The sequence below is a fragment of the Oncorhynchus kisutch genome, linkage group LG9 (assembly GCF_002021735.2).
Source record: "Oncorhynchus kisutch isolate 150728-3 linkage group LG9, Okis_V2, whole genome shotgun sequence".
Classification (NCBI taxonomy): Eukaryota; Metazoa; Chordata; class Actinopteri; order Salmoniformes; family Salmonidae; genus Oncorhynchus; species Oncorhynchus kisutch.
Genome location: NC_034182.2, coordinates 32,113,232 through 32,174,179, shown reverse-complemented (window position 1 = coordinate 32,174,179; position 60,948 = coordinate 32,113,232). Strand labels below are relative to the sequence as shown.

Below are 60,948 nucleotides of genomic sequence, written 5' to 3'. Positions count from 1 at the left end.
TTTTTTCTACTGTGTTATTGACTTGTTAATTGTTTACTCCATGTGTAACTCTGTGTTGTCTGTTCACACTGCTATGCTTTATCTTGGCCAGGTCGCAGTTGCAAATGATAACTTGTTCTCAACTAGCCTACCTGGTTAAATAAAGGTGAAATAAAAATAAAATTAAATGGTTGATAATTGATAAGCAGTAATGGGCAGTCACTACAATCACAGGGCTTGTATTGTTTTATTCTGTGTTGATACAGTATACCACCCACATAATGCATTTATTGTACAAATCTACTCTCTGTGTCTATGTCCTAATTTTCTTTCTTCGTTCATTTTTTGTCTTGTCTTCTTGCTTTGTGGATGTTTTTCACATGTGTCAGCAGAGAAGCCTTCTTAGTGAATCTTTTACCACAGACTGAGCAGCCATGTTGTTTCTCTCCTGTATGAGTCAATTTATGAACGTTTAGGTTCCCCTTGGCACTGAAGCTTTTCCCACAGTCAACACAGCTAAATGGTTTCTCCCCTGTGTGACTCCGAACATGATCTGTTAGGTTATCCTTACGACGGAAGCTTTTCCCACAGTCACCACAGATGAATGGCTTCTCTTCTGTGTGAGTCAGTATGTGCCTACTTAGGTCCCCCTTCTGACTGAAGCTTTTCCCACAGTCACCACAGCTAAAATATTTCTCTCCTGTGTGAGTCAGTGTATGCTTGGTTAGGTTCTCCTTGAGACTGAAGCTTTTCCCACAGTCACGACAGCTAAATGGTTTCTCTCCTGTGTGAGTCCGTATATGCTTATTTAGGTCTCCCTTCTGACTGAAGCTTTTCCCACAGTCACCACAGTGGAATGATTTCTCTCCTGTGTGAATCCTCATGTGCCTGGACAGATCTTTTTTGTATTTGAAGGTCTTGCCACAAACAGGACAGGTGCAGGTTTTCCCACCGTGACAGAGTCTGACATGGGCCTTCAGTTTACAGATGGAGTTATAACATTTATTGCAGAAGTGGCATTCACTGAGTCTTTTCTTGGCTAGAGTCATATGCCTCTGCAGGTCAGCTTTCAGAGCAAATGCTTCACCACAGTCACGGCAGCAGTGAATTTTTCTAGACGTGGTGCTGAGCTTCAAACAGTGTTCCCCCACTGATGGGTTTGGATTCAATGGTGAGCTGGGATCCAATAGTGGGCTGCTGTTCAGTCTGACTCGGTCGCTGCTGATGGCGGAGTTATGGCTGGAGGCATTGTTTTGATTATCTGGAGTGTCACAGGAAGTGTCTAGACCCTTTAGGTAAGTCACAGTGCCAAAAGGTCTGAGATTCACTGGTTTAGAGTCACTCTCTCTGTTCTCCACAGTCTGGGTTTGGGGAGGAGTCAAGAACCAATGTGGGTCCTCCTGATCACATTCACTTTTCACACAGGGAGGAGTGAATATGGAGTCTTCGGCATCAAAGAGCCATTGAAGCTGCTCTTCCTCTTGACTGGTCCTGAGTTCCTCCTGTTCCTCTTTAATCTGTGTGAGCTCTGGTTCTTCCTGCCCCAGACAGAGGCTCCACTCCTGCTTACAGTGCTGCTGCTCAGAGGGAATCTCCTCTTCGGAGACAGCGAGAGAGGACTGGAGGGAGTCTGGAGGGAAGGAGAGGAGGAGCAGACGTTATCTATATACCACAGGATTAAATCGAACACTAGAAGTATATACAGTACCAGTCAAAAGTTTGGACACACCTACTCATTGAAGGGTTTGTAGAATAATAGAAGACAACAAAACTATGAAAGAACACATATGGAATCATGAAGTAACCAAAGAAGTGTTAAGCAAATACATTTTAGATTCTTCAAAGTAGCCACCCTTTGCCTTGATGACAGCTTTGCACACTCTTGGTATTCTCTCAACCAGCTTCACCTGAAATGCTTTTCCAACAGTCTTGAAGGAGTTCCGACATATTCTGGCCATCTGATGCAACACTCCATCACTCTCCTTGTTCAAATAGCTCTTACACAGCCTGGAGGTGTGTTGGGTCATTTTCCTGTTGAAAAACAAATGATAGTCCCACTTTGTGTAAACCAGATGGGATGGCGTATCGCTGCAGAATGCTGTGGTAGCCATGCTGGTTAAGTGTGCCTTGAATTCTAAATAAATCACAGACATTGTCACCAGCAAAGCAATCCACACCATCACACCTCCTCCTCCATGCTTCACGGTGGGAACCACAAATGCATAGACCATCTGTTCACCCACTCTGCGTCTCACAAAGACACGGCGGTGGAACCAAAAATCTCAAATTTGGACTAATCAGACCAAAAGACAGATTTACACCGGTCTAATGTTCTTTGCTCGTGTTTCTTGGCCCAAGCATGTATCTTCTTCTTATTGGTGTCCTTTAGTAGTGGTTTCTTTGCAGCAATTCAACCATGAAGGCCTGATTCAGTCTTCTCTGAACAGTTGATGTTGAGATGTGTCTGTTACTTGAACTTTGTGAAGCATTTATTTGGGCTGCAATTTCTGAGGCAGGTAACTTTAATGAACTTATCGTCTGCAGCAGAGGTGAGTCTGGGTCTTCCTTTCCTGTGGCGGTCCTCATGAGAGCCAGTTTCATCATAGTGCTTGATGGATTTTGTGACTGCACTTGAAGAAACTCAAAGTTCTTGAAATGTTCCAGATTGACTGACCTTCACTTTAAAACAATGTTTTAAATGTATCCTTTATTTAACTAGGCAAGTCAATTAAGAACAAATTCTTATTTACAATGACGGCCTACACCGGCCAAACCCGGGCCAATTGTGTGCTGCCCTATGGGACTCCGATTCAGGATGTCTGTAGTGACACCTCTAGCACTCAGACCTCTGCGCCACTCGGGGGCCCTCATGTCTTAAAGTAATGATGGACTGTCATTTCTCGTTGCTTATTTGAGCTGCTCTTGCCATAATATGGACTTGGTCTTTTACCAAATAGGGCTATCTTCTGTATTCCACCCCTACCTTGTCACAACACAACTGATTGGCTCAAACGCAGATTAAGGAAAGAAATTGCACAAATGAACTTTTAACAAGGCACACCTGTTAATTGAAATACATTCAAGGTGATGACCGCATGAAGCTGGTTGAGAGAATGCCAAGTGTGTACCAAGCTGTCATCAAGGCAAAGGGTGGCTACTTTGAAGAATCTCAAATCTCAAATATATTTTGATTTGTTTAACACTTTAGTTTCTACTTGATTCCATGTTTTATTTTATAGTTTTGATGTCTTCACTATTATTCTACAATGTAGAAAATAATAAAAATCCTGGAATGAGAAGGTGTGTCCATACTTTTGACTGGTGCTGTATATTCCTATGATATACAGACGCTAGTGAAAGTCTACACACCCCTTGCACAGTTTTCAAATGTTGATGCCTTGAAATTAAATCCAAAAAGGGATTAGTTTCAATTTTGTTTTTACTACCGATATACACAACCTACTCCACCTTTTCAAAATGAAAGAAGATGATAGAACATTTTACAAATGAATAAAACATTAAGATGTGTATGTCTTCACATTGAAGAGTTACTACCTGGTGGAAGCACATTTGGCAGCCATTACAGCTGTGAATAATTTTGAATCCGATTCTACCAACTTTGCACAACTCTTAGGGCAACATATATCTATTGTTTCTGTCAAAAAGTGCTCAAGCTCTGTCTATTTTGTTTGGGAATCATTGATGGACAGCAATATTCAAACCATGTCTCTGATTTCAAGCAGATTTAAGTCAGGACTGTGACGGGACCATTCAGGAACGCTCAACACCTCTTGGAAAGCCATTCTGTTATCTTTGGCATTCAAATTTGTGTAATTGTCCCACTGAAGAATTTAAATCTCTATTCTAGGTTAGGTTTTCGGGAAGACTACAGCGGGTCTTTCTCTAACTTTTTAACTGTGCTTTGCTCCTTTCATATTTATTTTGATTCCGACAAACTACCCAGTCTGTGCCGATGACATGCATTCCCATAACAAGCATACCCCACCACAATACTTGAAAATAGAGTGTTTCACTCTGTGATTTGACCAAATCTGTACTTATTAATTTGGGCCAAAAAGTTCATTTCTTTGCTATGTTTTTTATTATACAGTATTACTTAACGGCCTTGTTGCAAAAAGAATGGATGATTTGGAGTGGATTTTAACACAGGCTTTCTTTTTGTCATACAGGCCAGTAATGTGGAGTGAATGCAATGTTGTTGATCCTCTGTATTTTCAACTATTGCGGTGGCAGCATCATGTTATGGGTATGCGTGTCACTGGCAGAGACTGGGGACTTTGTCAGGATCAAAATACATTTAAAATGAGGAAAGCCCTGGTTAAAAGTTAAAGGAAAACCCTCCAACAATTTTGACAATTGTCTATACTTTAATTTCCTTGGAATAGGTTGTGTAGATCAGTAGGGAAAAAATAATGTAATCCATTTTTAGATTTAATTTTAAGGCAGCAAAATGTGAAGACTTTCACTAGCGACTGTATATCATAGAGGAGGGTGAAGACTGTGAATGGGGTGTGGAGACCATCACTAGGCACTGTATACAGCCTTTAGACACGTCTGAGTGAAGATATCTAGCTATTTACTTTCATTCACACAAGCCACATAGGGCTTGGATTCTCACTCCTATTGCCTACTATGAAACACACCGAAGCCAATGTGTACGAATGTCCTAACACTCTCTGACCATTAATAGTCCTCACTGTCAATACGGTTTTGGAAACCTTAGAAACTTTACTTTCATATCACCTAAAAACTATTTTAGGTGATTTCCAAGATGGTGATTTCCATTGCACATATACCTGAACTATGATGCTTCCTTAGCTAATGGAAACAAGGGAGGCATTTTTTTAAATTAAAAAAAAAAAATATATATATATATATATATATATATATATATATATATATATATATATATACATACATACATATATACAGTTGAAGTCGGAAGTTTACATACATCTTAGCCAAATACATTTAAACTCAGTTGTTCACAATTCCTGACATTTAATCCTAGTAAGAATTCCCTGTTTAGGTCAGTTAGGATCACCACTTTATTTTAAGTATGTGAAATGTCAGAATAATAGTAGAGAGAATGATTTATATCAGCTTTTATTTCTTTGATCACATTCCCAGTGGGTCTGAAGTTTACATACACTCAATTAGTATTTGGTAGCATTGCCCTGAAATTGTTTAACTTGGGTCAAACGTTTCAGGTAGCCTTCCACAAGCTCCCCACATCAAGTTGGGTGAATTTTGGTCCATTCCTCCTGACAGACCTGGTGTAAAGAAGTCAGGTTTGTAGGCCTCCTTGCTCGCACACGCTCTTTCAGTTCTGCCCACACATTTTCTATAGGCTTGAGGTCAGGGCTTTTTGATGGCCACTCTAATACCTTGACTTTGATGTCCTTAAGCCATTTTGCCACAACTTTGGAAGTATGCTTGGGGTCAATGTCCATTTGGAAGACCCATTTGTGACCAAGCTTTAACTTTATGACTAATGTCTTGAGATGTTCCTTCAATATATCCACATCATTTTCCTGCCTCATGATGCCATCTCTTTTGTGAAGTGCACCAGTCCTTCCTCCATCAAAGCACACCCACAACATGATGCTGCCACCCCCATTCACGGTTGGGATGGTGTTCTTCGGCTTGCGAGTCTCCCCCTTTTTCTTCCAAATATAACGATGGTCATTATGACCAAACAGTTCTATTTTTGTTTCATCAGACCAGAAGACATTTCTCAAAAAAGTACGATCTTTGTCCCCATGTGCAGTTGCAAACCGTAGTCTGGCTTTTTATGGCAGTTTTGGAGCAGTGGCTTCTTCCTTGCTGAGCGGCCTTTCAGGTTATGTCGATATAGGACTCATTTTACTGTGGATATAGATACTTTTGTACCTATTTCCTCCAGCATCTTCACAAGGTCCTTTGCTGTTGTTCTGGGATTGATTTGCACTTTTTGCACCAAAGTACATTCATCTCTAGGAGACAGAACGCATCTCCTTTCTGAGCGGTATGACAGTTGTGCGGTCCCATGGTGTTTATACTTGCGTACTATTGTTTGTACAGATGAACGTGGTACCTTCAGACGTTTGGAAATTTCTCCCAAGGATGAACCAGACTTGTGGAGGTCTACAATTTTTTTCTGAGGTCTTGGCTGATTTCTTTTGATTTTCCCATGATGTCAAGCAAAGAGGCACTGAGTTTGAAGGTAGGCCTTGAAATACATCCACAGGTACACCTCCAATTGACTCAAAGGATGTCAATTAGCCTATCAGAAGCTTCTAAAGCCATGACACCATTTTTCTGGAATTTTCCAAGCTGTTTAAAGGCACAGTCAACTTAGTGTATGTAAACTTCTGACCCACTGGACTTGTGATACAGTGAATTATAAGTTAAATAATCTGTCTGTAAACAATTGTTGGAAACATTACTTGTGTCATGTACAAAGTAGATGTCCTAACCGACTTGCCAAAACTATAGTTTGTTAACAAGAAATTTGTGGAGTGGTTGAAAAATTAGTGTATGTAAACTTCCGACTTCAACTGTATATCACCTCAAAGCTGTGTTCCACAAGAAACAACCAAGCTGTGGTAAAATTATGTTGGATTATTATTAAATTGAGTGTTCAAGGTTTCCAAAACCATATCGCAAGCCATTATCAATTTTTTCTAGATAAAGCGTTTCACACTTGATCAAATCATCATCCTCAGCTAATCAAAAGGCAGGGTTGTTTCTGGATTTTAAAAAAGTGGCTTAGGTGGTGGGCGTGGCAATGAGCCCGGTTGGCCTGACTACATTTTAGAGGCCCTTTTTTAGAGAAATGTGTGCATTTCTAAGCTAATTTTCTGCAATTCCACATATTCTTTGCAGTTTTAAAGCTAGTTCCCTAGCATTTTCCATCCTGATTTTTTAAATAAGATTTTAAATAACACAGTTTGGATTTAATAGAACATTAAAAAAGACACTTAGGCGGCACGCCCAAGGTTTGCAATGGCAGAAAAATCCCTGAGGGACCTTGAATAACTCCAATATAGCATTGGAATCAGAAGGGCAACAAAAGGACTTTCGGGAAGTAAGTTCAAATGTAATTGTTTTCAACATTCGTCAATGGAAAAATGTGTGATGCTGCTGTCCAAGCGAGGGAAAGCATTGGCACTTCAGTGCTACTTTTATCCATTCACGGCAAAAGAAAAAACTACTTTAACATTTTTTTAAAAATGTGATCACTGAAAGCCTAAACAGTTTATTAATTGACTAGAAAGAACTGTAGCTAGACATTGGTAGATCTACATACAAACCTATTCTACATAATTTTATCTCTGGGGTGAGCCGCAGCAGCCTCCGTAGGCTATCATTCTCCTCCTGGTACTCAGCTACAGTTTTCTCAACTGCGCCAAATATCTCCACAGCAGCAGACGCCATTAAACGCTCATTTAAAAACACACTAAATAACTTTAGTTTAGACATTTTCAGTAGACTGAGAGTTGGGTATTCAGCTAGTATGGCTTCTTGACATGGGTCCTCCTGATCACATTCACTTTTCACACAGGAAGGCGTGAATATGGAGTCGTTGGTATCATAGAGCCGAAGCTGCTCTTCCTCCTGACTGGTCCTGAGTTCCTCCTGTTCCTCTTTAATCTGTGTGGGCTCTGGGTCCTCCTGCCCCAGACTGGGGCTCCACTCCTGATCACAGTGCTGCTGCTCAGGGGAAATCTCCTCTTCAGAGATGGTGAGAGAGGGCTGCAAGGAGTCTGGAGGGTAGGAGAGGAGGAGCAGAGGTTATCTATATAAAGTGATTGCATTCCTTTTGGAACCGGGCTGCATCCTAGCCGTGAACCAGGTGCCCCACTCTGGCCTAAGGCGAAGTTGCCTCAAAAGAAAAGTGACGTAGGAGCATGTGGAGAAATGCACAATTCAGAGTCCAAAGCCACGATTGTACTCCATTGTGACATATCTGTCCCTCTCTGTCACCACTGTGTCCCAACCAACACGACTATTATGCGGCTCCTATTTATTTTATTAATGTGTTGACGGTTGGAAATTGTGTGAGGTGCGCTGAGAATTCGAGCAAACATCCATATTCTAGAACACTGCTGTACACGAACATCCTTTGGACTCTGACAGGTGCTTAATGAGTGGGATTCTGTGTTTTCACATGCTAAAGTTTTATTTTGATAAAAACGCTTTACCTGCCTTCCCAATGAAAACTAGTTTGACATTTATTTTATAGAAAGGTGTTTCTAAACTATTAATTATGCTGCATTGTTGACAATATGAGCGAGCAGCACAGATTAGGCTACTGTTTGATTTGAGCAGGGTGCGCCTCCCTCACCGGCTTCGCCTAGTCACGAAGGGCCATAGCTTAATCCCATCATTAATAAGACACTGCAGTGCCTTCCAATGAATCATTAAAGAAGTATCAGATTACATTATTGCATATCGACCATTGCAAATCAGAAACTATGATCCAATATTGCAGAGTACCGGAGGAGTTGAGAGCAGACTCGTTTTTTGAATTAACCTCTGACTTGCTATGCATCGACACTTCAAAAATGTATCCTAAACCCTTACCGTGTACCTATGTTTGTCCTCTGTTGTTGCGCTCCTTCCTTTGTTTGCTGAAATCCATACGTTTTAATAAAACGTTAATTAAATACAACCACGATTGTTTCCTAAAATACAACCCCCAACAGTTGCTCTAAAATGCCAACTCAGTGCGAATGCACATGTGCCAATACAATCTCAACGAGGAAACAGTCGGTGGGTCTATTTGATTAACTTTTTATTAAAAAGTATGGATTTCAGAAATCAAACAAAAACATGCAACAGAGTAAAAACATTGCTACATGGTAAGGGTTTAAGCAGTTGCGGATTTAGGTGTAGGCAACATGGGCAGCCGCCCAGGGCGGCACTGGGCGCCCGCACACAAAAAATTGTAATGGTGACATTTGCACGTCACGTCAATGATATCATGTCACCGTGTGGGACTGTGGGTTAATTAACCTTGTCGGAGTGGGCGCCCTGATTCTAGTTTGTGAGCTAGGCAGTCTACTGCATGGGAAGGTTTCCCACTCAGTAGTATGAGATTGGGAAGTGGGAGTTGGTAGGTTGAGCTCAGGTCTCCCCACTGGAAGCCAGAGGTAGGGGTACTTTATTTTTATTTTTTATTTATCCGTTATTTTACCAGGTAAGTTGACTGAGAACACGGTCTCATTTGCAGCAGCGACCTGGGGAATAGTTACAGGGGAGAGGAGGGGGATTAATGAGCCAATTGTAAACTGGGGATTATTAGGTTTGAGGGCCAGATTGGGAATTTAGCCAGGACACCGGGGTTAACACCCCTACTCTTACGATAAGTGCCATGGGATCTTTAATGACCTCAGAGAGTCAGGACACCCGTTTAACGTCCCATCCGAAAGACAGCACCCTACACAGGGTAGTGTCCCCAATCACTGCCCTGGGGCATTGGGATATTTTTTAGACCAGAGAAAAGAGTGCCTTCTACTGGCCCTCCAACACCACTTCCAGCAGCATCTGGTCTACCATCCAGGCACTGACCAGGACCAACCCTGCTTAGCTTCAGAAGCAAGCCAGCAGTGGTATGCAGGGTGGTATGCTGCTGGTGCGGGGGAATCTATCAAATAGCGCACCTCTAACTTTGTACAGTACTAATGCAATTAGTAGAATCAGTCACACGCATTTTTTTATGGTTTGTGCGAAATCGTAATCAAAGAGTAATATAAAACCAGTCTCAGAATTTGTCTTACTCTTCCAGTGACCGTACCTGAAGCTGAGAGGAGTTTTTCAAAGCTCAACAAATCCTACCTGAGGTCCACCATGTCACAGGAACAACTTAGTGGCCCTGCTGTCATCAGTATTAACCATGCAATTGCTGGGCAGATTTCTTATGATGATGTAATTGATTACTTTGCATCAAGGAAGGCAAGAAAGGTCCGGGTTTGGATGGCAGTTGTACAATTTAGTTTGTGTGTTTCTTGTTTGAAGTGCAATAGTGTAATAATCAGGTTCTCTTCTTTATAAGTGTGTTATTCTATTTGTGCATTTGTGTGATAGGATTTGTGCAATTTAGTTTTCTTTGTGTGTTTTTTGTTAGTAATAGGTTAATAATTCGATTCTCTTTTATATTTGTATTTATATACTACATTTTGTTTATATCTGTCTTTGTTACTTCTTTTTGATATTTCTGAGTCTTGTTTTGTATATATTTTTTATATTGATATAGTTCAATGTTATGGGGGAGGTGAGGTACTCAGCTAGATCTAATTCAGCCTTTAGTCATAACTGAGTGCAGATATATGTAACGTTATGCTATTTCAATCAGATTTTCGTGACAATTTTTTTCTCCATTCACGGTAAAAGTAACAGTAGATAACTGTTTAAAAAAATGTATGGAATAATGATCACCGTTAGCCTAAACAGTGTATTAATTTATTAGAACTATAACTAGCTAGTAGACCTACATACGAACCTATACATAGTTTTATCTCCGGCGTGATCAGCAGCAATCTTCTTAAACGATCATTCTCTTCCTTGTACTCCACTACTGTTTTCTCAACTGCCCCGAAAATCTCAAGAGCGGCCGCCGATAAACGATCATCTAAAAACACACTAAACGACTGTAGTTTAGACATGTTTTAGTCGAATGCGAGTTTGGAATTCAGCCAGTATGCCTTCGTCAAAGAGAGTTGAAACGTAAATACGACTTTTACTTCCGCATTTTCTTCTTCTCTTTGTATCAGCGTGTGGCGAGCCTATTAACACAACACAGCGCTCCATGTGGATGGAGTTTTACTGTACTGGACAGACAAGTTAAAACTAAACCAGATAATGCAATCACAGTATTAGAAGAAATCTCTCTCTCTTTCAGTTTTTTTTAGCATATTGTACTTGTCAACTACTTGCACGCACGTTACCACTCCACTATGTCTCCCTATCAGTACAGATACCGACACATCTTGACCACAAAAGTCCATTTGATGTCACAAAGCTGTCCAGTGCTTAAAACATATCTCATCCTGTTGTCCTGGTTTCCAGAAGAGGATGTCTTCCTTAATTGACCCTCCATAAACGTAACTGACATATACCTGGAGCTGTGCCAGGCCCGCCACGCCACGTCTGTTAACTCATCCAGCTATAACGCATATAATTCACTGGCTTGTATGCGAAGCAGTAATTGTTTCAAAACATCTCCTGGCATATCACTGATTTGTTGTGAAACAGTGTTGTTTGAGGAAGTCATTGTCTGTATCGTTTTTTGGGCCTTTTCCCCCAGCATTGTCCCAGCCATATCCGCGGCAGCAGGAAGAATTAAGTCCTCCACAATAGTATGGGGCTTGCCTGTCCTAGCCACTCGGTAGCTCACCATATAAGACGCTTCTAGCCCTTTATTATGAATGTTATCTGTTGCTTTTATACATGTCTCACTACTCAAAGGTCGTCTTAATTCTCGCTCAAAATACTCCTGTTGGCTTATTTTTCATATTGGCATGTTTTGTTTCTAAATGTCTGCGCAAGAGGGAAGGTTTCATTGAGTTGTAAGATAGTACTTTTGCACATTTAACACACAGTGGCTGAGGAAAGGCACTACTCCCAATATAAGTGAACCACAAGTCAATGTCAAATCATATTTGCGCCTCTTCGATTGTCCAAAGTCCCTGTCTGTTGTTCGGTGCTTTCCCGGGTAAGGGGGCAGTAGCTCTTCGGCTGCATCAGATTCACAACTGTTAGTGTCCGTGCTAGCTGGGCTAACAACAACATGTATAATTACTGATTCTAGCATTGGATGTGCTCGTGGAAGCAGAACAACTTGTGTCATCGACAGGTGCAGGTGTAGTACTGTTGGTAGTAGCAGCTGGTAGTAGCAGTACTACCAGTAGAGCTGGTATGTGTCTCTATGGACACATACCAGTCTCTATGGGTCTTACTTTTTTAAACCATTTATCAATTTTCGAGCAAACGGAATGAGCTGCAGCTACGTTTGGCTACATATGGACTGTTAGTGGAATTCCCGCGAGTAATGGTTAATGTGATTGGATGTTAATTATTTGACTGGGCTACCTGTATTTGACATTGTCTTGTTATTTCGCTGAACACTAACTTAGATGGTTGAATTTTATTTTTGACAGTGAAACGAGGCTACTCGGGCGAGAGAAAAACCTCACCCAAATGTATAGCCCCGTTGGAAAATATAAATGGATTGTTTGAAAATGTGAAGATTTAATTATTATTATTATTATTTTAAAAATGTGAATCACATTTTTATTTGACGTAGCCCCGACACCATTGCGTGTACGTAGCCCGGTTCGGGAATACCTGTTCTATAGAATACAGACCATTTCCAAGGCATATTTGGAGGTTTGTGGAAATACATCATCCTGACATATTTGGAGTCCAGATGAGTATTTTAGACATACTGCATATAAAATTTCACACATGGACATTTCCTATGGCCTCATCCAATATCCTGAGATACAGTATGTGACATCCTATTTTCTCTCTTCATGTTGACAAATACTAACTGTATACTGTACATAGCATGTCTGTTTTTTTCAGCACATTCAAGATAGGAAGCTATATTGATTCCAGATATTTCTTGACTGAGGTCCATATCCGGATCTTGATCATCTAAAAAAAAATGGACGATTTCTGCGTTTTCAGCACATGCTCTAACTGCAGTAACACTGCAAATTGTGCTGATTTGGACGCAGTGTTTGCAGCATACTGCAGTTATACTGCACTCTAACAGTAATCTTTTTTTCGTAAGGGAGGAGAGAAGTCCTCAACTTCAAAACTTCTCTCCATAGCAAAGCTAGCTTAGTTTACCTCGCTGTCACTACTCACTACTGCCCTTGTTTGATGTGATTGAATGGCAACTACACGACCAAGAAACATCCACATCAACCCACACCCAAGACAACTCTCTTTTGGCTTCAGTCATGCCCGCTAGTCATGCCCGCTAGAAAGACAAAAATGTCCACCCCCCCTTTAAAGTCAAACTCACTACAACATATGTGTTCTGTTCTGTATATAAAATAAAGAAATAAGAAAAATAGAACAAGTTCTGGAAAACTATTTCAAATTTATTGAACAACTCTCAAAATGTATATCTGCTTGCAAAAACACATTCATTCGCAGTAGCAACATATTTTACGCCATAAAGTATTCTGTGCTGTGTTTGTTTTCTTTAACTGACACTGGTTATCTACATTTCCTGTGGCCAGTAGAGGCCAATTATATTCCTTTGCTACTTCACAAAAAAAATCATCTGAATCTTTTCTTTTTCCCTCATGTTCTACATCCATAAGGTCAGGTGGAAGGAGATCTCCATATTTAAAAGACACAAATGTTATTTTTTTCTTCTTTCTTTCAACCATTATTTTTAGACTTTGTGCATACCCTCAACATTCTCTAGTCCTTCTGTCCAATTGTTAGCACACACACTTCCCTTCACAATGGCACCTCCAAAAGATTTTGACACCTTTTTTTTATCCAACAAAACCTATAAAGTGTACCGGGTTACAAAACATCCAGCCCTAGACAACCCTGAAACATTCCACTGCTGCAAATTAATTGTATTTTTTTTTCACAGAGCAATGTTTAATTTACGAAGACAAGTAAAAATTATAAAAGTACGGGCTCTATTCAATCTGGATTGCTGAAGCGTTTCAGATTGCGCGATAGAAACGTAAAGGTAATTTCTGATTGAGCCGACATTGAATGCAGTCTCTCTAACGTGGGAACATTGTCTTTTAATTTAAATCATGCTGTAACGCTGAACTTCCGCGATACGGATTGAATAGAGCCCTAAATTGTGTCAGTGGGTTATCCTGCATAAGAAATATCAAATAGCAATCCCAAAACATACTCATAAAGGGAGACAGATGGACTGGCCAGCAGTTCCGAAAGCATGTGGTTTGCTATACACATCAATATAGAACAGTAATATGCTTGCATATACTGTATAGGGGTCTGGAAAGAAAATATTTCCAAAACACACTTCAGTTCATCAATGTGAGATTGCTCTGTCCCGGTTACTATAAAAACAATAAAAATTGATAATACTTTCCTCACTGCATACCTTGTGTTCTTATGAAATGTCTAAACATTCACCTCTTACCTACTGTATATTAAGAGCACTTAAATGTGACAGGGCAAAATTCTCAACACTTAATGACATTTCAGTAATAAACATACTCAGAATAAACAGGCAACAACATACTCATTTCAGTATAAGTACTGTATAGCAAACCAAACCAGATATTGCGCAATTTGTATTCAAGACAATGGCTCATTCATTTTCAATAGAAAAATTATAGCGGGCCTCCTGAGTGGTGCAGCGGTCTAAGGCACATCCTTGTGGGGATCAGGGGGGGGAATGCCGGGAATGGCGGGCATGAAACCTGGGTAGATCGTGTAGGTGGGGCCGTAGAATCTGGGACTCAGGGCTAAGGGCAAGACGGGCATGGAAATGGGCACGGGCGTTATTTGGGGCATGGACATGGGCATGGGGGACATGGGCTGCTGGGAGATGGGCACTTCTACGTACTGTCCCGTCTCGGGGTCGAAGAGGCGGCAGGTGGCTGGCTGGACAGGGGTGTCCACCAGGTAGTAGTTCCCTGTGCTGGGGTCAAAGAGCATCTTTCTCTGAGTGTGGGGCACGGCATGTGGGGCCATGGCCGGGGAGAAGCAGTGCATCTGAAGTTGGGCAGACGCCATGCTTTGAGCCATGGGCATGTGGTAGATCATGGCGGTTAACGTGTCCTGGGCTCTCATATCCATGACGATGGTGGAGCGTTTCTGTGGAGACTGTCGGGTCTCTTCCTGCTTCCGGGCGCCACCATGACCAGGTGGGCTGGCCGTCTGGGTCTGGGTCTTGACGCCTGTGGTGGCGAAGGTATAAATGGCTGTATTCTCATAGCCACCGCCGGCAGACACGGCGGCTTGCTTGGCGCTGGTGTCGTGAGACTTGACGGGGATAGTGAGGCAGTTTTCGGGCTCGGCAGAGGCTCTGCTGAACTGGACGGGCCTGTCTGCCTCCATACTGTTGGCCCTTTCCCTTTCTCTCAACCTCTCCCTTGCTCCCTCATTGGCCACATTCCCTCCCTCCTTCTCTGACCCATCCTCCTTGCTGGATATGAGAGAGAGCGCATGACTGTCTGATAATATAGAGGGTGGCTTGGATTTCCTCTTCCACTCATTTCTATCAAAAACATACAACTGCTCCATGGTTTTGACTGCATCCTGTAATTTCTCGAATGCAGCCAGGTTGGACAATTTAGACTCAGGTTTTGTCTTGTCACCGATGTCCAGTGTTTTCTCATGTCTTATAGAAGCTGTGCTGGTTTCAATTAGAAGTCCAATGGGGCATTCGGACGAATCACCTTTCAGTTGTTTTGTATTGCCTAATGGCACTCTCCCTGACGATCGTCGGATGCCGCTTTTGGCCGCCTCTTGCTGGGGTGATGACCTGAAAACTTCAAATGAATCCTCGTTGAGTTTAAATGTAGAATTCTCTGTTTGATTTACAGATTGCTTCCCATTCACATTGCTATTGGTATTCACTGACTGATACTTTATTTTGATGGGGGGAAGCGACGAAGGGTTTCCATAAGATCCATTTTTGGAAAGTTTCTGATCTGAGTGAAAGTCGCCGGCGGTAACGTTATTATCCAAAGACACAAAGTGATAAGAACTTTTACCCAATTTACGCACATCTCTAACTTTGTGTATAGGTGTTTGCAGCTTAGCCCTGTGGTCTCGTATGTCTCTGACCATGAAGTGTGGTACTTTTTCGGAAGACTCACCCTTCAATGCCGTAGCGAGCGCTTGGCACCTGGACTCGTCTCCTGCCTTTATCAGTTTGACTGAGTTACAGCCTATATTGGGAGGCACCAGCTTTGCAACGTTGAAAGGGTCGCCTTTGTTTTCTTTTACACTTCGTAAACTGATTTTAATTTCCGGCGATGTAGATGTTACAATACTTCTAGGATCCGCGACGTTGTTGGTGCGCAACTTCACACCTTCCTCTCCTTGATCCGCGGGCGCGCGGGTTAAATAATTCATAGTCGGCAGGGGTTTTGAAACTTCTATCTCATTGGATAGTAGTAGTTGAATATTTGGCACAAGCAAATGTGTCATTTTGGTAAGTTTACTGTTGCCTGGATCGGTGTACAAGTCCGTTTCCCCCTGGTTGTCGGTGGACGAAGACGGTTTCTCCTCTGGAGTTTTATCGTTTTTATGTTCCTTTTGAAACTCTAGCTCACCGTCCCTCCAGGATCTGAATGCGCTATTTTGACTTCGAAGCAGCGTGCTTTTGGACGCTTCGAATGCTCCTATTTTAGTATCGATTCCTACTTCATTTGTCGACTCTAAATTAGTTTCTGATGCAATAATTAAACTGTCTTGTCTCCGACAGTCGTCTTTGGCATCGCATGAGCTGGTGTCCACTAAATCCCCTAATTCATCCACACAAACAATAGTTAGGTCAGAACTCGCCTCTGAGTATTTCGAGTTCTGCCTTTGAAAATCCTTAGACTCCTTTGGTGTAGTCCTATCCCTCTCCCTGTGCGTAATTTCGGGCTCTTGTTTGAGAAAGGGAGATGGCGCGTGATAGGGCTCGCTTATCTCCCCCCTCTCCATTTTACGCTCCTGCTCAAACTGCATTTTCTTAGAAATTACATTTTTAAGAAGGCTCGAGGCTAATGTTGCTTTCTTGTGTGTGTCTTCCATGGTTTCCCCTGCATTACATGGTTGCTTCCTGTTCTCACTCCCCTGGCTGCTTGGCAATGTGTTGGTAACTTCATCTGTGGAACGTGATCCGGTTGCGTTTTTTGCACATTTTGAGCGCCTTTCACTCCCAGACATCCCGGATGTGACATTACAACAAACATTTAATGTTTCTGTGATCGTAATTATCCCACTGTGCCCCTGCCCAAATTCCCCCGTAAACTCACATTTCTTTGCTGCGGAAGATGGGTTATAGTGACCAGAAAGGGCACCATTCAAAGCAAAGAGCTTGTTCGTGTGCGGTTTAGTATTAGCCAATACCAAACCCTTATAACCTTTATTGTCTTTAACCTTAGCAATTTCAGAGGATGACGTAGAACGTTTATTAAACCCTTTATTCGGTCCCTGTCTCTGATACATGTTCATGTTGCCATATTTAAGGTCAACAAAAGTTGACCACCTGTTCACCCCCAGCTCGGAGGTGGAGGACTCGCTGGAGGTGCTGAAATTGATGGCATCGAAATAAGGGTATGCTAAACTCTTGAACGCTCTGGCAGTCAAGTTGCCCACTTCCTTATCGGCGTCGTCAAGATCACTGAAGGCGCTGGATGCTCCGCTCGAATAGTCGTTAACATCTTTCCCTTTTAATTTGCCACCAATGTGCAAGCGTCCGGGGGAGGCAATACAACACTTAGCACTATCACAGAATTTCTCCGTATTTGCATCCCCAGTTCCTCTAAAAACATAGCGACTCATGTCTGCGGCGTGCTTGGCACAATAAAGATTATTTAGATTTTCTTGGACGTTGCTAGGCTTATTTATAACTCGGGAAGTCGTTTTGATTGACAGGTGGATCTGCCCTGCAACATTATTTTGGTTCTTTGACAGACCTTTCTCTGAGATGGCGCACTTGTCACCGTCACCGAGATCACTTTCCATCTTAGTGCTGACTGCTGGTCCTCTATTAGCCAGACCCTGATTGCTTTTCACCCTCTCCTCTCTTCCTGCCTTCGTTCCATCACCGTCAAAAGCAGCATAATCGACAAAAGAGTAGACCTGGTTATCATCCCAACCCTGCTCGATATCATAGTCGACATCGTGATCTGAAAGCTCGGAGAGCTGGATCTCGTGCGAGGTTATGTAATGAGACTCATCCTTCTTACTGCAAGGCGCGCAATCATCACAATCACCGGACAGCACCAAGCTCACGTCATCACCCGATTCACTTTGCTCGCTTAACATGTCAGTGTATTGTAAATCTTCATTATCATTTTGTTCATAAACAGGTGTATTTTCTGCGTCCTCTTTGGGGGTAAAATCTCGGGTGTGCGCTCCATTACCAACGTCTCGTTGTGATTCGGTGCTGGCCATAATGTTTTCATTCAGAATAGTAACCTTGGAGCAACAGGCAGTTCCAAGAAACCCGGATAGATAGCCCTTGGCACACTTCTTTGCGACAATATCCTCCTTAAATGTGTCACTGTTGATATGATCAGTCATCTTACTCGCCATGTCTCCGTATCCAGCAGTTTCTTCTTCTGTGCTCGACTCCCAGTTGCCCGCGTCAATCGCCATTTGGCTTCCTTCACTGGTGACAGAAACGTTGACAGTTTTCGTTCCGTCTGTATCCAAATCAAGTAAATCGTTCAATTCAACGTACTTCGATTCATCTTCCGTCCCAGTGGTATCCTTGCTATCGGGTATGCGCTTTTTTAACACATCGGTGTCCTTTGGGTGTGTTAGATTCTTCTCGGGCGCGTCCATTGTTTCCATTGCGTTACGCACACCTTGTATGCTGGCAATTTTACATTTGGCATGGGATAGAAAATAAACAATAGAGATAGAAGTCCCCAGGATTTCCCATTTCACTCCCTGATGTCCAGAGAACCAACCACAGGCTCCTAGTGGAGGTATTGCTGTGCGCTAGCCTCTGGCCGACAGCTGCGCTCGGGACTGTCACTCCGGAGGCCATTGGACACGCCGGTACTCCAGATATTCTAACTCATAGCCATTGTCAGCAAAGCATCTAAAAATGACGAGCTATTTACGAACCGGTGTGCGCTTTTACAGGCGTGAACAAAATTAACGCATTAAGCTAGGCCTACTATAATGGATGTATTTGCTCCAACTCCAAGCCTGAACGGGAGTTGAACAGAGGTGGCATTCTGTGTGGAGACGGACCCGTTTCTGCCCTTCTTAAAATACATGCTAGAACACAAACATAGAAATGGTGACGAAATTATAAAACGGCTATTTTAAACGTCGGTTGTTATGTGCGGCGTGTTTTGTTTCACACGGCAGACAAGGGAGACTGTCTCCACATACATTCCACCCAGCAAACAAATCATCAGCTGCCTCGTCCACAAGTGATGGGAGTTATTTTGAGCTTAATATAAATGCTTGTAAAAAGTGTCTGGGTATTATCACACTTTCACGCACAGTGGTTTAAGCCACATGATAATTGAGATGCGTGTCACTGGGAATAGGATAGTCATGTTGTGAGCGTTGCTTGTAGGCACATGCCACAATAAGACAGTAATGTTTTGCAATACACACAGGCGATGGTGATTACACACGGTTGCATCTCAATAACCTGCTCTATTTTTTATTCACTACTTTCAGAGTCATTGAATAGGCCTAGTGATTTGTGTTGATAAATAATCGCACTGCGTAAGGCTAATGACAGTCATTACAGGCAATGTATTAAATCATGAAATGTAACACTTAAAATCTTATTTTCCATAAAATCACATTTATAAACGTATTTTGTAAAGTTATACATAGACACAAATGTCTCTTGATATGTAATATGACTCATAATGTATCAAATTAGGGTTAGATAGAATTTTAAGGTACTGATTGTCATAATATATATATATTTTTTTGCTGTGTTCTGCTTCAAAGCCACCTTTTCAGAATGGATTGTTTTAGCACAACCGTGGTAGTAGACAGCTCCTTAGGACCGCCTCCGTCAAATCACATGCAAATAAGCTCGCAATATTAACTGTTATGCATACCGTATCTCACTCGGAATCGAAGATAATTCGCTATGCATCACATGCTGAATTTTTTAATTATAGGGTTACTTTCAATTTCAGAATTAGACTACATTTGATTGGCACTTGTTTGGTGCAAATATATTTCCTGCTCGAAACTTTATGTCTTGTTGACCAAGTCATAAATAAAACGTTTAAAAAGTGCCAAGAATAACTTTTCTTTCATCTAGTGAAATTAAAGATAGTAGCAAATGTATTGATGATAAAGACTTTATCTTAATACTCATAATAATGACATGTGGACATCAACAGTCATGAGAGCTGCTGCACATACACGGAAATATACGTAAGTCATGATACAAGCAGTTATTTATGTATGACAGTCATATATGTAAGTCGCCCTGAGTTTATGACTTGACAGTATTATGACAGTGTCCTTTAGAATTAAGTCAAGAGTTATCGATTATACACCAATATTGCTATATGCAATTTCTCTAGATGATTAATGTGTTTGGTAATGGCTCTGTAGGGCTCTAGGTATGAGCTATGGGCTGTTAGTGAGCAGCTACTCACAGGGCAAATAGGCACAGTGCCCCTGATTGTACAAACAGGACATGGTATCACCTGGCCTCACTAAACACTGATATGTTTCTCTTGTTCATATCAATCTGATAATCTGTTATCAGTGTCTCATAAAAGTGCATGATGGGGAGTAGGGTGATGTCGCCACTAGAAGCTGATCTTGGATCAGTTTTGCATTTCCCCCATGTGGTTAAGGTTAGGATTGGAGGAGGGGGAAGGTGATCCTAGATCTGTACCTAGGGGAAACTTCAACCTGGAGCACTGTGTGTAGTGTGTAGGTCTGCTTCATAAATAGTTTGATCACATGTTACCACATGGTAGATAGTGATATACTGTATTGTGTACTGTATCCTGATGTGGAAGAGCACCATTTTTCACTTTTTGGACCCGGAGACTGGTTTAGATTTAATAGTGCCCTGTGTGTGTGTGTGTGTGTATCCATCTGTGTGTGTATGCATCTGTGTGCGTGTGTGTGTGTGCATCTGTGCGTGTTCACCCTGTGACAGACAGTGTTGACGACCAGAAATGATCAACACTCCATTCTGAGATTCAACATCTGCAGACTCATACTGGAGAGACACATCCCCTGCCAAGACTCGTACTGGAGAGACACACCCCTGCCAAGACTTACAGCACTGGTCATATCACGACCAGCCCGCCGCCCTGCAGATGTAGGATCTTAATTTGATCACTATTTTGTTGATGAGAATTTCCTTCCACAGCAGGAAATGCAAATTTGTAGTGTGTCGAAAGTTTAAAAAGGCTTCTAAATTTGTAATTTCCCACATTCAAATTTCAGACTTGATTTGTCCTTACATAAAATGTATCAACCCCTACAAAAAATGTCCATTATAATCCACATAATAATTCACATTTATTGTTGCTGCAGGATTACGTTTCTGCTGTAGCAAACTGGCTCAAATTAAGATCCTGTACTCAGCACGACACAAATCTCACTGATCTGATTCACCATGACTCACGTTCTGTTACAAGCCATCTTTTGTTACATCCCATAACCGGATAATAGCTTTAATGCAAACATGCACTTCTTTTTCCAATTCTGTTTGATCAGTGATAACCTTAAGGGAAGAAGGAAAGGAAAATAATCTATCAATTGAAAAGGCCCATGAGCAATCAGAGCAAAGTTGCCATTGAGGAGTCAGGATAGGCATCCAACAAGGAGGCCCATGTTGTAAAATCCCCATGGCTCCGCAGGGCAATGCCTGCCAACAGTGTCATATAGAAAGGGTATCTATGGTTGTGTGGACACAGGCAGCCCAATTCTGATATTTTCTTCACTAATTGGTCTTTTGACCAATCAGATCAGTTGTGAAAAAAATCTGTTGTGATTGGTCAAAAGACCAATTAATGGAAAATCATCAGAATTGGGCTGCCTGTCTAAGCGCAGCCTAGGTAACCAGAGAGGTACCCGACCCCCAGGAAAGAGACAAAAAGTGGGCTGAGCCTCAGTTATGTCAGGGCCACTTGCATCCGAATAACTCCGGGCCCCCGTTGCATAATCCAAATGGTTTCATCCATCTGTATATTTCTGTCTGTCTGCCTATCTGTCTTTCTGTATATCTGTCACTTGTTTGTCTGTTTGTCTAGTACCAAGACCTCACTGTCTATCTATGATGACCCCTTGCATTTAAAAACACCATTCCATGCTGTGACCAAGGCTAAACCTTCCTTCTCCCACTGAAACAGGGTACATTTAGAGGGCTATTTTAGACAGTTGCACTGAAACAGGGTACATTTAGAGGGCTATTTTAGACAGTTGGTCTGGTCTGTGCAAGTCCTGAGGAGTAGATACAGTTACCTTTGGAGCCCATATCAAAACAGCAGGTGTTAAATCATGTCGGCCATTAATCGTAAATGGTTCCAAGTCCTCTGCGGGTGGATGACAAGAATACACACACTCACACACCAACTAGCTCTCACAGTCTCACGTCAGAATTAGACATTTGTCCATGTTTCTCAAATGTCAAATTTCAAAGCTGTTGCAAATGTCAAATTTCAAAGTGTTTAAGGTTAAGTTAAGGCATGAACTCAGAATTTTTAAGTTTAGGGTTAAATTTAGGCATTAACTCAGAAATCTTAAGGTTAGGCATTTACTCCGAATGACTAAGGTAAGGGTTAAGGTTTGGGATAGGCTTAAAAAAAAAATCTAAAAAACAACTTTTAATCTCTACATTTGAACTTGCAACCTTTGGAATCAGAGTCAGATGCTTTCCAAAACCTACTTGAAGGTAACAGAGCTCACTGCTGTCCTAGTGGCCGGTTTCCACGTCATCTCCCAACATACTCAGACATAGATGGACGTCTAATATTGACTTGTATCACGGGTGACCTGGCTGCACATGCCCAATCCCTCACCAATACACACACTGCAGACTTCCACTGGATCAGTGATTTGGTATGATCTATTACTTTGCATTTTTTTTATACACAGAACCCATAACGTGTATGTCCACCACATCCAAACACTCTATATTCACTGTACAATGCGTATTCACTGTGTACAACGTCACTATAGACATTTCCAAGGTGATTATTATAGCAATTACTTACTTCCTCAAGGTATTCAGCACAGTACTGTATTCACCCCAATGGATTTAGTTAAAGCACATCAATTCAAATGTTCTTAGTCACATGCCCCGAATACAACCTCACAGTGAAATGCTTACTTACGAGCCCCTAACCAGCAATGCAGTTACATAATATATATAGATAGATATTTTACATTTAAAATAGAAATAAACAAAAAAAACAAAAAATAAAAATATACGGATAAGAATAAGAAATTAAAGTAAAGTGATTAAAGAGCAGCAGTAAAATAACAGTAGCGAGACTATATACAGGGGGGTACCGGTACAGAGTCAATGTGCGGTTGCACCGGTTATTTGAGGTAATATGTACATGTGGGTAGAGTTATTAAAGTGACTATGCGTAGATGATAACAACAGAGAGTAGCAGCGATGTAAAAGAGGTGGGGGGGATCAATGCAAATAGTCTGGGTAGCCATTTGACTAGATATTCAGGAGTCTTATGGCTTGGGGTTAGAAGCTGTTTAGAAGCCTCTTGGACCTAGACTTGGTGCTCTGGTACCGCTTGCCGTGCAGTATCAGAGAGAACAGTCTATGACTAGGGTGGCTGGAGTCTTTGACAATTTTTAGGACCTATACTCTGGTTACGCTCTGCTATTGGTCAGTACAAGAGCTAAGATGTCTTGTGAAATGCCCAGTAAAATCTAGCAGCTATCTGGAGGCAAGGCAACAGATCTTCTTAGTAGCTAATAAAGGCAGCCTGCAAGGCTCCAGAGGAGGCCTGGTGAATGGGGCAGTGGGAGTCTGACCGCTTCACCATCTGTTACTATGTATTTATCAGCCAGTCAGCCAATGGGGTTAGGGCTGGAGCTGGACAGGGGATTCCCAAAGAAAGGGTAGATACTAGGTGTAAAGGTTATCTGATATGGACCCTGGCATGGGGGTATGGAACCTGCTACTGGACCCTATGTTGTGTGGGTGATAAGAATATCCTTTGGACTTGAATGGTGATTGATAGTTACTTCAATCAGCATTTTCGACATGGGATTTCTCCGTTCTTGAATTGGAATTTCAATGAATTTCCTGAATTACCATGGATCGATCCCATCTCACAAAGTCCACATACCTCTAAGTCTAGGGTTAAGTTGGGAGGCAATGGAAAACATTGGTAGCGGTTTGGTTGGCTGGGAGATCTGAGCGGACACTGGGCCTCTCTTTAGTCGCCTGCCCTGACAACACTGACCTCATTGGCTTGTATTTTTCCAGGCCTCCTTGGGGCACAAGGTCTGTTGCTCTCTGAAGAGCTGTCCGTTAGCAACCAGGCTCCTGTGGTTGTCTACAGAGAACTATATTAAGGGCTGGAGCCTGTGGTCGTAATGAGACCCTGGTCCATCTATCAATCCGTTTTGAGAAGGGTTGTTGTCTACTAAGAATATGATGATTGGGTGACCTTATACTGTCTCTAAGATCATGAACTAAACTGACAGTTACTAAAATACCATTATACTGTCACTACAGAGGGCACTACAGATGGTAGTGCGTGCGGCCCAGTACATCACCAGGGCCAAGCTTCATGCCATCCAGGACCTCTATACCAGGCGGTGTCAGAGGAAGGCCCTAAAAAATGTCAATAATTCCAGCCACCCTAGTCATAGACTGTTCTCCCTACTACCGCATGGCAAGCGGTACCGGAGCTCCAAGTCTAGGTCCAAGAGGCTCCTAAATAGCTTCTACTGTCAAGCCATAAGACTCCTGAACACCCCCTCCCACCCCCCCCCAAGAATGCTGCTGCTACTCTCTGTTATTATCTATGCATAGTCACTTTAATAACTGTATTTACATGTACATATTACCTCAATTACCTCGACACCGGTGCCCATGTACATTAACATTAACTCTGTACCGGTACCCCTGTATATAGCCCCTCTATTGTTATTTACTGCTGCTCTTTCATTATTTGTTATTATTGTCTCTTACTTTTTTGGGGGGTATTTTCTTAAAACTGCATTGTTGGTTAAGGGCTCGTAAGTAAGCATTTCACTGTAATGTCTACACCTGCTGGATTCACGTGACAAATAACATTTGCTTTGATTTAGTCTGAGGACTTCAAGACAGTTTTTAACATATACCTGCTATCAAATGGTGCTAAATAGTTCTTATTTTAATGAATCACAAACAAATCAAATAGTAATGACTATATACTTATAATGTAATATCTATCTTACTACTTTCTCAAATTGAACATCAGGTAAATAAATAGTCAAGTGTACGATAAAGTATAGCCTAACCAGTAATCAATCACATGTTAGGCAGTCATATTGACATGAAGTCGTTTTGTTTGGAATTGTGTGGAGAGCGTCATAACGTCCCCCTTCAACAAGCCGTTTCTTCATACCGCACTGTGGTAGAGCAAGGACAGACAGAGACACCGGCATCTAAAAACTGCAAACTTGGAATGGACTTGAGTACTTCTCCGGTGTCACTTTGACCTTCTTGTATGATGGGAATCTAAAGCCTCGTCGATGAGACAGTGTGATCCGAAGAATACAAATTGCCCGATGCCCCTTTTATGCAGTAATAAAGTGCATGTATCTTTCAAAAATGCAATGCAAGATATAGTGAGCTGTCATCAATACTCTACGCCATGCAAGGCATCCAGGGTCGCTCCCACCTGTGTTTCTGTTCTAACACACGCTTAACCCCCACCATTACCACCCCTACCCCACCCTGATTGGACCCTGTGGGTGCTGTTCTCACCCCGATCCTGAGGTACCAGAGTGGCAGGCTGCAGCTATAGGCCAGACCCCTTGGCATGTCACGCTGCATGGCTTCTGTTACACCCACGGCGGGGGAGGCACAACATGTTATTCACATGGATTCATTCCATACTACACTATGAGCCCAAAGTTGACTTTGTGGAGATGTTTGCATGAGCTATCCTTATAATACCAAACAAATACCAAAACTGTTTATGGTTTTACCTCAAGTACTTCAAATCAAGTCAGACAGGGTGGTGTACAGCAGTGCCAATGTTTTTCGGTTGCTGTAGCACCACTGAATTTTACCCATGAAGTACCCCCTCGTGTGCATTTTACCAGTAGGCCTACTGTCTCACGAGTCTTCTCAAGTACCCCCTGTGGATAGGCCAAGTACCCCCAGGGGTCTTAGAACCCCTGGTTGGGAACCACTGGTTTACAGGGTAAGGTTGAAAACCAGATTGTAGAGTAAGGTTTAAAACCCCCCAAGACCTGTATTTGAATATCTCATGTACAGAATCAACCACTAGAGGTCATTAACTCCACATCTGACAGACAGTCAGAAATCTGCTACTGAAACCCCTGGCCCACACCAGCAAAAATATGCATAACTGGAGTGCCAAGTTCCATAAGCTATTGCATCCCCATACATCGACACATCAATTTCTATCTCGCCCATTCATGGGTCTGCTCACTCTTCCATTGCATGCAATAACACCACTGACTGAACACACTGAATTGACACATTGACCTATGTTTATCCATACAGAGTTGCAACCTGGTCTCAGAGAATCTCGTATTATTCTGTATGTAAATCGGAGACGCTCCATTTAGTACAGTATGTTACATTTTGTATAGTTTGTATTCACTCTTTAGAGTAAAGTAATGATGGATTGTTGTTTCACTTTGCATATTTGAGCTATTCTTCCCATAATATGGACTTGGTCTTTTACCAAATAGGGCTATCTTCTGTATACCACCCCTACCTTGTCACAAGACAACTGATTGGATCAAACGCATTAAGAAGGAAAGAAATTCCACAAATTAACCTTTAACAAGACACACCTGTTAACTGAAATGCATTCCAGGTGACTACCTCATGAAGCTGGTTGAGAGAATGCCAAGAGTGTGCGAAGCTGTCATCAAGGCAAAGGGTGGCTACTTTGAAGAATCTAAAATATAACCTTTTTGGTTACTACATGATTGCATATGTGTTATTTTGTAGTTTGATTTCATAGCTTTACAATGTAGAAAATAGTACAACAACAAAAAATCCTTGAATGAGCAGATGTGTCCAAGCTTTTGACTGGTACAATAGATATATATATATTATTTTTTACACATATTTAACCCCTTTTTTGGGGTAGGTACTAAACTACCTCTATTCATCTTAAAACAGTTACCTTCAGGCGAGTCCCGTGACACTTGTGGGGGTCGTAGAGCAAAACAGAGAACACCATCATATTTGTGAGAGTCTCCCCTTTCCCATTCATTTGTAGCCCAAACAGAAGTGCGACGGATGCGGTGGATTGAGACGCATCCAATGCAAAAAAACAGATATCTCTATCGTAAACTGATGGATTTTGATGGAGACTTTTTTAAAGTACGGTGCGTGAATTGTAATTGGTAACATATCAAACAAAATGGGTGATGGACATCCACAGATTAATACATACCATATGAAACATAACATATCATACTAAATGGAGTTTCTCGGTTTTACATACAGAATAATATAAAATGCTCTGAGACCAGGTTGAGCTGACACGTTCAATGCTGTAGAGGTTGTGATGAGTCTATGCCAGATGCTGTCCATGCTGGCGCTCTTCCATATCGCTGATGAGATCGAGAAGGGATGCCTTCTGCCACGGTTTGTTCAAGTGTGTGCCTCTCCCAAGCCTAATATTGTGTTCTGACTCTTTGCATTTTGGGCCCTGTTCAAATACTACAAAGTGTAACCTTCATCCAATAATTGAAGATCACCAATCTGGTTCACCAATCTGGTAAAATTGGACAGGTTAGGATAGAGCAATTCATGTCTGATTGGTCTGTATGTGATTGAGCGAGCAACAAATGGAGATAAGTGATGCTCTTTGTCAGATCGGAAAGCTCAGTATGTCCCCACTGATTCCTGTGGTAATAGTTCATGCCAAAATCAAAGAACTCAAAAGTAGTCTCAGTAGTTTCCTTGTCCAGGTTATGGAGAGAAACATCCTACTGTTCGTGGTGATAATCAGTCAAGAGGAGTTCCAGAGGAAACCAGTTTTACCTGTGGAACGTTCTAGATAAGTTATGTAATCGGAACTAAGACATATTGTATAAAAGTAAGGGTTGCACATTTCTGTCGTAGCCCAGCTTTAACACCTGATTCAACTATTCACCTAGCTCTAGATTAGTAAAATAAGGTGTGTAAGTGCTGGGTTGAAACAAAAATGTCTACCACCCTAGGGGGTGCTTAAAGGGTTAAGTTTGGTTGCGTCTGACATTTGCAGATACACCCCATGCACTCCTGTGTTAGATAGGCATGCATTCAAATGGCCACCGGACTATTTACATTGACACGCCCCCCTCCATTTGTTTTGTACACTGCTGCTACTCGCTGTTTATTATCTATGTATAGTCACTTCACCCCCACTTACATGTACAGATTACCTCAACTAACCTGTACCCCTGCACACTGACTCGGTACCGGTACCCCATGTATATAGTCTCGTTATTGTTATTTTATTGTGTTACTTTTTATAATATTTTACTTTAGTTTATTTGGTATTTATTTGGTAAATATTTTCTTAACTATTTTTGAACTGCATTGTTGGTTTAGGGCTCGTAAGTAAGCATTTCACGATAAGGTCTACCTACACTTGTTGTATTAGGCGCATGTGACAAATAAAGTTTGATTTGATTCCTTTGCCATGCTGTGGGCTCGATACACCCTGTCTATCCCCCTCTGCATGGTCTCAGTCATCACAGAAGTTACATACTGTACATTACTTGTATTTTACCTTCCACTTTGTCAATTTTGTGTATTGAAAAGAGTTTGAAAAGAATCTTTCAAGCACTGGAACAACTGTGAGTCAACCTTTTGTCTTTCTAGGTGCTTATGGAACAGTGTGGCATTCACTGAGGGAGAGAAAACTGCAGCTTGATAACTGGAATAAGAAGATGAGAAGGACATGACATGGATCTCTTCTTTTATGATATATCACTTTAGGAGTAATTGTATTATTTGTAGATAAGATTGTCTTAAGCAGGACAGCTCAGAGTGGGGGAGATCATCTTCTCCTCCCTCTCTAATTCCATCCCTAACCCCCAGGTCACCTCTGAGGCTCCACCCATATGCAGCTGCTGCCCTGGTATACCACCCGCAATACACATATTCAGAGCCAGCAAGGCAGCTGTAGGGATGGGTTGGAACTAAATGTTACTAAGCAAGTAGAAGAATGGTCAATGTTCAAAACATTTGCATGTATGCGGACAATGTAAACAAGAATAAAATGTTCATTTTTGGGGGAAAAGTGTGTGGGATACCTTTTGTCGCAATACTTTTTATTTTGTGTGGTGCTTTGTCTCACCTTTGGCTGTGTTGATGGAGGTCTCTGATAGTCCAGTTTCAGGACCCTCTGTGGTGTTGAAGAGCCAGTCAATGAACTAACACAGAAACACATCATTTTTACTTTGTCAATGAGATGAGAAAATACTTTGTCTGCTTGCCTAGAAATGAGCTTTGCATCTACAATGCGCCTTAATGACAATAATGAGCAAATATAACGTTTGTAATTACACATGATAAACCAAACATTTTCATTACTCATTAATATTCCACTTAAGTCCTGTCAAAGGTGTCTGTAGTTGGGGCTGCGAGAGTATGTGAAGTCTGGGCCACTACCTACCTTCTGTGACTGTTCCCTTCAGGGCTCTTTAGCCAATAGCTAGGGTTGTGGGGCAATCCCAGCAGGTATAGTGAGACCGACTGCTCGACCAACACGGCACTAACGCACATGGCGTGAAGTAGACCGAGGTGGCTTCGACCCCCGTTGCCATGGAAACCACTGGGCCCTGATGCCCAGGAGGAGGGGCATGGTGTGGTCGCCCCCAGGAGACGACCGCTGCAGCCAATACCTGGAGCAGGAAGTCTGTTGCCTGCACAGGATGATAGGAAATGGAGTCCAGGTTATTTAGCCCAAGTATATGTGACACACAATAGACTTCCTGATTAACGGGCTCATGGTAATGTCAGGAATGGAATCAGTGGAATGGTATCATGGTTCTATGGTTCCAACATGGTTCCATGTGTTTGATACCATTCCATTCGATCCGTTCCAGCCATTATTGTGAGCCGACCTCCACACAGCAGCCTCCACAGGTGTGTACATGTTTCTGCGAATAGCGCGGGTTAGAATATTGTACTCACCTGCCTGGAGTCCCAACATTTGACAGTGGTCATGCCGTAAGGAACAGTTATTATGAGTCCCCTCAACTCCAATAGTCCCTGCAGTCGTTTGGACACACCAACAAAGTATACTTGTTATAAACCAGTGTTTACCAACTCTAGTCCTCGAGTACCCCTCAACATGACATGTTGTGATTCTAAACCTGCACAAGCACACCGGATTCAGCTGTGGCTGCTGCAGAAGTGAGCCAGGTGGAGGTGTCCTACCAGAAATGCACTGTCACAATGCAGCCCTGTGGCCCCAGAGAACGCCATGATCTACAGGGGAAAGACAGGTGCAGGGTTTGCTTGTTGTTTGTTTCTTCTGTGATGCCCCGAAGGACCTTGTTCAATCTGTCCTGCTTCTGAGAGAACTGCTCAGTTTCATTGCTCAGCTGGAAGGGAGAGAACAGCCACACACTGTCCCTCAGAACACACTCAGAACACACTGTCATAAGGAGACGTTTGGCTCCATCTGGGGGGATGTTTAAAAACTGTTCATTTCGGAGGATTACCTTTTGTATTTGTACAATACAGTACATTCCACTAATCCCCTCTCAAACGTAAAAATATTTACCTAATGGAGGCCAGTCTCTGATCCCACCAGAGGCACCAGGCTGTTGACAGCAGCCAGAACCGCAGACAGTAGGATCTTGATCCAGGCAGCCAGAAGGCAGGGTTTGATGTCTTCAGCCTTACCGTGTGCACAGGATGACAGGCCATGAACCACCTGCTCCAGAGTAAATTTTGTGATATCCAATTACGATCTTGTCTCATCACTGCAACTCCCCAACAGGCTCGGGAGAGGTGAAGGTCAAGTCATGTGTCCTCCCAAACAACCTGCCATGCCGCGTTTCTTAACACCCGCACGCTTAACCCAGAAGCCAGCCGCATCAATGTGTCGGAGCAAACACCGTTCAACTGATGACCGAGGTCAGCCTGCAGGTGCCCTTCCCACCACAAGGAGTCGCTAGAGTGCGGTGAGCCTATTAAAGCCGCTCCCGGCCAAAACCTCCTCCAATCCGAACGACACTGGGCCAATTGTATACTGCCCTAAGGGACTCCCAGTCACGGCCTGTTGTGACACAGCATGGGATCAAACCCCAGGCTGTAGTGATACTGCAACACTGCAATGCAGTGCCTTAGACCGCTGCACCACTCAGAAGGCCCAGCCAGTAAGATCCAGGGTACCACCCCACACCTGCTACAGAGTAGGCCAAGACCAAGGGAGGGAGGGAAGGAATCATGGAAGGAGAGCATCCTGACATTTACTAATGCAGAAATAATGATTTATAAAAGGTGAGCAGACTATTAAAAAATATGATCTATTAACCTTATAAATGATTTATTAAAGGCGAGCAGACTATTAAAAAATATGATCTATTAACCTTATAAATGATTTATTAAAGGGCAAAACAAAAATGCCAGTAAAACAGCAGTGATTGACAACGTTATTGGTAATAAATAATATTTGTATGACTACTATGAAGATTTGGGACATACCTTCTACAGTATGCGAGCCTGGCTGCTGCTGTCCCCTTAGGGCCTCTAGCAGCTTGTCCAGGGTGAGGGCCACATGGGCCCTGTGTTCTGTCTGTCCACTACCACTCAGGGCCCCCAGCACCAGGCCCACCTCACAGCCCGCACTGAGGGAGAAGGGGAGGAGAGGAGGAGGGGAAGGGAACATGTTAGGGAGTACATCGTTGAAGGCTTCCCTCAAACAAAAATGAACTTGTACTGTTGAATAAATAAATTAACACCCAAAGCCACTCAACGTCACAATACCAACAATCATCATAACATAACAAAAACAAAACAAAACAGACACATCACATCTCAAGAGTCATTTCTGACACACACAACAAACCACCCCCTCTCCACACCCTCCGTCCCATGGCAGACCCCCCTACCTGAGCCTCTCCTGGTGCAGGCATGACAACAGCATCCCAGGGCCAGAATGGAACAGGACGGCCTAGGAGTCGTCTGTGTTGTGCGAGCCGGGAAGCCCTGCCCTCAGGGTGGCTAGGACCTGGGGCACACTGTCTTTGTGCCAGGCCACCAGCACGGGCACCACCAGGGACAGGAGTGGGCGATGGCACTGCCTGTGTTCTCTGAGTATGACTGCTGAGATGGGAGGGATGGGAGAATGTCATTTTCTATTTTTATTTTTTTGTTGACAACTAACAATACATATAAAGCCTCTCCAGCCAGACAAAATTATATGCATTAAAACTATAGAGCATAAAATAGTTTTTCTATAGCCTCTAGATGTCAATAGTATTTTGTTTTATTCCTATAGTGAATAATATAGCAAGATTTATGTGATTGAGTGACGTCTCAATAAGGCTTATAGGAGAGCTAGGTTGTTGTTGTACAGTGCTGACGTGCAGGAACCAGGGGAAGACTTGTCCTCTGGGCTTGTAACCCCTGCTGACGATACTGCGGAGAGTGTCCTGGACCAAGGCCAGCCAGGTGGATGGGGCCAGGATCTCAGGACACACCTACAGCACGCAACACAGGAGGGAGAGAGTTACAGCAACACCCAGTGAGAAAAGCAGTCCTGCTTCAGTTCATACATGGAATGATGAGGTAAAACAATAGATTCCTTCTGGTTTGTGTCACACCCTGATCAGTTTCACATGTCCTTGTGTTATTGTCTCCACCCCCTCCAGGTGTCGCTTGTTATCCCTGGTGTATATATCCCTGTGTTTCCAGTCTCTCTGTGCCAGTTCGTCTTGCATGTTCCAAGTCAACCGGCGTGTTTTTGCCTGATCCTGCCTTTTTCTATTCTCTTTAACTAGTCCTCCCGGTTTTGACCATTGCTTGTTTTCTGGACTCTGTACACGCCTGCCTGACCATTCTGCCTAACCTGACCTTGAGCCTGAATTACTTGGTTGTTTTTTCCTCAAATTCATTATACAAGCACCACTGGGCACTATTCGGAACTAGTATGCCTTGACACCACATCATACCCCTTGACACCACATCATTTACCCCTTGACACCACATAATTTACCCCTTGACACCACATCATACCCCTTGGCACCACATAATTTACCCCTTGACACCACATAATTTACCCCTTGACACCACACAATTTATCCCTTGACACCACACCATTTACCCCTTGACACCACATAATTTACCCCTTGACACCACATCATTTACCCCTTGACACCACATAATTTACCCCTTGACACCACATAATTTACCCATTGACACCACATCATTTACCCCTTGACACCACATCATACCCCTTGACACCACATCATTTACCCATTGACACCACATCATTTACCCCTTGACACCACATCATACCCCTTTACACCACATCATGTACCCCTTGACACCACATCATTTACCCCTTGACACCACATCATTTACCCCTTGACACCACATCATACCCCTTGACATCACATAATTTACCCCTTGACACCATATAATTTACCCCTTGACACCACATAATTTACCCCTTGACACCACATAATTTACCCCTTGGCACCACATCATTTACCCCTTGACACCACATCAAATCAAATCAAATCAAATTTATTTATATAGCCCTTCGTACATCAGCTGATATCTCAAAGTGCTGTACAGAAACCCAGCCTAAAACCTCAAACAGCAAGCAATGCAGGTGTAGAAGCACGGTGGCTAGGAAAAACTCCCTAGAAAGGCCAAAACCTAGGAAGAAACCTAGAGAGGAACCAGGCTATGTGGGGTGGCCAGTCCTCTTCTGGCTGTGCCGGGTGGAGATTATAACAGAACATGGCCAAGATGTTCAAATGTTCATAAATGACCAGCATGGTCGTATAATAATAAGGCAGAACAGTTGAAACTGGAGCAGCACCACGGTCAGATGGACTGGGGACAGCAAGGAGTCATCATGTCAGGAAGTCCTGGGGCATGGTCCTAGGGCTCAGGTCCTCCGAGAGAGAGAAAGAAAGAGAGAATTAGAGAGAGCATATGTGGGGTGGCCAGTCCTCTTCTGGCTGTGCCGGGTGGAGATTATAACAGAACATGGCCAAGATGTTCAAATGTTCATAAATGACCAGCATGGTCGTATAATAATAAGGCAGAACAGTTGAAACTGGAGCAGCAGCACGGCCAGGTGGACTGGGGACAGCAAGGAGTCATCATGTCAGGTAGTCCTGGGGCATGGTCCTAGGGCTCAGGTCCTCCGAGAGAAAGAAAGAGAGAAGGAGAGAATTAGAGAATGCACACTTAGATTCACACAGGACACCGAATAGGACAGGAGAAGTACTCCAGATATAACAAACTGACCCTAGCCCCCCGACACATAAACTACTGCAGCATAAATACTGGAGGCTGAGACAGGAGGGGTCAGGAGACACTGTGGCCCCATCCGAGGACACCCCCGGACAGGGCCAAACAGGAAGTATATAACCCCACCCACTTTGCCAAAGCACAGCCCCCACACCACTAGAGGGATATCTTCAACCACCAACTTACCATCCTGAGACAAGGCTGAGTATAGCCCACAAAGATCTCCGCCATGGCACAACCCAGGGGGGGGCGCCAACCCAGACAGGATGACCACATCAGTGAATCAACCCACTCAGGTGACGCACCCGCATCATACCCCTTGACACCACATCATTTACCCCTTGACACCACATAATTTACCCCTTGACACCACATAATTTCCTAGTAAATAACAGGTAAGTACCGGTGCTGTAAAATACAATGCTCCCATAACGTGTGGAGTATGTTCTTCCCCAAGCCCTCCCTCTGTGTCAGTGGGCAGGTTGCTCTTGTACTTGTCCAGCACCGCAACCAGACCACTCAGAGCCAAGATAGAGAGATTCCCTGCACCATCGGACTGCCCCTGTTGCCACGAAGACACAGGTGTAGCACCAGATGACCATGACAACCGTAGCAGGACTGATCGCCCTCGTCAACCATACAGCTTGGCTATGGGCCAGTGCTCTTCCATCATTGTGTTGTATTAACCCACCTGGTTCAACTAATCAAGGGTTTGAAGGATGGCATTCGACCAGTCTAGAATAGTCCCACTGTTTGGTTGAGACCAAATGTATAAACAATAGACAAACAACTGGTGAAATCACCAAGCATAATTGTAACGTTAATATCATTGCAAAAAGTTACATTGTGAATGCAAACATCTGAAACACAGTTTTAAATTCAATGGCAATTACACAATGGCAGTGCCAAGGAGACAAACGGGGGACAGACTCACTCTGCCACAGATTTGACAACATCGGTCAGCTGTGTAGAGGGAGAGAGAGAGCAAGGGGATAGAGGGAGAGAGAGAGGGAGGGGATAGATGGAAGGGATAAAGGAAGAGAGAGGGAGGGGATAGAGGGAGGGGAGAGAGAGGGAATAAAGGGAGAGAGAGGGGATAGAGGGAGTAGATAATAGAGTGAGAGAGGGAGTGAGAGGAAGGGGATATAGGGAGATAAAGGGAGAGAAGGAGAGAGAGGGAGGGGATAGACGGAGAGAGAGGGAGGGGATCGAGGGAGGGAGGAGATAGAGGGAGAGATGGAGGGAGGGGATAGAGGGAGAGAGAGAGGGGATATAGGGAGAAAAGAGGGGGCAGAAGACAAGGAGGATAATTTAGAGTCTATTGCTGGATGGAGGGGGGGACATTTCATCTCCTCATGCCTGATTTATGATCACACACACACACACACACACACACACACACACACACACACACACACACACACACACACACACACACACACACACACACACACACACACACACACACACACACACACACACACACTGTCTCTTTTCATCAGAGCACAGAACATCACTCACATGGCTGGGTGAAATGGTGGATGTCTGCCCCAGTGAGAGCATCCACTAACCCCGATGTTCCTGCTGGAATGTGTGTGTGTGTATGCATATACAGTGTATATGTACACATATCGTATAGGAATGAGCGTGTGTGTGTGTGTGCCCACACACATTCACATGCACACAGTAGATGGATGTGTTGCTTGGCACATGATGCACAGAGCCTTCCTGTCTCTACCATACGCTGTGGCTTGGCCAGCCAGTCATTCAATCACCAGTCTAGAGAGCTTAGACAGTGGACCATCTGGGCTTGAGTTAAAGGGTGGGGCTCTACACCATGGGGTGAGGAGTGCAAGCCAGGGTTAGTACAGTGTGTGTGTCCCATGTGCCCTGGTCAAAAATAGTGCACTATATAAGTTATCAGTTATCTTTCTGGAAGAATATGCAGTGCACATTTTTCTCATATCACAGTGCCAGCCATACATAGTAAAATAGTGGTCCTGGGTGACTCAGTTGGTAGTGCGTGGTGCTTGCAATGTCAGGATCGTGGGTTCAAGTCCCACCCATACGGAAAATGTATGCAAGCATTAATGTAAGTTGCTCTGGGTGGAACTGTTTGCAACAACTATACAAACTATTGTCAATCTTGTAGTGTAATTCAGTGACAGAAACGAGTAAATATATTTTGACCAGGTATTTGTGTTTTCCCCAGCAGTAAAGGGCAGAGTAATCTATGTTAAGAGCTGAGATGTTTTTGATTATAGGGAGAGGGATGAAATGACAAGGCTTTATGGTGGAGGCCACAGAGGAAGTGATTCAGAAAATGACCATCTCCACAAAGGTCAAGTCAGCCCCTGTTCTTCTGTAGTTTTAAATAGGTCACAGTCTGCTGCAGGGACCAATGAAATGTGCTCTGTTGGAAGATGGGTTACATTATAGTGGAATATAATGGCATGTTTAAAGACAGGTGTGTGTGTGTGTGTGTGGTTTCATGTGTGCTGTTCTTCTTTAGTTATCTCATTATATTACAGCTCAATGGGGAATACTGCAGGTATTATGGTCACTTGCTCCTAATCTTTCCCTGGATGGTTGTGTGTGTGTGTGTGTGTGTGTGTGTGTGTGTGTGTGTGTGTGTGTGTGTGTGTGTGTGTGTGTGTGTGTGTGTGTGTGTGTGTGTGTGTGTGTGTGTGTGTGTGTGTACCAGAGCCAGGCACAGTGTTGTTGGTACTGCAGCTCTGGACTCCCGTTTTGCTGCATCTCCAGCTCCGCCCGACTACCCTAATGAACACGGTCACAGCAACTATGACCACACAGCAACCACATACACACAACAAGCATAACCGCACAGCAAACATAGAATTAGGAATTAGAATGCAAGAATGGACATGAACCTTCTTATGATGGGATAAAGGCCAGCCATTTGGGTCAGGGGGTTGGTCAACCATGGTTTGCCAATGCTGTGATAAAATATTGTGTAAAATAATGAATTTGAAGAATTTATCTGCACTGTATGTTTTGTAGTTAGCTAGCCATACAGTTTTAGAGGAATGGGTGGTAGGTAGACTAGCAGTTAAGAGCATAGGGCCAGTATCCTCGAGCTAACTAGGTGAAAAATATGCCGATGTGCCCTTGAGCAAGGCACTCAACACTAATTGCTCCTGTAAGTCACCCTGGATAAGAGCGTCTGCTAAATGACTAAAATGTAAATAATTATATTCGCATGTGTAAAAGATGTCATGCTGTTTGCTTAGCAAGTACCACAATCGGCCGATACCCTGCGAGCACGTGACTCCTCCTCTGAGGCATCTCACCAGGTGGTGCCATGTGAAAAGAACATCTAGCTATTCACTGGCTCAAGAGGGGACACTTCGGGCTGGGGAGTAAGTATCACACATCCCCACGTGCTCCACATGTACACGTTAGATGTATGCATGTGATATGCCATACTGCCAGTATGTCAACCACAGGAGGTTGGTGGCACCTTAATTGGGGAGGACGGGCTCGTGGTAATGGCTGGAGCGGAATGGTACACCAAACACGGGGTTTCCGTGTGTCTGATACTATTCCATTCGCTCCGTTCCAGCCACTTATTATGAGCCGTCCTCCTTTCAGCAGCCTCCACTTATGCCAACATTCCATCCAAACAATGCAGTCAAGCCACAGCAGTACACTGGCTGAAATCAGTTGATGATGGGTTTTAGACAAGTACTGATATTGTATCTCATGATAGCACTCTCAGCTTTCCACGAAAACAAACATTTAGACATTTATAGTCAGTTTACATGTATTATAGAAACTATTTATACAGAAAATGGATATAAAACATGTATAAACTGTTATATGACAATATTTTAGATTGACAATAATTCTATTACACAATTTCTGATATATATCACATGCCTTACTTTTATTTTCCTACATAAGTAAAATCAGGATTATGCCTCTACTGCCATTCATTCCAATTAGACTGGTATGGATTTCTCTCTGACCAATATGGCTACCATTTTCACCCCATCCTGGAACGTTTAGGGTTGATGACATAGCCCCTCTAGTAATTTAATAGGATCTGTATGACAGCAACATGATCGCAAATCAATCGTACTCATACTGCAACCATGACCATAAACTGAACAGCAAACTCAGATAAACAGAAAGACATGCAGCATTCATATGACACACACACACATCTGTAGGATGGCGTGATTAGCTCGCCTCCTGACCCCTCGCCAGGCCGGTGATAGGAGACGGGCACGATGCCACTCTGAAGGCTGAATTTGACCACGGAGAGAAGAAGAGAAAGACTGACAGTCTATGTGCATACATCTACATGTGTTTCAGCACAGTATGTGTACAAATGAACAGAAACATGCGGAAGTAGGTCGTCCATCTTTTAACATGTTCATATGAACATAACTGAACATGTTCCAAAGATCGAAGATCATCCCACACAAAAACACTCTTTGGTGTAGAGTTTTCATGGAAGGCGTTTTGCCTGGCTAGTGGAAGCCTGTATGTACACAAACTCATTTAGAAAATAAACTCTCATATAGAAAACACTTGGGATGAATGGACTGCTAAAATAAACCGTTTGTGGAGCATGTTGAGGATGCCTTAGACTGTTACTGTAGCGTACAACCAACTGTCAATTTGAAACATGGCTGTTGGGTGCATCACAGGTGGTCACCAGATGAAACCTCTGGAAGTGTGTACAAAAAAATGTATCAACCCCTACAAACATGTCCCTTAATTACAATCCACGGAATAATTATATTCCTGTTGCTGCAGGATTATTTTCATGCTGTAACAAACTGGCTCAAATTAAGATAATACATATGAAGAAATGGTCAGGTTATTTTCCTCAAGAGAACCAAATATCTCAGGCATGGACATGACAGACAGCCACTGATGATTGCAGAGGGATGGAAAGAAAGAGAGACAGGAGACAAATACAAACTGAAAAAGTAAGGGCAGCAGAAAAATAAGAAAGATTGAATGTGAGTAGACAGAGAGAGCATGAGCGAAGGAAAGAGAGAAGAAATATGAGCTGGATGGGGAAAAATTTAAAGGTGTCTACACAGAGAGAGAGAGAGAGAGAGCGAGAGAGAGAGGGACAGAGGAGAGCTCACATCGTGAAAGATAGTGGCTAACACAGCGTTCCCCAAACTCGGTCCTGGGGACCCCAAGACATGCACATTTTTTGCCCTAGCACTACACAGGTGATTCAAATACTCAGATGGTTATTTGAATCAGATGTGTAGCGCTAGGGCAAAAAAACTAAACGTGAGGGCCTCCTGGGTGGCGCAGTGGTTAAGGGCACTGTACTGCAGTGCCAGCTGTGCCACCAGAGACTCTGGGTTCGCGCCCAGGCTCTGTCGCGACCGGGAGGTCTGAGGGGCGACGCACAATTGGTCTAGCGTCGTCCGGGTTAGGGAGGGGTTGGCCGGTAGGGATATCCTTGTCTCATCGCATACCAGCGTCTCCTGTGGCGGGCCGGGCGCAGTGCACGCTAACCAAGGTTGCCAGGTGCACGGTGTTTCCTCTGACACATTGGTGCGGCTGGCCTGGTTGGATGCACGCTCTGTTAAGAAGCAGTGCGGCTTGGTTGGGTTGTGTATCAGAGGACGCATGACTTTCAACCTTCTGTCTCTCCCGAGCCTGTACGGGAGTTGTAGCAATGAGACAAGACCGTAGCTACTAAAAATAATTGGATACCACGAAATTGGGGAGAAAACGGGTTAATAAAAAATAAAAAAAAATAAAACTGAATGTGCAACAAGGGGGGCCCAGGACCGAGTTTGGAAAACCATGGACTAACATCTGCTGGTAGATCCGCCCCCTGCTGAGGAGGAAGCAGTTGATTGGTTGTCAGTCTGGACAGGCAGGTCATAGGAGAGAAGGAGGCCGGCTGGAACATACAAACATTAATCACATAAACCTTAATTTGCAGAAAACCTAGCTAACCTGGTCCTAGTCAAATAAATGTTCAATATTCATTTGAGAAATGTTACCTTTATTTTCATGAACAGTATACTAAATGCATAGTAAATCATGCAGTCAATAATAGTTTATTTTGCATACATTTAACTGACTGGATGATTCACCATTTTTATAAATGTATCCTTATATTTCAATTCAGGTGACTTCATTGAGATCTTATCGAACCTCTCTCTTTGCGGGTGTGTTCCTTCCTACCTGCCAGGCTTGAGACCAGGCTGTTTGTTTTTGTCATAGGTTTTCAGCATGAAGCCTGGGATCCCCGCTACGGTTTTCCCCTGGTCTGACCGGAGGCTGCCCCTTGTCAGGGCAGAGCGGTACACCTTGTGGAGCACCTGGTCCATTCACCAGGTATGTCAGGATGAGCTCAAGTGCGCAAGCTGGAAGCCTCAATCAAATACTATTTAAACTCAGGCCTATATAATGGATGTCATAATGGATGTCCCCAGCCAGTGTAAGACCAGGGAAGAGTGTTCACAGTTTCACACACAATGGGAGACTATGGTGTAAACAAACACACTTTATTTTAATGAGGCAGAGAAGGGAAGAGATGGGAAAGAGTGGCCGGGGGGCATATGTGAACAAAGCAAGTCGGCAAAAGGACATTGAGTGTTGATTTACTTTTCAGAATTCCTTATTGTTTAATATAAATGACACGCTTCATTAAATTACATTGGAGCAGGCAACTGGAGAGGGGTAGAATTTGGCAAAAGCGGCTGTCTCGAAGGATCGGGACGAATTTCTGATTTATTTGAGTCAACTGCTCTGTGGTGTTGCGTTTCAGCACAGAGACCGTCCTTGGTGAGTATTGCTGAATAGTTTCACACAGAATACTTTAAATACCATATTGAATCGAGTTCCCGAAACCCCGAAAATTGGCACGGTGCTCGATACTGCCCCTGTAGCATGTATTACAGGACTGCCATCAGCTATCTTACTTCAGCTATACCACGCCAGGTTGCCTAGCAGTTAGTGCGTTGGGCCAGTAACTGAAAGGTCACCAGTTCAAATATCCGAGCCGACAAGATAAAACATCTGCCAATGTGCCATTGAGCAAGGCACTTAACCCTAATTTTCTCCAGGGGTGCTGTAATACTTTGGCTGACCCAGTAAAACAACACATTTCACGGCACCTACCAGGTGTATGTGACAATCATATATATATATTTTTTCTTTCATCTTTCCTTTTTCATTAAATGACTTTATCTGCTTATTGACTTGTTTTAAACTTGAAAGTAGAAAGAATCAAGGTAGTAAGAGATGTGGGATATATTGGACAGGTACAAGTACTACCAGATACTTCTACCTGGTAGGACTCAGAGGGATGTTAGGCCAAGGAGCCTTCTTTCTCCTTCTCTTTCCCCTGTTCCTCCACCTCACTTTCAGGAAGCTTTCTGACCGGCCTGGCCTATCAGGGAGACAAACCAGCATACCAAACACATGATTGGCTAAAAATATGAAGACAAAACAGCATAGCAAGACTTGATGGGCAAAATATTTGACATGTTCTTTTGGCTAAATTCCTATCTATCGAGACTTGGAAGGAAGCAGAACGTCAACACTATAACGTTGCTGGATGGTTGAATGTGTTGTCTCACTTGCTTGGGGAGGTGAAGGAGTGTGTGTGCTGCCTCTGGGAACTCTGAAGAGAAAGCTAACCACCTGTCTTTGAGTTTCTGTAGGGTGACAAACCAATGAGTATGGTTACATGCACACAATAATGCGATTACTGTGCATAGTCAGTTCGATTAAAAGGTTTACATGCTTTGCAAGAAGAACGATTCCCCTAATAACCCTTTTTACATGGACACATCTGACATCAGATTACCTGATGGCACTCTGATAAATGCCAAAAAATTGCCAATCAAAATAAACGTTCCACCACAGCGAACATACTATTTTTGGGAAGCATGTTTGATTCTGATTTCGGGACATATAAAGTTTGTATGTGAGGCCTACCTTTACTACGCTACACTCAGTTGTTCCGAACTCACTTCCCTTTTTATTAAGAGGGAGGCTCTCGGCTGGTGCTAGCATATGCCCAGATCAAATACACCGCTGGAACACCGATTAAGGTGTTTACATGTCCTAAAAATTCAAAAGACTGCTCAGAAAACCAGGTGTTTTAATCGGTGTATGCTTACTTCAATTTTCACTTTACCCCGATTAAGATAAGCAGACGCATGCATAATCTGCCTACTGCAATAATCCGTTTAATATCAAATTATTAATGTGCATGAAAAAGTCTTGGTCTGAGGTTCGGGTGTTGCTTAAATCTATTTCAAATGCACTACATTCATAAGAAACCATTTTGACCATTTAGAGTGGTACTGTACCTCATACTCTGAGGAGACAGTGGAGGGTTTAGGGAGAACACTGAGGAGACAGTGGAGGGTTTAGGGTGAACACTGAAGAGACAGTGGAGGGTTTAGGGAGAACACTGAGGAGACAGTGGAGGGTTTAGGGAGAACACTGAGGGTACAGTGGAGGGTTTAGGGAGAACACTGAGGAGACAGTGGAGGGTTTAGGGTGAACACTGAAGAGACAGTGGATGGTTTAGGGAGAACACTGAGGGTACAGTGGAGGGTTTAGGGAGAACACAGAGGGGACAGTGGAGGGAACACACAACTGACACAGCCACACACACGTCAGAAGAGAATACCACACACACAAACACACTCACACACACACAAACAAACACACACACACACACACACGACAACCATGACACTTTTCAAAGACACTCATGCATGAATTAGTATACATGAAAGCAGGCTCTCTTGGCAGGCTTTGCATCTTATTCAATGAAAGACAATGATGCAAACCTGAGTAATCTATTCCTCAGCATGTTTACACACTCAAACTCTCTCTTTCACACACACTCACATTTTTCTTTACCTCGCATTATATTTGAACACTTTAGCATTTGTGCTAAACTGATAATGGAGCCAAATTGAGTGTTTGATCAGAATATATGTCAATTGACCACAGTACTAACATGTCATTTCCAGAATGAGACATTCAAAACCAAATCATTTCTTTAGCTGGAGATCTTCTATAAAACTGAGGGCTGTCTTTTGACGTACTAGTTATATCAGATAAAAGTATGTAATTTCCCACTGCGTTGAGGATATCCCCCTGTGTCTGGGGATACGACGAAGTACCTTGTGGGTCCCAAGGTTTGGCAGCGAGTAGAGCACAGCGTGGAACAATTCTGGGTCTCACTTCTTCCCCAGCTTAAACAACAGAATAGGAAGGAGGGATGGGACCTGCAGAGGGAGAGGGGGGGCAGACAGAGAGAGAGAGAGACACACAGAGAGAGAGAGAGAGAGAGAGGGAGAGAGAGAGAGAGAGAGACAGAGAGACAGAGAGAGAGAGAGAGAGAGAGAGAGAGAGAGAGAGAGAGAGAGAGAGAGAGAGGGAGAGGGAGAGGGAGAGGGAGAGGGAGAGAGAGAGAGAGAGAGAGAGAGAGAAAGCAAAAGAGAGAAAGATGGGAAAGAGGAAGAGAGAGAACGTGAGTGAGACAGACAGACAGACAGACAGACAGACAGACAGACAGACAGACAGACAGACAGACAGACAGACAGACAGACAGACAGAGGGCGGGCATGCCAACCTGAAATACTTTTTTATTGTATGGGGGAGAGAGGGAGTAAATGGGGGTAACATTTCTACTTTCTTGCCGAGGTCTTCGCACATCATTACGGGCCGCACTAAGCTGCACACTGTCACACCCGATCCATCTGGCCCGCCGCCCCCGCACAGGGAAAGGAAGTGGCGAAGGAATCGTCAGGCTTTGAACTTCGAAAGTTGTGTTCCAGCACTGGTGTAACCCCGCCCTCTCTCTCTCCCTCTCTCTCTCTCTCTCTCTCTCTCTCTCTCTCTCTCAAGGAGCTCCCTGTTCTTTCCTTTCTGAGTTACTCTCTTTCTGTTTTCCTGTCTCTCACTCTTTTTCTCTCTCTCAAGAAGCTTCTTAATCCTTCCTTCCTTTCTATCTCACTCACTCACTTTTTGTCTCTCTCACCCTTTCCCCTCCCTCTCTCTCTGTTTCTCTCTCCCACTCTCTCTCTCATTCCTTCCTTCAAACCTCTCACAGACAGACAGACAGACAGACAGACAGACAGGCAGGCAGGCAGGCAGGCAGGCAGGCAGACAGACAGACAGAGAGTTGTACTATAGCAGAGTCTTTCCCTGGAGGCTCTTGCCATTCCAAGACTCCTAACTAAGCTCTCTCTCTCTCCCTCCCACAAATCCTGACAGACGTGTAGGGCCTTGGGGGCAGAACAGACAACCCAAGCCAAATTAGTGTCAGTTCTAGTGGAGGTATCATCCTCCCATGCCAAGACAAGAGAATATGGAAAGGAAACTAAAGGAAAATGAAGCCGTTTGTCATAGAACACAAACAGGATTTACAACTTGAACTTGTATAACTGCTTTTGTTTCATATCCTTCAATAATATATACAGTACCAGTCAAAAGTTTGGACACAACATATATTTTATATTTTATATTCTTCAAAGTAGCCACCCTTTGCCTCGATGACAGCTTTGAAGATTCTTGGCATTCTCTCAACCAGCTTTGTGAGGAATGCTTTTCCAACAGTCTTGAAGTTCCCACATTTGCTAAGCACTTGTTGGCTGCTTTTTCTTCACTCTGTGGTCCAACTCATCCCAAACCATCTCAATTGTGATGAGGTTGGGTGATTATTGAGGCCAGGTCCTCTGATGCAGCACTCCATCACTCTCATTCTTGGTCAAATAGCCCAGATGGGATGGTGTATCACTGCAGAATTCTGGGATATCTATTGCTGGTTAAGTGCCTTGAATTATAAATAAATCACTGACAGTGTCACCAGCAAAGCACCCCCACACCATCACACCTCCTCCTCTATGCTTCATGGTGGGAACTACACATGCGGACATCATCCATTCACCTACTCTGCATCTCACAAAGACACGATGGTTGGAACCAAAAATCTCCAATCTGGACTCATCAGACCATAGGACAGATTTCCACCGGTTTAATTTCCATTGATAATGTTTCTTGGCCCAAGCAAGTCTCTTCTTCTTATTGATGTCCTTTAGTAGTGGTTTCTTTGCAGCAATTTGACCATGAAGGCCTTATTCACAATTCGCCATAATATGGACTTGGTCTTTTACCAAATAGGGCTATCTTCTGTATACCCCCTACCTTGTCACAACACAACTGATTGGCTCAAATGCATTAAGAAGGAAAGAAAATCCACAAATTAACTTTTAACAAGGCACACCTGTTAATTGAAATGCATTCCAGGTGACTATCTCATGACACCGATTGAAAGAATGCCAAGAATGTGCAAAGCTGTCATCAAGGCAAAGGGTGGCTACTTTGAAGAATCTCAAATCTAAAAATGTTCAACACTTTTTTGGTTACCACATGATTCCATATGTGCTATTTCATAGTTTTGATGTCTTCACTATTATTCTACAATGTAGAACAATCCTGGAATGAGTAGGTGTGTCCAAACCATTGACTGGTACTATATATATAAAATAATACAATCAGGACAAATGAGGTAATGCACACATGTCCAACAAACAGCCATACAGTAACGTGCAGGGCTGCCAAACAGCAGTCCCTAGGGTCAAATGTGGCCAGACAGAACCTGTGGCCAGATAGAATGTACACAACTCAAAAAGCAATGAGCTATGCCAAACTGGCGGCGGCGAGTTACAAAAATACGCTGCACATATTTGCGTGTTTTTGCTACGTGGAACGTGGAACGTCCTTGCCTTCTTGTGTTGCGTACGTAAGGTATAGATTAGGCTTAATACCAACCTCTGGAATGGGATTGCTCAGTGGTTCTCTCCTAAAATCATATAGCCCCTCCTACCCCCAACAGCTGTTCTAACCTCTGAACTGAGACAGTGCAGGATTAACTCCTTGAGTCCTGCGGGACGTATGTGTAACCCTCACCCCTCCCTGTGCCCCCCATTAACAGGGTTGTATCCTCTGACCACTCCCCATGGATCGCAGGGCTCCTTCTTTTGAACCATTCATGATTTGGCCATTTAACATGGTCTTATGGACACCATGGTGTGATGAAGAATACCCCTTACCACTTAGCACAAATTGGATGTATTGGATTGATATTATTCTGCTATTATTATTATTCACTTTCATCACTACTATACATGTTTTTATGTCATGTCTCCACCTAACTCTGTTGGCCCCTGGATTTGGGAGAATTTTTGTTAAATTGGTTTCATCCGCGCTAGTGAGGAAGCCATGGAGTAGATCACGTTTTTCCGAGCTCCTGCTGAAATTGCATTTATTTAAAACTTTCTTTGCAATTTGACCCAAAAAGAACTAGGAAACACAACCTTTGAATGACGTGCTTTACTTTGTTCAACTTTTATTTTTGTTTTAATGCTTAAATGGCACATAACCTGCAAAAGTTTAAATTCAACGGAGTCACTGGCAAAAGAGAAAACACTAGGCCCAAGACGAAGAGCTCGAGTTCTTCAACAAGTGGGAGCAGCGGCTCCTCCCCTCGGGGCTCGGTGAAAAAATGAACACCGGGGATTTGAAGGCCGAGATTCTTGCTGCCCTCAGAGCGGACATTTAATCTATGCTTAAGTCGGAACTCAATGAGGCACTCAGTGAGGACTTTAATTTTATTAAGTCGGAGTTACAAGCAGTCAAGAATGAACTTGCAAAGCATACAGCAATAGTTCATACTGAACTGGATACAGTTAAGAAAACTGTCTCCGACATGGAACGAGGCTTGTCAGCATGCTCGGACGACACGACTACGCTACATACCACGGTTAAGAAGCTTGAAACTGATGTGGCTAGCCTTAAGGAACAATGCATACATTTACAAGGTCATATGCGAAGATCCAATATCAGGATCATGGGGGTAGCTGAGGACCCGGGCTCAAGTTCCACTTCATCAGTCTCAAAGTTATTGAAGGAAGCTCTCAATTTGGATAAAGACATCCTTGTAGACCGCTCACATCGGGGCTCTCAAACAAGAAAGCCAGGCAGAAAATCTTGCGTCATTGTGGCTAAACTACACTGCTATCAAGATTGTATTGATGTTTTTCGTGGTGCCAGAGAATTTGGCCCATTTCGATGCAATGGAGCATCCATCTCTATTTCCCAGACTATGTCCCCAGCGTTGCTCGTGACCGTGCAGCTTTCAATGATGTCAAGAGTCTTCTCCGTGGAAGAACCACGTTCGGTATGGTGTAGCCTTTCCTGCACGGCGTCCGTATAATATACAACGGCACCGAGAAAAGTTCCAAGACCCCCATAAGGCAATGACATTCGTAAAGGCGAACATTCTACTGAGGTCGGACAAAGCAAATGGCTGAATGTTCACCTATTTGGCGATTACGGTAATACGGTCTACCACTGCAGACTCAGTCTCTCTTTTGTAAATACGGTATAGCTTTGCCAGTGGCATCAGTTGATATTGTTATTATTAAGTAATGTTAGTGCCTTAGTTCTGGTGAGTCAATTCTCCTTTTGTTTTAATGTTTTATTTCATTACCATGAAGCTGCTCATTTCTATTTATGGACAGTACCAGTATGCAGGGTAGATAAAGCACAGTTATGTTATTAGGTTACATCATTTCTTTTAAGACTTTGCCGCTAATTTAGTGGTATTGCTGTAAGATGTGATTTATAAAATGTTTTATACTTTATTTTAAAACAGCCTAGTTTTGGGTTGTAAATAAATATTTCTTGTTTATTTATTATGCACTTGTTTTAAATCCTATTTCAGTCGGGCTCTCTACTCGATAGGTCTAGTGTTCCCCACTACAAGCTCATTATGTGTGGATTTCTTTGCATGGGGATTAGCTGTTACCTTGTTCTATTAGGTGACCAGGGTGGGTTTTCTTACCAGACATACCAGACTTAATTTTTGGGGTTTATTTGCTATTTTTTGAAAAAAATGTAATGGCTCAGTTATTGTAATACGACCTCTATCCTTTTCCCACCTGACTTTACATGGCTAGACCTAATATCATGAGATAGACAGCTGGTTGCTCAGTCACTTTTGCTAGCTGGAATGTTAAATCTTTAAATCACCCAGTGAAACATAAAATGGTTCTTTCTCATGTAAACCACCTTCATGTAGATATCGCCTTTCTTCAGGAGACACATCTCCACACCGCTCTCGTTTAAAAGGAGAGTGGATCGGTAAATCATATCATTCCAATTTTCCTTCTAAAACTAGAGGAGCAGTCATTTTATTGAGTAAAAACATACTGTTCATGATGTCAAGTGGCAGACTCAGCAGGCCGTTTCATTATTGTAGCAGGAATACACATGTTATTTTGGCTAGCATTTATGCACCAAATTGGGATAACAGTTCATTCTTAACAAATGTATTTTCTCGATTACCACCTAATATTAGGTGGTGATATGAATTGTGTACTGTCGCCCAATCTGGATCGTAGCTCTCCTAAGGTATCATCTTCATCAAAGACAGTATCCAGAATAGAAACTATGTCTTAAGACATATGGCATATCTGATGCGTGGCGTTTCCATAATTCCACAGCTAGGGAGTATTTTTTTCTCACCAGTTAATAAGACCTCACGTATAGACTACTTTTTCCTTGCCAATAGCTTTCTGCCTCTTATCACGGAGTGTGATTACCAAGCTATAGTCATTTCCGATCGTCCCCCTCTTGAAACTACTTAGGCCAAATACACAGCCTAATTATCGCCCTTGGAGGCTTAACTCACGACTGCCATCAGAAGAAACCTTTGTTGTTTTTATATAATCTCCAATTGAGCTGTTTCTTGAGCTTAATCAAACCCCTGGAATGTCGCCTACTACAGTACGGGAATCAATGAAGGCTTATCTAAGGGGCCAAATTATTTTGTACAAACGCAAGATTAAGGAAGTGCAATATTCAACGTCTAGGGGAATTTACAAATAAAATCTTGGATTTGGAAATGGCATATTCACACTCTTCATCCTCAGATTTACTAAAACAATGTTTGACACTTCAAACAGAGTTTGATCTTCTTTCAACTTGATAAGCTGAAAATCTAATTAGTAAATCTTGATACAAAAAGGATAAACATGGAGAGAAATCATGTTCATAATTGACCATACCTGAGATAACTGAAGAGCTGGGTAACAAATGTATTGATCATTTAGAGGTCAATTCATGCTTTCATAACTTTTACTCACAATTATACAATTCTGAATCTGCTGGTAATGAACTTATATATTCCTACAGTTGAACCTGAGAAAGCTGCAGAATTAGAAGAACAATCCTCTGTAGAAGAGATTGCGTTGGCAATTAAATCTAGGCAGTGTGGTAAATCCCCTGGACCCAACAGATTTCAGAGCGAATTCTTAAAACAATTCTTAGATCAACTCTCTCCCCTCTATTTGAAGAATCATTCTCCTCAAACTCTTTACCCTCAACATTGAGACAAGCGTCTATTTCACTTATTCTGAAAAAGGAAAAAAAAACTATTGAGTGTGGTTCATATAGGCCAATTTCTTTACTGAATTGAGATGTAAATGTTACTTCTAAAATGATTGCCTGCCATTTTGAGTCAGTCCTTCCCTCCATTATCTCTACAGATCAAACTTGTTTAACTTGTTGTGGCTGCAATCCCGATATCGGGATAAGTGTCATCAACAACCGCTGAATAGCATAGACATACAATAAATATTACTATAAATATTTATATTCATGAAATCACAAGTGCAATATAGGAAAACACAGCTTAGCCTTTTGTTAATCCACCTGTCGTGTCAGATTTTGAAATTATGCTTTACAGCGAAAGCAATCCAAGCGTTTGTGTAAGTTTATCGATCGCACGATAAAACATTAAGTACACTTAGCATCAGGTAGCTCGGTCACGAAAATCAGAAAAGCAATCAAATTAATCATTTACCTTTGATGATCTTCGGATGTTTTCACTCACAAGACTCCCAGTTACACAACAAATGTTCCTTTTGTTCCATTAAGATTATTTTTAAGATTATGTTTGTCGCGTTATGTTCAGAAATCCACAGGAAAGAGCGATCACGACAACGCAGACAAATTCCAAATAGTTTCCATAATGTCCACAGAAACATGTCAAACGTTTTTTATAATCAATCCTCAGGTTGTTTTTAAAATATATAATTGATAATATATCAACCGCAAATGTCTTTCACAGTAGGAGAGGGAAAAGCAATACCTATCCAAACTCTGTTGCGCAATCAAAACTCATGTGACCACTTGAAGCGATGTTATCGTACTGGCTCATTTTTCAAAATAAAAGCCTGAAACTATGTCTGAAGACTGTTGACAACTTGAGGAAGCGATAGGAAAAGGAATCTGGTTCATATCCCTTTAAATGGAGCAAAGGGAGGCTATGGAACATGGAGTTTTCAAAATAGAAGCCATTTCATGTTTTGATTTTCCTCAGGGTTTCGCCTGCAATATCAGTTCTGTTATACTCACAGACAATATTTTGACAGTTTCGGAAACTTTAGAGTGTTTTCTATCCAGTACTAATAATAATATGCATATATTAGCAACTGAGACTGAGGAGCTGGCCGTTTACAATGGGCACCTTTTCATCCAAGCTACTCAATACTGCCCCTGCAGCCATAAAAAGTTAATTAAAAATCATCATTATTTTTTCAACATCAGACGTCTTTATAATATACTTTATAATCCCTCTTCATCTGACACTCCAGATGTATTGTTATTACTTGATGCTGTGAAGGCATTTGATCAGGTGGAATGGGATTATCCATTTTATACTCTCAAACAATTTGGATTCGGTCCCAATTTTATGTACTGGATCAAAGTCCTTTACTCCTCCCCTACGGTTGCAGTGCGCACAAATAACCTTTCATCCTATTTCCAGCTTCAACGTGGGACAAGACAGGGTTGTCCTCTATCCCCTAAGCTGTTGGCCATCGCAATTGAGCCTTTAGCCATTCAATACGTAATAACACCACTATGAAAGGTATTCGAAGAGGGGGCTTAGAGCAGAAAGTTTCACTCTATGCCGATAACATGCTATTATATATGTCTGACCCTTTAACTTCCAGAGATCCAGGTTCTACTAAAGACAGTTGGTAAATATCCAGGTATAAGGTTAATCTACAAAAAAAAGGTAATTGATGCTTATCAACCCTTCTGCCATGCAAATTAATTTTTGTCATATTCCCTTCAGAATGACTCCACAGAAATTGAAATATATGGGAATTTGGGTCACACACAATTTCAAAGATCTCTATAAAGCCAATTTCCCTCCCTTGATACTCTGTCTGAAACAGGATATTGAATGCTGGGATTTACTTTCTATTTCCTTGGGCAGAAGAATTAACACTGTTAAAATGAATGTATTACGTGATGTTTGATACTTATTTCAATGCATTCCAATCTTTCTGACAAAATCTTTTTTTTTATCTCCACAGAAGCCATAATCTGATATCTGATTTTATCTGGAACAAGAAAAACCCTTGGATACGTAAGAGCGTATTGCAGAGATCTCATACCCAGGGTTGTCTAGCACTTTCAATATTATTACTGGGCAGCTAACATATGAATTATTCTATATTGCATGACAGAAATCCCTGATGATATAGGTCTGAAATTGTTGACCTTGGAGATATCATCCTGCGGCCCCACCTCATTAGCTGCCTTACTCTGCTCAAAACTTGCATTAGCTGAGCCTGTTTCCAAATGCACAAAAAACATACTCCAAAAACCTGGAAACAGTTCAGGTGATTGTTTGGTCTCAGTGAATTTTCAACTTCTGCCCCATTATTAAAGAACCATACATTCTCTCCATCATTATTAGACCGGGCGTTTCATATCTGGTGTGGAAAAGGGATCTTCTCACTGAACGACTTGTGCATTGATATGGATTTTGCATCTTTTGAACAGTTAGTACAAAAGTTCAATATTCCTAGATCCCATTTCTTTAGACACCTATAATTGTGTAGTTTTGTATCTTCATACTCTAGCCACTTCCCATCACGCCCACCTACCTCCCTTCTAGATTCTATTTTTAAAGTGAACCCTTTAAAAATGGGCTCCTAAGTTGCGCAGTGGTACTGCATCTCAGAGCAAGAGGTGTCACTACAGTCCCTGGTTTGAATCCAGGCTCTATCACGAAGCATGGCAGAGTATGCTTCAGAGAATACATTCTTCATCTATATGTCTAAGACATGCTGTAATTCAATTTAAAGTAGTTCATTAGCTGCATTGGTCAAAGCCTAAATAATCCCAGATTAGACCATAAATAGATCCCACTTGTGACCGATGTAAACAGGCTCCTGATACTTTATTACATGTTTTGGACATGCCCGAAATGGACAGATATCTGGATATCAATTTGAGACGTCTTCTAAGATACTGGAGAGACCTACAGAACCTTCTGTCTTTATTGCATTATCCAGAGGGGCACCACAGGAGGCCCGTCTAAACAGATCGATGGGCAACATGCCGGTATTTACTACTCTTCTAGCTAGACGTCTTATACTATTCAAGTGGAAGGATCAGTTTCCTCCTACTTTTAACCATTGGATAAAGGAAGTTATGGAACATCTCAAGCTAGAGAAAATACGCTACTCCGTTAGGGGATCTGCAATTTTAGAATACCTGGCAACCTTTCCTATCCTTTGTAGAAGACATGGACCCAGCTAACTCCATAAACCAACCCAAATTAGAATGTGGATCATTATTTTTACTCTTTTAACATTTTGTTTTATAGTATCTTTGCTCTGTTAGAGCATAGGGGGTTGGGGTGGGTTTGATTTGATTTGGTAGGGGATCAGTGTGTGTTCTGTTAGAGCATGGGGGGGTTGGGGTGGGTTTGATTTGGTAGGGAATCAGTGTGTGTTCTGCCCTCTACCTATTCTGTCTGTTATCTGTAGAATCATAAAAAATGCCAAATAAAAAAAACTCTGGTTTCATCCCAGAATGTTGGCATTAGAGGCTGTGGACTTAAGTCTAGTGCTCTGTGAAAGAGCTATTTTCAGTTAATTATATTTTGGGGGAATCCTCTTAAACGCACCATTGGAAGGGTGCCAGGGTGCCAAATTCATAATATGAAGGCAGGAATGTTCGTGCCAGAGCAAAGAGGTTAAAAGCACTCCTCCGCTCCTTCTCTTCACCTTCCTTCCTTCCTTCCTTCCTTCCTCCGTTCCTTCCTGCCTTTCTAATTTCCTTCCTTCAGGGGTAGAAGAAGCAGAAAAGGGGTCTTTCTCTGAGCCCTCGGCTCCATGAGAGTGCCGGCTCTGCCACTGCTACGCCTAAATTAGCATAACGCACTTATCGCTCCCAGTTCGCCTGGACCTTGCCCTGTTGCCTAGCAACCCAAACATCTGCATGGCTTATCGTGGGGGGGGGGTTAGAGGACAGTGAGAGGGACATTTTCTCTCCTTTTAGAGGTAATGGCCACCTGTTTTCTCCAACACAATAATCAACCATCTGATCCTTCCTTCACTTGTAGCACTTCAGTGCCTGAAGATACTACTAGTTAGCATTGTAGTGACAAGACTGAGACTTGAATACAGGGACATTAATACTGTATGTACTAGCCTAGTGCGTTTATGTTTCTGGCTTGTAAAATCTTGTGTTTGCAGCACCCTGGTTTCAGCACGCTGCAGCAGCCACAGTGGAGATGGTGGTGTCGTGATTTAGCCTCAAAGTTACTGAGAGATATGGGGGTCAGAGGGTCAGGGGGTGTTCAGTCTACGAGCCAATGGTGTAAAAAGAAATTCATCTGCCCATAAAAACTGTATATGGGGAAACAAAACACAGCATGTACAAACAAAAACACAGGCTATAATGACACAAACACACTATACTGTACTCACACACACACACACACACACACACACACACACACACACACACACACACACACACACACACACACACACACACACACACACACACACACACACACACACACACACACACACACATTGCTACAAGGAAATGGAAATACAATGGATATAAAAGGTATCAATAACCTACTGGTCCCTGTTACCTAGCAGAACAACAGGCATCAATAACCTACTGGTCCCTGTTACCTAGCAGAACAACAGGCATCAATAACTTACTGGCCTCCGTTAACCAGCAGAACTACTGCCACCAATAACCTACTGGCCTCCATTAACTAGCAGAACTACAGGCATCAATAACCTACTGGTCCCTGTTACCTAGCAGAACAACAGGCATCAATAACTTACTGGCCTCCGTTAACCAGCAGAACTACTGGCACCAATAACCTACTGGCCTCCATTAACTAGCAGAACTACAGGCATCAATAACCTACTGGTCCCTGTTAACTAGCAGAACATCAGGCATCAATAACCTACTGGCCCCCGTTAACTAGCAGAACTACAGGCATCAATAACCTACTGGCTCCCGTTAACTAGCAGAACCACAGGTATCAATAACCTACTGGCCCCCGTTAACTAGCAGAACCACAGGCATCAATAACCTACTGGCCCCCGTTAACTAGCAGAACCACAGGCATCAATAACCTACTGGCCCCCGTTAACCAGCAGAACCACAGGTATCAATAACCTACTGGCCCCCGTTAACTAGCAGAACCATAGGTATCAATAACCTACTGGCCCCCGTTAACTAGCAGAACCATAGGTATCAATAACCTACTGGCCCCCGTTAGTTAGCAGAACCACAGGTATCAATAACCTACTGGCCCCCGTTAACTAGCAGAACCACATTCATCAATAACCTACTGGCCCCCGTTAACTAGCAGAACCATAGGTATCAATAACCTACTGGCCCCTGTTAACTAGCAGAACCATAGGTATCAATAACCTACTGGCCCCCGTTAACTAGCAGAACCACAGGCATCAATAACCTACTGGCCCCCGTTAACCAGCAGAACCATAGGTATCAATAACCTACTGGCCCCCGTTAACCAGCAGAACCACAGGCATCAATAACCTACTGGCCCCCGTTAACCAGCAGAACCACAGGCATCAATAACCTACTGGCCCCCGTTAACCAGCAGAACCATAGGTATCAATAACCTACTGGCCCCCGTTAACCAGCAGAACCACAGGCATCAATAACCTACTGGCCCCCGTTAACCAGCAGAACCATAGGTATCAATAACCTACTGGCCCCCGTTAACCAGCAGAACCATAGGTATCAATAACCTACTGGCCCCCGTTAACCAGCAGAACCATAGGTATCAATAACCTACTGGCCCCCGTTAACCGGCAGAACCATAGGTATCAATAACCTACTGGCCCCCGTTAACCAGCAGAACCATAGGTATCAATAACCTAGTTGAACTTGTTTTTTTTGTTGAACAGTCAAATTGAATTACTGTGGTTCCAATATGCAGTTTCCAGTAGCTACCTGTGCAGGGTCTGCCTGGGGGGGATAAAGGGGATAAATATACACTATATATGCAAAAGTATGTGGACACCCCTTCAAATGAGAGGATTCAGGTATTTCTGCCACACCTGTTGCTGACAGGTATATCAAATCGAGCACACAGCCATGCAATCTCATTAGACAAACATTGTCAATAGAATGGCCTTCCTGAAGAGCTCAGTGACTTTCAACATGGCACTGAATGAGAACCCTCCCACTCGGTCTGCCGAATTCTTTCTCTTTGCACTTGTTTTCCTTAATAGGATGTCAGTGGGAGAAGCCGGGAGGGTCATCAGCGGAATGGGACACACCTGGATTTAGGTGTGTCCCGGGGATAAATACACCTTTCCCCCCATAGTCTGAGGAGACTCTCTCAATGCAGACATACTGTTGTTTTTGGTTGTAGTATTTTGGGGGTTCTTTCTGTTCATTTGTTTTGGCACCTCTCACCACCCCTCATTATCACCATCTATGCACACATCCACTTACTTACTTACTTACTGACTACACACACACCATTGTTACTTGAATATAGTTTACTTTATTAAATAAATATGTTTATTATTTCTTTATTTGTGCGTTGTCTCCCTCTTTGTTACGGGCTACGACACACTGTCATAGGATGCCACCTATCCAACAAGTCAAAGCGAATTTCTGCCCCGCTAGATCTGCCCCGGTCAACTGTAAGTGCTGTTACTGTGAAGTGGAAACTTCTAGTAGCAACAATGGCTCAGGCGCGAAGTGATAGGCCACACAAGGTCACAGAACAGGACCACCGAGTGCTGAAGCGTGTAACGCATAAAACTGCCTCTGGAAGCAACGTCAGCACAATAACTGCTCGTCAGGAGCTTCATGAAATGGGTTTCCATGGCCGAGGAGCCGCACAAAACCCTAAGATCACCATGCGCAGTGCCAAGTGTTGAGTGGTGTAAAGCTCACCGCTATTGGACTCTGGAGCAGTGGAAACGCTTTCTCTGGAGATGATGCATCACGCTTCACTATCTGGCAGTCCGACGGACAAATCTGGGTTTGGTGGATGCCAGGAGAATGCTTCCTGGCCCAATTCATAGTGCCAACTGTAAAGTTTGGTGGAGGATAAATAATGGTCTGGGTCTGTTTTTCATGGTTCGGGCAAGGCCCCTTAGTTCCAGTGAAGGGAAATCTTAACATTACAGCATAAAATGACATTCTAGACGTTTCTATGTCCAACTTTGTGGCAACAGTTTGTGGAATGCCCTTTCCTGTTTCAGCATGACAATGCCCCCCGTGCACAAAGCAATGTCCATACAGAAGTGGTTTGTCGAGATCGGTGTGAAGAACTTGAGTGGCCTGCACCCTGACCTCAACCCCATCGAACACTTTTGGGATGAATTGGAACGCCGACTGAGAGCCAGGCCTAATCGCCCAACATCAGTGCCCGACCTCACTAATGCTCTTGTGGCTGAATGGAAGCAAGTCTCCACAGCAATGTTCCAACATCTAGTGGAAAGCCTTCCCAGAAGAGTGGAGGGGCAATGGTGGAAAAAGTACTCAATTGTCATACTTGAGTAAAAGTAAAGATACCTTAACAGAAAATAACTCCTTTAAAAGTGTTTCGCCCAGTAAAATACTACTTGAGTAAAAGTCTAAAATAATTTGTTTTTAAGTATACTTAAGTATCAAAAGTAAAAGTATAAATAATTTCAAATTCATTATATTACAGTTTTTCTCAATTGCTAAACCACAATTTCTGAAACCTTGCTCCATTTCCTGAAAACATTAAACACAAAACCTCATCTTCAAGCACTATTTACATAACCTCTGACTCCTCTTGCAAAATGAAACATTCGCCTCAAAACAGTTTTACCTGTGTTCAAAATCAAACACTGCTCTCAAATCATAAACAAAGTGATCAAAATGATATACATTATCAAGCAGTCAGTAAACAATACACCAAAAAATAGAAAACACATTGTTCAAAACATACAATCCTCAGGGAGAAGTACATTTTTAATCAACAAAAAAAATGCATATTTTTCCTTCATTGTCTTTTGATGAACGAAAACAGGTTCTATCATAGTAGCTCAAAATTGATCAGAAATTACTACTCTGCTTTGCTCTTTGCAATTTTGTTTTTTGTTCTTCCTCCTCCTTGTACCCCTATTTTTACAGTACTGTACCCTGCATCTCACAAACTTGTCCTTGTGATACTGTAATTCTTGTTCTTTGTTGATATGAACCTGCAACCAGTCAAAATCTATTGAGCAGTCAGTACTGTTAATAAATGGAAAGCACAATGTTCAGGGCCATACAATTTGTCCATTGTACAGTATACAGCCTACAATGCACTGTACTACAGTATCGATTCTCAGACTTTCTCCTTCCCACCTTCAACAACCTGTTTGCTCTCTGAACTGGCTTATATTGGTTGTGTCGCATCATTTGAAACAGGTTAAATCAATTTTGAGTGGTTGTGTTCAATCAATGACATGTCTTCTCTATTTGTATTTGATTGTTGCCACTTGTGTTTACCAGTATGGGTGACATGTGCATTAGAGTGCAGAATGTGTTTTGAGAATGAGAATGTGTTTAGAGTTTTGCTGAAAAGTCTAAGTGAGATCTGCAAATTGTGTTTTACCATGTGAAATGGTTTAAGGTATTGACAACAGACTGCATAATTAGCTAAATGAGTCCAGGCAACAGAGAACTTTGTTGAGCCAATGGGTTTTAGTGTTTTAGCAATTGAGAAAAACTGTAAAACCACTACAGGATTGGTGGGTCCCCCTCGGGACGGTTGCTAACGTAGGCTAATGCGATTAGCATGATATTGGCAGAAAGCTTAAATTATTGTTAATCTAACTGCACTGCCCAATTTACTGTAGCTATTGCAGTGAATTAATACCATGCTATTGTTTGAGGAGAGTGCACAGTCATGAACTTGAAAAGTTATTAGTAAACCAATTAGGCACTTTTGGGCAGTCTTGATACAAAATGTTGAACAGAAATACAAAGGTTCATTGGTTCAGTCTTAAACTGTGCAGATACACTGCTGCCATCTAGTGGCCAAAATATAAACAGTGATTGGGCTGGAATAATACATTATGGCCTTTCTCTTGCATTTCAAAAATACCAAACAACACATGTTTTTTTCTTTGTATTATCTTTTACCAGAGCTAATGTGTTATATTCTCCTACATTCACTTCACATTTCCACAGACTTCAAAGTGTTTCCTTTCAAATGTAATCAAGAACATGCATATCCTTGCTTCAGGTCCTGAGCTACAGGAAGTTAGATTTGGGTATGTCATTTTAGGCGAAAATTGAAAAAAAGGGTCCGATCAAGCAAACCAGATGGATGGCACATTTATTTGAGATGTTTTTAAATGTATAGATAGCCAACGGTACACTCCAACACTCGGATATAATTTACAAACAAAGCATTTTTGTTTCGTAAGTTCGCCAGATCAGAGGCAATAGGGATGACCAGGGATGTTCTCTTGATAAGCGCATGAATTGGACCATTTTCCTGTCAAAATGTAACAAGTACTTTTGGGTGTCAGGGAAAATGTATGGAGTAAAAAGTAAAGTACAGCTACCCGAAATAACGACTTAAGTAGTACTTAAGTATTTTTACTCAAGAGAGAGAGGTGAGTAAAAAGTAAAGTACACACACCCCCAAAAACGACTTAAGTAGTACTTAAGTATTTTTACTTAAGAGAGAGAGAGGTGAGTGAAAGAGAGAGTGAGAGAGGAGTGAAAGAGAAACAGAGAGGTGAGTGAAAGACAGAGAGAGAGAGAGAGAGAGAGAGGTGAGTGAAAGACAGAGAGAGAGAGGTGAATGAAATACAGAGAGAGAGAGAGAGAGAGAGAGAGGTGAGTGAGAGTGAGTGAGAGAGGTGAGTGAAAGAGAGAGTGGTGAGTGAAAGACAGAGAGAGAGGTGAGGGAAAGAGAGAGTGAGAAAGGTGATTGAAAGAGAGAGAGAGGTGAGTGAAAGAGAGAGAGCTGAGTGAAATACAGAGAGAGAGAGAGATGAGTGAAAGACAGAGAGAGAGAGGTGAATGAAATACAGACAGAGAGAGAGAGGTGAGTGAAATACAGAGAGAGAGGTGAGTGAAATACAGAGAGAGAGAGGTGAGTGAGAGAGAGAGTGGTGTGTGGTAGAAGTAATTGTAGATAAGAGACAGGGACAAAGCGAGGTAACAGTGTGTGTAAGGAGAGGAGGCTGAGAGAGTGATATAGCATTGGGTCATTACCCAGTGTGAGAAGCCCTGTCTGCTGGGACAGATCAGAGCCAAACCCACTATCATCTCCTCTACCGGGAACTCCTAGAGACACACACAGAGTCAGACGCACACACACACACACACACACACACACACACACACACACACACACACACACACACACACACACACACACACACACACACACACACACACACACACACACACACACACACACACACACACACACACACACACACACACTTTAGAGGAAGTGGGACTACAAACAGATCCTCAAGGGGTCTTGACAATGCAGGGATCGTAAGCGCACTGAGCTCAAAAGATTCCATCTCAGTCTCTGACAACAAGAGGAATCTTTGGAGCTGTGTGCGCTCCCCATCCAATGCTTTGAAGAGATTAGGATCACACAGGGAGTCGGATCTGGATACACTGGCAGGGCAATGTAGACAGAACCTTAACAAAACTCCCACAGCTAAAGGCAGAAAAACAAGCTAAAGAGCTGCTGTGCTTTGCGTCTGTCTGTGCGGAAACGGTTTGCTGGGGGTTCTTTATTTTATACCGAGAGTCAGCAGTATGACATGACCATAAACAGCGGTGCAACATTGAAAAGCAAGAGGCTGATGTCATTAGAACTCAACACAAATTGTTTTCTGATCTGTGCATATGAAGGAGAGGAGGTTGGTTAAGACTAGTGAGATGCAGCCCATGTCTACTTTGTCTTGTGTGACTGGCACACCTCTGTATGGGCTGGGAGAAGCTGGTGCAGTAGTTGGAGTAGCAGTCTGCAGTCCCCGCTGAACTGACAGGCACACAGCAGCTGAAGGGCCAGATGGGCCCTCTGAGTACTCCAGCCATCCCTCAGGGAACCCTCCAGGGCCGGGCTCAGGGCCGGGCTCAGGGCCTCCACGAAAAGCCCCGCAGCTCCAACACCACCTTCACACAGTCCACCTAGAGATAAAGACATAACACATGTCGCGTCAATGGTTCCACCATACCTGCTATAT

General features: G+C 42.8%; 2 protein-coding genes across 2 annotated transcripts; both read right to left on the bottom strand.

Annotated features, from left to right (window-relative positions):
* Nucleotides 1–207: 207 nt before the first annotated feature.
* LOC109897043 (zinc finger protein OZF-like) lies at nucleotides 208–29,268 on the bottom strand. The gene is made up of 3 exons (XM_020491557.2): nucleotides 29,196–29,268; nucleotides 7,296–7,748; nucleotides 208–1,609 (listed from the first exon to the last, which is right to left on the bottom strand). Exons 2-3 carry the CDS (start codon nucleotides 7,462–7,464, stop codon nucleotides 318–320), a joined length of 1,461 nt encoding a protein of 486 aa, XP_020347146.1. The 5' UTR covers nucleotides 7,465–7,748; nucleotides 29,196–29,268; the 3' UTR covers nucleotides 208–317.
* LOC116375301 (uncharacterized protein C4orf54 homolog) lies at nucleotides 13,077–18,895 on the bottom strand. Its single transcript, XM_031832431.1, has one exon. The coding sequence runs from the start codon at nucleotides 18,514–18,516 to the stop codon at nucleotides 14,359–14,361; it is 4,158 nt and encodes a 1,385-aa protein (XP_031688291.1). The 5' UTR covers nucleotides 18,517–18,895; the 3' UTR covers nucleotides 13,077–14,358.
* Nucleotides 29,269–60,948: the final 31,680 nt, after the last annotated feature.

Excerpts from the sequence above, each read along its gene's own strand:
- LOC116375301 (XM_031832431.1), bottom strand. The coding sequence starts at position 18,516 with ATGGAAACAATGGACGCGCCCGAGAAGAATCTAACACACCCAAAGGAC.
- LOC109897043 (XM_020491557.2), bottom strand. The coding sequence starts at position 7,464 with ATGTCTAAACTAAAGTTATTTAGTGTGTTTTTAAATGAGCGTTTAATG. Across the intron at positions 1,610-7,295 it reads GATAAAATTATGTAGAATAG|ACTCCCTCCAGTCCTCTCTC; the intron begins GTTTGTATGTAG and ends CCTTCCCTCCAG.